General features: G+C 40.1%; 1 protein-coding gene across 1 annotated transcript; it reads right to left on the bottom strand.

Annotated features, from left to right (window-relative positions):
* Positions 1-21,673: 21,673 nt before the first annotated feature.
* On the bottom strand, positions 21,674-51,934 carry INSIG2 (insulin induced gene 2). Its single transcript, XM_087711348.1, has 6 exons — positions 51,799-51,934; positions 35,292-35,642; positions 30,614-30,738; positions 29,289-29,455; positions 27,850-27,949; positions 21,674-24,531 (listed from the first exon to the last, which is right to left on the bottom strand). The coding sequence occupies exons 2-6, from the start codon at positions 35,533-35,535 to the stop codon at positions 24,490-24,492; spliced, it is 678 nt and encodes a 225-aa protein (XP_087567474.1). The 5' UTR covers positions 35,536-35,642; positions 51,799-51,934; the 3' UTR covers positions 21,674-24,489.
* Positions 51,935-72,089: the final 20,155 nt, after the last annotated feature.

Below are 72,089 nucleotides of genomic sequence, written 5' to 3'. Positions count from 1 at the left end.
CAGTGACTCTGAGTCTGCTTAGTACTAATTGTAGGGGGAGGCAAGAGAACTATGGGCCTCCTTTGCATAAGGAATTTTTCACCTTTTAACCCTTGCTCAGAGTTAAGCAAGGGTTAAAAGGTGAAAAATTCCTTATGCAAAGGAGGCACGTGATTCTCCCGCCTCCTGATCTGGGAGCAGCAAATCATGCCTTGCCTAAGTAAGTTGCCTTTTTATTTAATTTTTTACATTTTCATCATGGTGGGCGGACAAGAGGAGAGTTGAAATCCACAGCTGGAAAAGGTATGTGGATCGGACGGAGGGAGGGGGGATTCAAAATTATTGTAATTTAATTTGTAATTTTTTATTGTGAGGAATTTGTGTGTGTGTGTTTGCATGTGTTTCTTTCTTCACAGCGGTGGGGCTGGAAGAAGTGGGGGGCGAGGCGGCAGAGCACTGCAGCTGCAGGGACGTTCTTGCCACTGTGTCCAACAGGCCAGGCGTCTCGCGTTTATGTCCACCATAAACGTGAGACGCCTGGCCTATTGGACACAGTGGTGGCGGGCTGGCGCTTGCTTTCTTTTGTCAGGCCCCTTGCACCCACGTCCAGCACGCTGGAGCTCGCTGCACTGGGGGAGGAATGGGCTGGGTGGGCTGGCTGGCTGGCTGGGGAGGGGGGAATCATGGCCGCTCAGGCCCCAGCAGCAAGGCTTTAAAGTCCCGGCACCGTCTGCCATAGAGTGGTGAAAAGAATTCCAATAGAGAACCTAGTGCAGTTGGAAGCTTTCATACATTCATATCTCTGCAAATGTACGAAAAGGTAAAAACAATTAACAGCTGCAGTTGAGAAAAATAGTTTGGGTTTCATAGAATCCTAAAACTGGGCGATTGGAAGGAGTTGCAAGCATCATCTAGTCTAACTCCCCCTTCCCCACCCCCATAGTCCCATAACCATGTTTTATGATGATTTTGCCAAAAGCCAGCACTTCTGGTTTTTGGTAAAACTGCACCCATGACAAACAACTGATTTTCTTAACAAGTACAGTGGCTGCTTTATCAATTCTGTGTTCAAGTTGTAAATACTGCATCTGTCACATGATCGATTCATTTTATAACCATCATGACCTATAATCATGATGGATAGGCACCATTATGCTCGTAAGCTGAGGACTACCTGTACTCTGAATCTCTTTGTCACACTCTCTACCATTGCCCAGATTTAGGAAACTCTTGTTTCCTCTCTGGACTGTTTCATTGTCTTCTCCTCTGTGTTTCTAAAGTGTGTTAAGCATTCCCTCGCATGATGGTTCACTGTGTAATTTTAGATTATTCATTAAAGGAGGTTTTTCCTAATTAGCACAAGCTGGTTAGGAGAGAATCTTAGTTCAGAGCTAGAAGGTATTCCTTTTTGTGCAGAATAATCCAGGTTCAATTACAGAATCAGGTCACCAGGGAATATGAAAACCTTTGACTGAGATTCTAGCAGAAATCCTTCTCTGAATTAAACAGGATGTAATATTCAGGTGACTGAGTAAGTTAATAGTTCTGGGCAGGGATGGGTTGCTGCCAGTTTTACTACTGGTTCGCACATGCACAGAACAATTTACAGCGAACTGCACACGTGCAGTCACTAAAGAACAAAATGGCAGTGGCGCAGCAGCAGTGAGGGAACCAGTTCAGGGGTGTGGCAGGCCTGGTTCACTGTTGGTTCTGCAACCCGGGCTGGAATTCCACTAGTAATTCAGCCAAACTGGGCTGAATCCACCTCTGGTTCTGGGGCTTCACTCCATAGGATCCAAGTCAGCAGAGGAGAATCTTTAGGCAGCAAATATGTGATATTTTTGGAAGATTTTTTTGCTAGTGACTTAATCAAGAAATATAAAGATTTGGACACAACACATGAGTTATGGCCCATACATTTGCAATCTAAGAAATGCCATTTCCTTACAGATTAGCAAATAGTTGTTTTCCAGTAGGTTAATATGTACTTCCTTTTATGAGAGGAGATAAAACGAAAGCAACTTAACTGAGAAGTGTATAATTTGATGCCCTGCATTAGGGAGGCAAGAAAAGTTAATACAAGATCCATTAATATTGAGCACGTTATTTAAATAACTATCAAACCCCAAATGAGGGCCACATCTGGTTCCTTTCAGCTCCCCTATTCATTGTTTCCAGCTGTTAACACCTGCTGCTCTGTCAGATACAATAATGAAAGTTCAGGTGCTAAATAATAACATGAAAACATTATTAATTTTTCATATGTAGAAGTCCTGAGGGAAAATAATATTTCAGTAGAAAATGTAGCTGAAAATACATTTTTTCTAGGGATGCATTAGAATAGCACATACTTTTCCTCTGAACCTCTGACATTGAATCCTGCAAACCAAATTTTACAGAGATATCTGAGGTATTGTAGTAGTCTGAGACAATATTCAAATATGTGAAGCATATAGAAAATGGCCGCTACTTCATGTTTGGATAACTTTTAGTTTTATTATTAACACATTTCCAGGAGACTAAACACAATGTTGATATTCCTATGTCTTGCTTAATATTAACACATTCAAACTAGTAGCCTATATGTTCAGTTCTAGTGGCAAAGACAGATCAATATTCCATTTGACGATATTTGGAAGATGGTAAGGAAAATCCTGCGCCTTCAGAAGAGAGTGCATTTTGGAGGAAAATAATTATTTGTGGTCCTGCCATACCCTATGATCATTCTTAAGGTCATTGTTAATAGTTTTGAATTCTTCAGTATTAATCTATACTATTTGTGCATGATGTTCCTTTTGACAGCACTGTTGGAAGAAATGTCCATCTGGGTTCAGTTCCAAGTGGGGAGAAAGATACTGGAAACATGAACACTGTTTGGAAAGATGGTTTAATGGTGGATAGGACCACATGTGAGTGAGTGAGTAGGAGGGAGGGAGAGGGAAAGAGGGAAGGAAGGAGGGATATATATATATTTAAAGTCACAACCCCTGGTATGCCCAAATATGGGAGGAAGGTCACACTTCCACTCTCTGTCTTCGGCTCGTCACAAGAGACCATTCAGACAGAAACCCAATATTTTTTACTGTTGCCTTTTTGTTACATTTGTTATATTTATGCTGATAAATAAATAAAGGGAGACTAGTATAGATCTATTTCAAGCTATTTAGCTCTCATCAGCTAGCCATAACCTATGTTGGGAATCGAACCTGTGCTCTATTGCCTCTCAGGCAGATGTGTTAACCATTGAGCTACACAGCTCGATTCCTTATCAGCCAGCCAGGGTGAGAGGTATATATTTAAAGTCACAACCCCGGGTATGCCCAAATATGGGAGGAAGGTCACACTTCCACTCTCTGTCTTCGGCTCGTCACAAGAGACCATTCAGACAGAAACCCAATATTTTGTACTGTTGCCTTTTTGTTACATTTGTTATATTTATGCTGATAAATAAATAAAGGGTATGGCTATCTGATGAGAGCTAAATAGCTTGAAATAGATCTATACTAGTCTCCCTTTATTTATTTATCAGCATAAATATAACATTATATATATATATATATATATATATATATATATATATATATATGTATATGTATATGTATATGTATATGTATATGTATATGTATATGTATATGTATATGTATATGTATATGTATATGTATATGTATATGTATATGTATATGTATATGTATATGTATATGTATATGTATATGTATATGTATATGTATATGTATATGTATATGTATATGTATATGTATATATACACACACACATACACACACAGATAGATAGATAGAGAGAGAGGGGGGGGGATATATATATATCCTCTCTTGGGCTTTGAATTTGAACTTTGAATTTGAACTTTGAATTTGAACTTCCTGTTCCTGTGGCAAGAGCTTGAATTCTGATTGGTTGTCATATTCCCAAGGGACTATGCAGGGGTAACTTTGTAAGCTCTTTTGAGTCCCAGGCTTGATTGAACCTTGCTGGGTAATGCAATCTTCCCAGGTGCCATGTGGTGAGATAGGTAGAGGGCTAATGCTATTATGCCCGAGGGTGAAGGTCTTTTGTTTTGTACATAAGCTGGCCCAGCCTTTTGTCTTGTAGATAGGTTGGCACCAGAATATCTGCTGAAGGACAGGGAACTGAGGCTCTGAGTTTATGTCTTTAGAAACATGTTTCTCCTTTAGGGAAAATATAATATTATGCCTTTTTAATATTTACTAGAATATTTCTTTCTTCTAGGAGATGGGTGGGTGCTAACTTCCTACAGTACAATCCAGGGTGATCCACAGAAAACAAGGCAATAATTCAGCACCATGTCCTTTCACCAACCATAGGTTGCATTGCATCCCTTTGCCAAGTTTGGCAGATGATGTCTCATTTTCTCTTCTTCTACCTCCCTCCTTCCCACCCCACTTCTCAACATTAAACAGGAGTAGATGGAACTGGCTCATTTGCTTCCAGTTCTCCATAAAGCAAACAAAGCTTGTCACAATTCCACATCTGGGTAAATTGTTCTTTATTTCCTCCCAAGTTCCTCTTTTGATGCAATATTCTTATAAAGTAACAACAGTCCATAAACATGTTACACAGAATTTACGAGAACTGATGCTTTGGAGCCAAATATAGAAACTTTTGCAAATGAATGCAATCTGTGTAGTTTGTATGTTTGGTTATTTCCATGAGAAAGTCTGGCTCATAAAGGGAAGAAATTTTCTATGACAGATGGTGCTGAACTATTAATATGGTGCACAAAATGCAATTATCTTTGATATTGTGGCAATAAAACTGCTTCTTTATCATAAACAGAATTATTAAGATTCTTATTTACAAAATGAATCGAGGCTTATGAAGGCTAAAAACTGCTCAATAACTTTAAAATGGCAGCTGCCAATTACCTTCTGCAATTTGTATTGGATCCACTTTAAAGTTTTATTTGCTTACAAATGAGAGTCTGCTAATTGGGTGTCTAACTTTTAACATGATTAATTTCTTCTTCTTTTTTAACTCTTAACAATGCTGCTACTTTACAGACTCTGCATCAGCAGCAACATGATAGGTATTTGACAAACTGATGCATTCTCGTTATTTATTCCAGTGTTAGGATACCCATTCCTCTTGCAATCTTTTAATCAATCAACTACCTAGGGAATTGGACAGTCTACTCCACCACCTCTATGGACAGCTGATTAGTAATGTAGGGATTAGACTCTATGGCAGGGGTGTCAAGCTCATGTCATGACAGTAGCATCATGTGACGTGTCAGGACTTCCCCCCCCCCTTTGCTAAACCTGGCATGGGAGTTTGATAGCCCTGCTCTATGGTATATCCCTGTCCTTCCACTGAGGTTTCAGAGACTGGCCTAAAATGTTCTTAATCCAACACGGTAGAATCTTTTGTCTCACTGTATCTAACTACTAAATCCTGAAAATATGTCACTTAATGATGATGTTATCCATTCAGTTGGGTCTAACTCTTGGTGATTCTATGGGCTAGGTTTCTCTTCCAATCTTGTGTTTACTTCTTTGAGTTTTCCTGTGCTCTGGTGGTGTCAGCTTTGATGGTATCCAGCCACCACCCTGTTCTTTGATCTCCTGGTTTCCTTTTTTTTTAATTGAATTTTTTTTTTTAAAAAAAAGCTTTTACAAATGTTTACTTCCCTCCCCACCCAACCCCCCCTCCCTCCCCCCCCCCCGACTTCCCAGAACCAATACAGGGTATAAATCTTTAACAAAGATATTCTAAAATAAACTTTAAAAAAAGTTGATGTCATCTTTCATTTGAGCTTTAACTCCTCTTTGCTAGGCTAGCTCTAAAAATATTATACCATTCTTGTTTCTTCAGTCATAAACTATCTGGAATTTCTTAGTCCCATATTTATTTTGAGTATAGTCAATCCATCTTCTCCACTCCAATTTATATCTCTCATTGGAATGGTCCTAGCCATCTTTGCTAGGTTTGTTACTTTTAACGTCCATTCTTGAATAGTAGGCAAATCTTCCTCCTTCCAGTATTGCGCCACCAGCAGTCTTGCTGCGGTTATTAAATGCAAAATCAGGTTAGTCTCTATAACTGTACAATCAGTAATTATGCCTAACAAAAATAACTGAGGGGTAAACTTTATCCTTTTTTTAAGAACATTTTGCATAATCCACCATATTTTTATCCAAAATGCTTTAACCTTTTTACAAGTCCACCATATATGATAGTATGTAGCATCAGCACAATCACATCTCCAGCATTTAGGTTGTAAATTCGGATACATAGAGGCCAGTTTTTTAGGATCTAAATGCCATCTATAAAACATCTTATAAAAGTTTTCTCTCAAATTTAGGGCTTGTGAAAATTTTACATTTCTTACCCAAATCTTTTCCCCCGTATCCAACATTATTGGTTCTTCAAAATTTTGTGCCCACTTTATCATACAATCTTTAACTAATTCTGTTTCCGAATCCATTTCTATTAATGCATTATATAGTCTCTTTATATGCATTGGACTTTGATCTCTAATTTGTTTTAGTAAATTATCCTCGTCTTGCAGAAAACCGATTTTTTGATCTTTTTTCCATCTGGCCTGTAACTGCCCATACTGAAACCATGTTTGAATTGCCTTTTCCTCTTTTAGTACATTCAAGGGTTTTAATTGTAATACATCCCTTTCTAAGGTAAGAAGCTGTCTGTATATAATTACATCCTGTTTTTGTACTATATTTATGTTTTCTATTGCATATCTAGGAATTGCCCACATGGGTATCTTATCATTTAGTTTGTATTGATATTTTTTCCAGACCTGCAGTAGAGCATTCCTTAAAATATGACTTTTAAAGTTCTTATCTACCTTTTTGTCATATAGCAAGTAAGCATGCCAAATCATGCCCTTTGATATTAAGTATTCTATCATCTGTTAAGTTAATCCAGTCACTAATTACCGATAAAACTACTGCTTCACAATATAGTTTTAAATTTGGTAATTTCAAATCTTCTCTCTCCGTTCATCTTGCATTATTTTTAGTTTTATTCTCGGCTTCTTCCCTTCCCATACAAATTTATTAATGCCCTTCTGCCATTCTGGTAAATTTGGATCTTTTTAAAGTATTGGTATCAATTGAAAAAAAAAATTAGGTAGAACATTCATTTTCACTGCTGCTATTCTTCCCAACAAAGATAATTGTAATTTTTCCCAATTTTTCATCTCTGTCTGTATGCTGCGCCATAGTGGCTCATAATTATACTTATATAGTTTCCCAGTTGAAATATAGACTCCTAGATATTTAACCTTTTTAACTATTTCACATCCTGTCATTCCTTCTAATTCTTCCCTTTGTTTAGTGTTCATATTTTTAACTAGCATCTTTGTTTTCCCTAAATTTATTTTAAATCCGTATTTGGCCATATTGATTAATCATATTCATTAAAACCTTACTAGATTCCTGTGGTTGGGTTAATATTATAACCAAATCATCCGCGAAATCACGTACTCTATATTCTTGATGCCTAATCTTGATTCCCTGTGAATCATCCGAACCCCGTATTTTATTCAACAATAATTCCAGAGTTATGATAAACAGTAATGGGGATAGGGGACAACCCTGCCTTGTACCTTTCTCGATTTTAAATGGATCTGTTAAGTTTCAATTGACTATGATTTGAGCTGTTTGTTCCTGATATATTGCTTCAATTGATTCTAAAAAGTGCTCTCCTATTTCCATTTTTTGCATTATTTTCAATAAAAATTGTCAATTCACTCGATCAAAGGCTTTCTCGGCATCTAGAAATATAAGCGCAGCAGGGATTTGGTTATTCTTTCACAAATATTCCAGTATATTAACAATTTGTCTTACATTACTTCTCATTTGTCTCCCTTGTATAAAACCTGTTTGATCATTATGAATCAATTGCTGAATAACCAACATTAACCTGTTCGCTAGTATTTTAGTAAAATTTTTATAATCTATGTTAAGTAATGATATGGGTCTGTAATTTTTTGGTTGACTAAGATCTTGATCCTTTTTTGGTATCAGGGATATGAAAGCTGTCTTCCAAGATGGGGGTACCTTCCCTTCCATTTGGATCTTATTAAATAGTTCCTTAAGAGGTTCTATCATTTCTAATTGTAAATTTTTGTAATAAGCCGATGTCAGGCCATCTGTACCCGGTGCTTTCCCTACCTTTAGCTGTTTAATTACCTGGAAAATTTCCCCCGAAGTTATTGGTTGATTCAATCTCTCCCTCTGCTCGTCTTTAACTATGGGTATTTTTTCTTTATCCAGGTATCTATCTATATCTAAACCTTGTATTTTGTCATTCATGTACAATCCTGTGAAAAAACCTTTTGAATCTCATCCTGTTGATACACTTCCTTCCCTTTATAATGTAATTTCGATATATTGCGAGATTTCTGTTTCTTCCTAATCAGATATGCTAGCCATCTACCAGATTTATTTGTGTTATAAAAAATGTTATGTTTTGCGTATAGCAAGTTAGTAGCCACCTGATCTGACATCAGCATATTAAATTGTTCTCTTAATAAAGTAATTGCTTCTTTAATCTTCTTATCTCCTGGTTTTAGTATTAACTCCTGTTCTCTCTTCCTGATTTCTTCCTCTAGTTCGATTCTTTTCCCCCCTGTTTACGTCTATGTAACCTATTTAAATTTATTAGAACTCCTCGTATATACGCTTTACTTGCATCTCAAACCATTTCCATAGATGTATCCTTATTCATATTAAAAACAAAATATTCTCTTAACAATTTTTTACATTCATTAATATTTTTCTCATATCAAAATAAGTTTTCATTCAATCTCCAAGTCCTTCTTGCTTGTGTCCCAAATTCCAGCTCCATCCAAACCAGATTATGATCTGATAAAGCTCTGGAACATATCTTCGTCTTCTTTACCCTAGAAAGCAAATCATTGGTTGTTAGTATAAAGTCAATCCTAGAAAAGGATTGATATCTATCAGAAAAAAATGTAAAGTCATATTCTTCTGCGTTCCTTTCTCGCCAGATGTCTCTCAGTTCGAAATCATCCATCATATCAAAAAAGGACTTGGGTAATTTCGCTCGCGTTTGGATATTTTGCCAGAGACCCTTCTTGTCTTTCTTGGTATCCATAACACCGTTCCAGTCACCCAATAATATGCAAGATCTATAGTCCCAATGTACTAACTTAGTATGGAGCGTTTTATAAAATTTATCTTGTTGTTGATTGGGAGCATATATTCCCATTAGAAGTATCTTTTTCCCTTCTAATACCAGTGCTATTGCAATATATCTTCCTTGAGAGTCTGCTTCAATTAATTCAGCTTTCATGTCCTTTCTTAAGTAAATAACTATACCATTTTTCTTCTCAGGAGCAGAAGCTACAAAGTGTTGTCCAAGTCTTGTATTAATCAAATATTTCTGGTCAGTTGATCTAATATGAGTCTCTTGCAGGCAAATTATATCATTCTTAAATTGTTTCAAATAATGATTTATTTTCTTCCTTTTCTGTGGGGAGTTTAAACCATTAACGTTCCAGGTTAAGAACTTAGTTGTTATCTTTAGCTCCCTGAAGCTTTTTAAGAGCCATCTGGAAATCCTGTAATTTGGCTTTCGGCCTTGCTCCACCCACTGCTTCTGAGCTAAAACCTGTGAATTCTTGAATGGTAGTGTGTGTTTGTTGTAAAGCTTGTTGCTTTTTTAACTCTTGTTCCATTTGCCTGGTAATCACGCAAGTTTGTCTTTGCTCCTTCGCTCCTTCTAGTTCTGAGAAAGGAAGTTGGTCCAGCCTTGGTGATCCTTGCATAGCTTGCTGTCTACCCTGTCCTTCTTGTTCTCTTTCTCTGGGTCCTGGGGGGGGGGGGGATGTCCAGCCTTCAGTATATTATTATAAAAATCTTGAGCCTTCCATACTGAGTTAAGATGATATCTTTGCCCCTGGTAAGTAACTGCTAGCCCAGCTGGGGCCTCCCATCTGAACTGTAGCTGACGATTTTTGAGCTCATCAACTAAGAAGGCATAGTCTTTCCTCGATCTCAGCATTTTGGGTGGTATTTCCTTCAAAACAGTCATCTCCTGACCCCCAATGTGAAGCTTAGTTTTGCAAGACTCTTGCAGTATCAAATTCTTCATATCTCTCATAGCAAAATACACCACAATGTCTCTTGGGAGTTGCTTTTGTCTGGTGAGCCAGGAATTAACTTGATATATCTTATCAATCTGCCAATCAAAATTCCCTCTTGACCGTCCCAGCAATTGATCAAAGGCTTCTGAGAAAATCTGCTTCAAATTTTCTTGATTTTTTTCTTTGAGGCCTCTTATCCTTAAGGCAAATTCCATCTGTCTATACTGCAGCATTATAATTTCATTTTCTGCATCACCAACCTTTTGTTGAACCACATCCATTTTCATTACCAGATTAATATTGGAATCACTAAGATCTTCCAATTTATCTTCAGTTCCAGATACATAACCAGATAGGCACTTAAAAGCCTCTAAAATATCATCTCTAATTTGTTGATTCCGAGTCTGGACCGAATTCATAAGTTCTTCCGATAATTCCCTATGAGCGGCAGATATCTCTTCCTTTATTTTAATTTCCATCGCAGCAGCATGATTTTTTAAGGCCTCAGCTAAGGCCTTAAAATTCATAAGTTCTTCCGATAATTCCCTATGAGCAGCAGATATCTCTTCCTTTATTTTAATTTCCATCGCAGCAGCATGATTTTTTAAGGCCTCAGCTAAGGCCACACTTAGATCTTTTTGCAGTATTTCTCGGGTCAAAGGCTCTCCTACAGGGGTTGGAAGGGATTGGGGGGGGGGGAGTAGTGACTGTACTTTAGTTCCGGGAGCAGGTGAATTACCAGTGCTCTTCAAGGCAATCTTTTGCTGCTTAGAAGCCATTCCACATTTAATCTTCTCCACCCAATTACTAAATCCAGGCAAACCGCTTGTCCAGCAATTACTATTTAGGTTAGTAATAAATCACTACTGATTTAATGATCTTTAAATGTTCTGAGCTCTGTAGAAATCTGTGGCTTCAGAGCCTGACCCCTCCTACAAAGCTGTTCGGCACCATTTTCTGTGTATTTCTAGCAAGTAGTTGGTCAGAAGGAATTCTTTAAAAAATGGAGTTAAAGTCTAATACATACAATTAGAAGTTCTCAAGTATCAGCTCTGCCCAAGTTGGAATCAGTAATAAATCAATCCTTGAGCTGAGGGTGGATGTATGCCTTTGTTCTGCAAAAAAGGCAGAAGAAGTCCTTGATGCAGAGATTTACTATGTTACCAGGCGGCTCCGTCCTTCCACCCCCAGATTTATGTTCTGGGGAGGTTAAATGGAGCTCTGCCAAAACACAGCTTATTCGCCTCCTCTTCCTATGCCTGGAGAAGAGGTAATCAAACTGTCAAACAGTTTATGGATACTGTTTAGACAGCTTAACGCAGCCAAGGATCCAGAGTTGTTAAAAACAACAACTCCTCTCAGGCCATGCCCATCCGGAAGTCCTCTCCTGGTTTCCTTTTAAGGTGAACTCTTCCGAACATAATTGCTTTCTCTGGTGACTGTCACTTAAATCACTTAAATAATGTTTAAATTATTTCTAGTGTTGTAAGTCGTGATTTTCAAATCTGGTCAGGCTGTTTTATCTATTTATATTGGATACATATAGGCACCATAAGGTGAAATTAATTAAGAATGAAATTTCCTCCTGAACTGTTTAAAAAAGTATAAGCAGATCTGTTTCCAGGAGAATATTGACAGGCACTGGTGTAAGACTGATAATTGTGGGAACTGCAATTTAAAATCAATATAAGCAGAAGGGACTAAGGGGGCAGAATATTTTTTTATTATTATTTTGCCTCTCTGAAGCTGTAGTTTGGGTTTCACCGGAAATTCTATTGGCTCTCCAAAGCTCCTAGCAAATAGGTATTGCTGCCAATGATCAGTTCCTCTGGAAAAGCTTCAGAAAAATTATCTTTATATTTCATCTCTCCCTCCAAAATCCCAAGGGTGTTCAGTCTTCTTAACAGCTTCTAACATTTATCATCATCATCACCATCATCCTGCATTGTGTTATACATCCAATTAAAATTGTTTTAATTTAACTTTCCAATGGGCTTGTGTCAAAAAAATATGCTAAGGTTTTCCTTGTGAGTTGATGACTTTTTCTGAGCAAAGATAACTATTATAGTCTAATGTGTGTTTTGATTCTGATTTAGTCCTTGGCTCAACTCTAGGAGCTGCCTAAAACTTGCCCTTGACACACTTTTTTCTCAGATTTAATCTAATAATATTATCAGCAATTCCTGGTATTGAAAATTGTCCATAAACTGGACAAAGAGTTTATCTGCATAATATGTCAACTTCTTTTGAAAACCTCTATTCATACTCCAACTATGCCAACTGTTCTGAACCCCCCCCCCTCTTCGCTCGTTCACAAATGACAGTCAGACAGAACTTCAAAGGAAATATATTTATCAGTCCTGGCTCAAGTTGGCTGCGAACTCAAAAATAAACGTAGATAAAGTCTCTGGCAAAAAGTTACACAGCAAATGCAAAACAAAAATTCTTACAGCAAATCAGGTTGACAGAAAGCAAATCACTTATCCAAGTGCCTCTTTGAATCAGGTTTTACAGAAAGCAAATCATTTATCCAAGTGCCTCTTTAAATCATGAAACTGAACTCATGAACAAACCACGATGAACCATGAACGACGAACCATGAACGTTGACTTCTGCAACTAAGGCGTGGCACCATCCGTCTTTTATCTGCAGAAGATGACCCTAACGAGCAACAGCTGCTCATTTTTTTCTGCATCCCGACGCAACTCACAGCAAGCTGCTGCTGAGTCACAACAGCCAACTATGTTAGACATCTATATTTTAGCTAATAATCATCCCTGGCTTATCTGGAAAATTCCTTCTTTATTATTATAGATGTTATAGGAAAAATTACTTGTCTTTCTGCAAGATAATTCTTAGTAGGATCAGGAATACACAGAGAGCTAACTTCTTCAGTATCTCCTTATTTAAAATATCTCTATTGAAAATGTTTTTGGGAATATGGACAACTTTCTACTAGAGATTAGTACAGACCATTAATACAGCTGGTTTAGTTTAGACCCTACAACCAATTGTTGCAGTTGTTCTAACATTGGGAAGGTAGCAATTTAGAAGGTGTTTGGAAAACAGTGATCTGTCATTTAGAGCAGGGGTGGGATTCAGCCAGTGCAGACCAGTTTGGGCAAACTGGTAGTTCCGACGATCAGCTAGGGAGCAAACCAGTTCACTCCGACCATCAGGTGGGCCCACCCGTCCCTACCCTTTACTTCCTTCAGCTGATTTGTGTGGCAGATTACCGCGCCTCAGCTGTGTTACTCCCCAGAAGTAACATGGAAGGTAAGTTTTGTTAAAACTGTGCACGTGCACAAAGCATGAAATTACTGAAGTGGTTGTTAAACCGGCAGGATTCCACCATTGATTTAGAGGGAAGTGATTCAATGTTTAATAGATCACAATTGATAACCAACTATGTCCAGATGGGCCATAAGGATGGGGCATCTCTTAGCTACGCTTTCAGTGGAACATGGTCAACAACATGGTAAGAAGGGTGATATGATTGTGGGTTAGCCCTGTCTAAAATGTTTGATGATGTTTATGATTGATGCCCAAGGGATCCAACCTACTCCCTCCAAGGTTGCTGCCATCAGGAATGCCCCCACTCCCTCCTCCAAGGTGGAGCTGCAGGCGTTCCTGGGGCTTCTGAATTTCTATGTGCCATTTGTGCCTCATAAGGCATCACTAGTTGAGCCGCTGCATCGGTTGCTCAACCGATCCGCGGCCTAGCGCTGGGGCAGCTGTGAAACACATGCGTTCGCAGCTGTCAAAGACATGCTTACGTCAGCAGCAGTCTTGGTCCAATATAGTGACAAGCTGACGCTGACACTGGCGTGTGATGCCTCCCTCTCCCCCTACGGTCTGGGGGCGATCCTGAGCCATGTCCTCCCGAATGGCTCGGAGGCCCCCGTGGCTTTCTATTCCTGGACACTCTCCTCAACGGAGCGCAACTACAGCCAGATCAACAAGGAGGCTCTGGCTGCAGTGTCCGGGATTAAGAAATTCCATGATTACCTCTATGGCTGGCATTTTACTCTTGTCATGGACCACAAGCCTCTCCTTGGGCTTCTGGCCTGCAACAAGCTGACCCCCCCCCCATCCTTTCTCCAAAGGTGACCCATTGGATGGAGTTCCTGGCACCATATTCTTACACACTGTGGTACCGTCCTGGCAAGCAGCTGGGGCACGCTGATGACCTTAGCTGCTGCCGCCTGCCTGAAACCAACCCCTCCCCGGTGCCATCCCTCTCTGTCTGTCCATTGCTTCCCTGGATCTCCCTCTCACCGCCTCGGATGTGGCGGCTCACACTCTAGCCGACCCCGTCTTGTCCCAGGTGTGCTCCTGGCTTTTCCAAGGTTGGCCTCTTGGGAAGGTGCCCAACGCCTTCAGGCCCTTTAAGGTCCACTAGATGGAATTGGCCATCCATAGCGGTTGCCTTATTTGGGGCGACAGGGTGCTTATTCCCCCTTCTCTGCACCCTCAGGTCCTCTCTCAGCTCCATAAGGATCACCCAGGCATAGCGCGCATGAAGGCGTTGGGGCGCAGCTATGTCTGGTGGCCCCAGTTGGATGCTGAGATCGTGGCCTGTTCCCCTTGTCAGCTTTCCTGGCCAGCTCCCCCAGCAGTGCCTTCTCGTGAATCAGAGGCTCCAAGAGGACCATGGTCTCACCTGCACGTTGACTTTGCCGGATCTTTCCATGGCCAGGTGTTCCTGATTGTAGTGGACGTGTATTCTCACTGGGTAGAGCTGGATAGAGCTGGTCCTCATGGCCTCCACCACAGCTGAGAGTACCATCAGGGCCTTGTGCAGGTTGTTCGTGACCCATGGCTTGCCAGACGTCGTGGTGTCCGACGACAGGCCTCAATTCGCATCCGCTTCATTCCAGGAATTCCTGGCCTTGCAAGGCATCCGGCACACACCCACCGCCCCCTATCATCCAGCCTGCAATGGCCGAGCCGAGCACGCTGTCCGCTCGGCCAAGGAGGCCCTCAGCCAGATGGAACAGGGCATTTGGCTGGTGAGGGTGGCGGCTTACTTGCTAAGCCAACACTTCACCCCCTGCCCAACGACCAACAAAAGCCCCGCGGAGCTGCTTCATCCGCTCTATTCAGGGGAGCAGCCATGCAACCTGGGGGCTCCCCCCCGCTAATTTAGGGTGAGGGATTTGGTTTGGGCCCGCTCTTTCTCAAGGGACGCTAAATGGATGGCCGCCTCTATTCTGTCCATAACCGGTTCCTGTTCTTATAGGGTCGGCCTGGCTGATGGATCCGAGTGGAGGCACCATGTGGATCAGTTAAGAAGGCGTCTCCCCCTCGAGACCGGCACTCCCATTGATCCAGGGGCCCAGGACACCACTGCCCTCCAGCCCATCAACGAATCATCCTGGCCTTCGGCCACTGACTCCCAGTTCGAGGCCTTTTGCCAGGCAGGCCTCTCCTATCCTGACGTTGCAGGCCTTCCACGTGCCCAACCTGTTTCTCAACCCGAGTTCGCGTTCATGGATTCAAACCTTCCTACCTGGACACCACCTGCTGGCCGTTGTCCCCAACTTCGTCTCAAACCGTTCTGCTACCTCCCCCTGGTTTCCAAAGCCTCAGTCACCCAGCCACCGCCTACCGGCAACCTGTCTCTTCTCTTGGTGTTGCGCCTCCCCGGCCCGGCCTACCTGCGTTGTTGTGCCCACCTTCTGAGCCGGTCCAAGATGGCATCACTCGGAGTTCCACTCCCTTCAGGGAGGAGCTACCACGAGCACGACTCACCCCTCCGCCGACTCCAGTCAAACTAAGGCGTTCTGGCCGTGTCCGGCGCCGCCCCGCCTACTTGGCTGAGTACGCATGTGCCAACACCGCACATGCGCTCTCGCTGGGGGGGGAAGGGTGTTGAGGACTCAGAAAGTCCTCGACTTATGACCTAGCGGCCAGCAACTAGCCAAGCCGTGCCCTGATTGGCTAAGGCGCGGCTTGGCTAAGCGCAGGCCTCTAGGGGCATGCTTATTGGCTTTCCCTGCTTGACAGCTCCATATAAATAGGGAAGGTGCTGAATCGCCTGTAAATAGTTCTGACCGTGAATAAAGAGTTCTTTGTTCTCAGTCCTGGTTCCTGCCTCGTCCTTCCGCTGATCCTCTAAGCTTATATCCCACAAACATGAGAATTAAGGCAAGAAAATCAGGCATAAGGTCTGGCAACCCTCTTCTGGAAAATATTCCCTACGCATATTGGTTCTGCTAAGGAGCATTTCATTATGGCCTCAAGAGTTCCTAGAATTGTCCCATTTAAATAGACCCCTGGATTAGTAGATCTGTGGAAATGGATCCTGATTCAGTTCGATTTGGTAATGCCAAGGGGTTATGATTTAATCTGAAATCACTGTTCAAGATTCAAAGACAAACTGGTTTCATTTAAATGGCATTAAAGTTTGATTTCAAGACAGATTTATCCACAAACTATAATGAGAAAATATTAAAACATGCAGCTCATTCATTTTTGGGGGGGGGGGGGCAGAATGGGATGAAAATAACAGGGATATCAGAGCCTGTAGAAGAGATTATTCTATCCCATTTAATTTCAGCTGGAAAACATTAGGTTTCATCATAATTCGTTTTCAAAGCATTCATCCTGCATTTCTTTTAGAGCACATATACCGTGTTTCCCCAAAAATATGACCTGTCCTGAAACTAACGCCTTGCCACATTTTTTGCGTGGGCAAAAATATAAGCCCACCCCCAAAAATAAGGCCCCTGGAAACACACACCCCTCCGGACAGGCAGAGCACTGCTCACCAACCAAGCGGTATTCCAAAGGCGCCAAGCTGCGGGAACTGGAGGGAAAGGCGCTCACATTGCTTGGCGCCTTCAGGATACTGCTAGGCTGGGGAGTGGCGTTCTGCCTGGCCAGAGTGGGGAGTTGCCAGGCAGCTGCTCCCTTGCAAGCGGGCTCCCGAAGAGCCGGGCACAGCCCCAGGGGCAAAGCAGCAAGGAGGTAACCATGCTCATGAGCAGCCGCCCGGCAAACCCCCTCTCCAGCCGGGCAGAGTGCCATTCACTGACCTAGGGGGTATCCTTAAGGCGCCAAGGGACGTGGTGCTCTGCCCGCCCCCCAGCTCCCGTGGCTTGGCACATTCGGAATACCCCCTAGGCCAGCGCATGGAGCTCTGCCTGGCTGGAGAAGGGGTTGCATGAGCACCTGTTCCGCCCCCACCGTGCTCCAAGCATAACTTCTCTGGCTTGCAAACTCCAAAACTCAGCTGCCGAGTCTTCCAGCAGCGGCCGCTCTAGGTGTGTGCTCTATGGTTGTGGGCTGGCTGCTGGAAAACTTTCTGTTCAGAAGACTCTCTGTCCAGCAGCTGGCCCACAACCATAGAGCACACTCCTAGAGCGGCCACTGCTGGAAGACTCAGCAGCTGAGTTTTGGAGTTTGGAAGTTGGAGAAGTTATGCTCGGAGTGCAATGGGGGTGGAACAAGCACTCGCGCAATCCCCTTCTCCAGCCGGGCAGAGCTCCACGTGCTGACCTGGGGGGTATCCCAAATGTGCCAAGACACGGGAGCTGGGGGATGGGCAGAGCGCCTTAGGGATACCCCCTAAGTCAGTGAATGGCGCTCTGCCTGGCTGAAGAGGGGGTTTGCCAGGTGGCAGCTCGTGAGCATGGTCACCTCATGGTTGCTTCGACCCTGAGGCTATGTCTGGCTTTTAGGGAGCCAGTTCGCAAGGGAGAAGCTGCAGGGCAACCCCAAAACAATAAGCCCTCCCTCTACAATAAGCCCAAGGCCATATTTCGTGGGGCAAAAGAAAATAAGACCCTGTCTTATTTTTGGGAAAACACGGTAGCAGCAGAGAGGATCAAAGTTCAACCCAGCAGCTTCTAAACTGTCCATCAAAGAGCCAAATCTGTGCTGAACCAATGCAAAAAGGACATCAGTCTAACTTAAGAATGGTTAGAACTTTCTAAAGGTCAGCTGTAACTTTCCAACTGCTTTTCAGGGATTATGTGATAATGAAGAATCTCTTTTTTAGTATTTGAGGGCTAGTGTAGCTTTGCTACTTGAATCTTCTGTGATGCCAAGAAGGTTGACTCAGCTGATTAGTAATCTTGATCCCTCAAGGAAACGTCTTGTATTTGTTGAACTCAGATGTGTCAGAGATGTGACTTGTTAATATTCTATGTTAGTTAATTAGCAGTTGAAGCAGATTGGCACAGGGAGATAGATCACAGTGGAAAGAAAATGTCTGGGACAGAACAAGGGGGATTTATGTCTTGTGTCAAGTTTCAAACTCTGTCTCACACAGTTAGTAGACAAGAATAGCAATTTACTCCAGACCAAATAGATAAAGCTAGGCAAGAAAAGGAATGTAAATCCAGGGATTTTTTTTGGGTGGGGGGAGCTTCCCTGATTAAATTTCACTTTCAATAGGAACACACAGAAGTCAAAATCCAGTCTAAAATTCAGATCATCAATCTAAAAATCAGTTTCATTGGTTTTAAACAACAGAATTCACAAAAATGACATAGCAGGTGATCAATCATACAGTTGATCTTGAGAAGCATGGATCAGGGCTACCTCTTAAATCAGGCTGCAGCTAGCTTTCTTTAATTAAAAGTTACTTCCTTGCTTGGCAAGGAGCCTCACTGAATGTCTTTGCTCGCTCTACTTATCAAGTGTGAAGGCATCTGGCTGCTCCAGCTGTTTTGATGGTGCCTCTTTTTGATCAGCCTCGGGTGATTCCTCTCTTGGCATCTACTAATGCTGACATTCCACAGATTTTTAGAACACAGAATATGGAATCATTGGGCTGGAAGGAACCTCAGAGGTCTTCTAGTCCAACCCCCTGCTCAAGTAGGAAACCCTATACCATTTCAGTCAAATGGCTGTCTAATCTTTTCTTAAAAACCTCCAGTGATGGAACACCCATAACTTATGAAGTCAAGCCATTCCATAGATTAATTGTTCTCACTGTCAGGAAATGTCCTCCTTAGTTTGACTATTCTAACTATTCTATTGTTATTCTACTATTCTATTATTCTACCACTATAAATAAGCCTGATTTATAAAGCTGCAGGGGCCAAAGCAAGGTATCAGCCATCCTTGTGTCACACCGAAGAAGAAATAGTATTTTGATAGTAGTAGTTTCCCCTGTAGGATTCAACTGGAGCAGCTTCTTCAGAATCAAAGTCTGAATCCTAGACCATATAGACTTTCCAACTCCTATTCATAAAAACAGTATATAGACCTATAGTTGTGTTACTCTAATGGTCAGGAAATGTAACCTATCCCTTGAATTTCAGAATTCGAAGTTGAGGTTGGATTGAAGAGAAACGTCTTGGACTTGTCAGCCTTGAGCTCATAATCTGGGTATTGAGAGCTGAACTGAGCTTGATGTACAAGAACACTATAATATCTTATTAGTTCAAGAGAGTGAGAGCATAAGACTTTGGGCTGGCTACATTAAAGAAGTGGAGAAGTGAAAAAGTAAATAATGAACAAAGTAGTGTTCACCTTGACTTTCCCCCAAGGATTCTGATAGAAAGTTTAATGTGATGATAAAACTAATTATCTTCTTCTTGTTAGTATCAAAGAACCCATCATCCCATCATCACAGTTCCCTATACTAAGAAATGAGGTTGCAATACTATATATTGTGTACAGCAAACACAGGAGTATCAAAAAAAGTCACAATCTGTAAGACATTATGAAAGACTTCCAAGCCACTTAATTCTATTCAGCATTTCAAAGCTTCTCACTTGGTGAAGTTCCTTCAGAATGGTGATTCATTCCCAGTTTTGTCAAATCAAAACCCTACTTCAAACTTTCGGGAGCCCTAATTAATTTAACTTGCTCTATACTATTTTTAATTTTCTAAAGATCCATGAAAACTGTCTCCCCCTCCCCAAGCATACTCATATGGGTTTTTTGAAAAAAATCCTGTTAAAAGGAATTCAAGCTGGAAAGAACCAATGCTCCCCACTATCATCAAAATAGAACAGAAAAATCCAGAAATAATTCCAGATTTAGGGGGCAAATCCTAAAATTTTGGAGTTCACTTGCATGACTTTTTTTCAATAGAGAGATATATGATATTTATATTAGGAGCAGATCATCAATAACGACTGACTGGATCATTGAGTCAAGCTAATGAAATATGTGTTTTTTGTTTCATCCCCTCACCCAATTTAATAAAGGTCTTTTATCCACTCCTCAGTTTGTGGAGCAAGGATTACTCCACTTTACCCTTCTTTGAGTACATACTTTGGGTATCTTTGCACTTGCTTTAAATTTCCAAATGTTTGCAACTAATTTTAAATCGGTTCAACAGAAGTATTTTCATAAATTCTATAATTCTTTCTATGGTGTGAACAACAGAGATGTGAAACATCTTAATTATTACTCTATTTTTAGACAGCTGTTCTTAACATTTCCCCCCCCCCTCCATAGTCTCATAAAACACCCCACCCCCAATAGCATCATAGAAAATACCACAGAAACAGAATAATGTTAAGAAATATTTCTTTGCCGATACAGGCCAGATACTCGGATCCCAAGATGATTCTTCTTCCTTGACCATAATTTATTACACACTATCTCAAACTCAGTAGAAGTTTCATGAGGAAAACTTTTAACTATGAACAGCTTCTACCCCCCGAGAATTCATGACTTTACAGTAGTATTAGATATCCTTGTCACCAGAATATACTGCTGCACAGGAACACAATTTAAATATGACCATATGCCATTCATGACCTATTGAATCCTTTTAGATCTTTAATGGGTCTATTCCCATGACCGCTTTCCACCCGCATATAGTATGATACTTCAAGGTAATCAGAACCTGTATTTCAGAATCTGTAATCATGAATATAGGGCTTTTTTTCTCTTCTGTGATAAATTATTTAATAACTTGATAGGTGGAAGCAAATGTGAATAGGCGTTGAGAACAGCAACAATTAAAATTAGATGATATAGTTATCTTATAAACCTTATTAATAAACATAGATGGCAGTGTGTCGTATTATAGATGTTATATTTGTGTGTTATGTTTATATGACTATAAATATTACATGACATATATTGACTTTATGGTATTTATACAATTTTCACTAATGTTTTAGTTTAATTGATGTTAATTATGGATGAACCATATCCAAAGATACTGAAATAATGGGGAGAAGGTGGTTTATGCAACAAGGCTTGTGTGTCTTTGTTTCAGATGTAAAATTCCAGCAGTTCCTTGATCTCTCAAAGCCAGCAGAACAGCTAACTGCACTTAAAAAAAATACTATCAGAGATAATTCTCTGCTGCTTTTCAGGAAAAAAGAAGGGGGATTCCTTTTTTAATTTTAATTTTTCATGATGCTCTCATTCCAGTGTTTTAACCAGAACTGAAAGATTTGGATCTAAAAGCCCAAATCAATCTATATTGACTTCATGCAATTGCTGATTTGTGTTCTCTAATGGCTGGGGAAGTGTATGTTAATTTTCTAGATGTTCTGTAACTGTTATCCTGCCTCAAGAGCCAACATTCTAATTTAATATCTGAAAGAGAATCATCCCCATGCAATTAAGAATTATTTCTTCTTAAAAAATGAAAAAGAAACTAAGTTTTCAAGACTGTAATTTTATTTAATACATATTTTGCTTTTAACAGCAACCTGAAGAAGTAAACATTAACAATTTGTTCACAACTAGTGAAGTTTTTATAGTGCTTACAAAGTTGTATCTAAAATATACCTTATTCATTCTCTACAGAGCATATTGAAGACAATGTATTATTATAGTTACACATCATACAGCAGTTGCTTCCCCCACCCCCACCCCCATTGTAATTAAGGCATTCTCATCACAAGCCTCTCCTCCCTCAATTCAGTACCAGCTGGTAATTCAGAGAAACAGTATGAATTTTGTTCAATAGTAATATTTAAGAGATTACAGTGGCCTATCAAAGTGACTTTGGAAAGATGACTAATTTTGCTCCATATCAGAAGTGCTAGTCAAAAAAAAAATAAACTGGCAATTTCAAATTGTGTGTATATTCAGCAACTATGATGCTTACTGAATAATGGTGATATGTGTCTTTAGGACAATATGCAGTAAGATATGATTTCATGTTTTTAAGGTTTACCAAAACCTGTGAACTACAGTATTCTGGACTTCTTAGCAAGATAATGAAGAGCTACTACAATTTAGTCCAATACTTTCTGCAGAAAAGTCCTCATTGGCAATCAATCATTACACCCATAGATTGAACCAAATGTCACTATTACCTTCAATTAGATTTAGTAAACCTTGTGGAAAGCCATTATTCTGTTTCACTTTAAGGCAGCTTAATCCTGCAAAATCTGCCTACAAAACTATAAAACCAAAGTAACAGATCTTATTTCAAAAACATGTGTACTACCCGTGTTAGGAGGCCAGATAACTAAAAATCTATAATGCAGCCCTATTCAAAGCCACACGCATTGCATTTTTTTACAGCAACACTCCAATTCAATAATTAGACTATATGGTGAGAGCCAGGCTGTCATATTTAAACTTTCAAAGGGTGCCTTATCACCATTTTAATAAGCTCCGATGACAAATTTGACTTACTGGATTCAGCAGAATCACAGATAAATTGGATAGGGACCAGATCTCTTAATCTTAAGCCACCTCAGAGACATTTATGCTTTTAGAAATATCTTAAAGTTAAACCTCAGGAATTATTTGTTTCGCTGTAGATTTCATGTGGGGAAAGGTATATAAGGAGGTGCACTAACACTTAGTATTTTCTAATATTCAGTCTGATAACATTACAACCATGTTAAAGACCCTGTAGTGCAATAGTGTGAATTTGCAACAGCTAGTCAAAAATTAAAGCTACTGCTATTTTGCATATTGTTTGCTATTTTTCTAAGACTTATTGATTGCACATTTTCCTTTCCAAAGCTTGGTTTATTTTTCCCCAGGCTCTCATTGCATATTCTTCATGTATTAGTGTGCAAGTCTTTAAAAATCTTAGTTTTCCAATTCTACATTTTTATGAATATATTAAAGAAAAATAAAATTATATACTTTTTTTATACACACACACACATTTTTCTTTGGACCAACATAAGCCTCTTTTGAGTGGCTGTATTTTTTAAAAACTTGCACTGAATATACTTTAAAAAAAACACACCAGCAGCTTTTCACTTTATACAGAGAATATAGAAGCAATTAAATAGAATGATTTAAAATGGTATTATATGAAAGTTTCTTTTTCCTTTCTCCCATTTACCAGACTCAAGGATCAGCTCTACTGATGCAGTACCACAATAATATCTTCGGCTGTGCCTCTCTTTTGTTAGAACTCACCTTGTCATATGACATTTCTATAAGAGCAATAACATGAATTCATTTTGCTGGAATCTCTGTAAAGGAACGTTTACAGCTCCTATGATCAGAATGCAAGCAGACACCCATGTTTTACTATACAAAGTGAGAGAGGTACTTGCAATTTCTACACTGAAGATCATCTTACCAAACTTTTTTAAAAAGTTGGATTTTCCTATTTCCAGAACTAAACTACCAACTGTAAATGTCTTATTTATGGATAGCCTCAATATTACCATTTAGCATGAATCACATCTCAATAAACAGCTTTATGGCTGCTATGTGATGAAGAATCCTACAATAGGGTGTATCTATTTACAGAGTGGTCCCACACTCAACACACTACAGGCATAGACACAGAAAGTGCAGTAGCACTGCTATCCATTTGTATTGCAAATAGTGCATATGCATTCAACTATGCCATCAACTCTTGATGTAAAACAGAAAATTCATGTTCACTTTATGCACAGCTGTTCTGTAAATTTATTTCCCTCTTTACGAAGAGAAGTCACAGCACTGATTATACTTTTGATGCTAATTCCATTAGTGTCTTTGGGGGCCTTTTATCCCTCTGACCTGAGGTATAATAAAACAGCAACACTCTAAGAATACCACCTATCTCAAAATTGGCTGTAGTAAGTAAAAGGTAATGCAGCCAGAAGGGTGATGTTTTGTTTTATTGTAAGCTTGGTTTGGCACACGAACCTTACTTGGGGGGGAGGGGGGGACACTACATGGCAAGCCTAGCCTAGTTCAGGTAAACAAAGAATCAGAAGCCAATACTTTCTCCAGCGTGTTGCGCTGAAGCACCATTTTGCACAGATCAAGTTCCTGAGATGCCAGGATTTTTATGTGACTTAAGAGATTCAGCAATCACAGATTGCAGTAAATAGTGCCTTTGCGAGTGGACCAGGCCAGAGACACAACAAGGGACAAGAGAAGAAGAAACAAGAGAGGGACATTGCTTTTTTTTTTTTTTGGCAATTATATAATCGAGTTCTCTCTACTGTGTGATCTTCTCAGTCTGCTCTTTTTCCTCCCATGAGATAAAAGTATTTTTCCTCTTGTCAGTCTTGATGAGACTTTTCCGTAATAACTTTACATTCATACTGTAAGACAAACAGAAGTTAGGTGTAAGTAGCTGATCTACACAAATAAATAAAAAATGTACAGGTGAGAAAAGAGTAGAGCAAAGCAAATGGGTAGATTCAACAAAGGAGCTTTCTTCTCCCCAGGGACTCATTTTACCTCACTAATCCTCAAATTGCAACCTGAAGATATAGTATGTAAACCATGTGAATTTGGATTACAGGAATGGGCAGAGGTAGGCAGGGATCAACCATTAGACTATGAAGGAGATCAGAAAGGATTTCAGACCTTCTAATGTCTAAAAATATAGAAAGTAGTGATAGAAATAAAACTTTGCAAATAAAAATTTAAATGAAAAAGAGGAGAAGAGAGGAGGAGAAAATGGATTGGGATCAGTCCGGGAAATTTAAAATCAAAACCACACAGCCTCTAGATATCTATAGCATTTCCTTTTCCTATTTGTTAAGCTAATCTACCCCAAAAACAATAAAAATGGTAAAAAAGAATTTTAAAAAATACATGAACAGAAACAACATGGATTTCAAAATTTAACATCTATTCCTGCTGTATGATTTTTAAAAAATAATTAACTCACCTATTTTGATACTGCTCTATAATGATGAAAAATCTATTTTTATAAACAGTAAATTAGCAAATTTTAAAATAAAACAGATTATGTTTGTATAACAAAAGCAACAGGTATTTCTAGAAATGTAATTTATATTTAATAAGCGAAACATGTAATGCTAGATTCTCCTGCAACTACTTTTTCAATTTATTAGACAGTATTTATAATATTTTTGACCGACAAGAATTCTCATTTTAATATAATAATTAATACATTAAAATCATAAACAAACAAAAATCAAGAACAAAGAATTCTTTAAAACAAAACCATATTGAAATCCATTATAAGCCTTCAATATTTGGATAGGCCACTGCAGCTTTTATACCACATCCAAAATGCAACTAGAAAAGAAGCACAGAAAAAGTGGCCAGTCTCTTTTTCTAGTTTGATGTCTAATGAACACACAATTCTGGAATTCAGAACAAAGATAAATTATATTCCCCTTCCCCACCCACCCACCCACTCATCCTCTCTCTGAAGATTTACTCTATTTTTCGGAGTATAAAACATACCTTTTTTCCTCAAAAAAGAGGCTGAAAATCTGGGTGTGTCTTATACATCGAATACAGCATTTTTGCCTCCCGAAGCCCCGCTTCCTTCACCAAAATGGCCATGCAGAGTCTGTAGGAAGCTTTCAGAGAGCTCCTGGGAGCTGGGGAGGTCAGAAATGAGCAAAGAATGGGCCATTTTTGCCGCCCTCCCCCCCAGCCTCCAGCAGCACTCTATAAGCCTCCATAAGGCTATGTATGCAATTTTTTTGACAAAAAACAGGCTCGTTTTCGTGAAAAACAGGCTGTTTTTTGCTCCCCCCCCTCGAGCACTCTGCAAGCCCTCCCAAGGCTATTAATGCCTTTTATTTGAAAAAAAATGGGCCCGTTTTTGTGAAAAACGGGCCGTTTCAGAGGTTTGCAGAGTGCAAACACTTTTTTTCCCTTTTGGAAAGTTCTTTAACTGATGAGAATTACATTGATCAATTGCTGTGCCAGCAGAAACAAAGTCTTAAGGTTTGTCAGCGATTTCCTTCTCCAGCACATGGATAAATACACTTGGAAACATCTACCTACCTACCTACTGTACTTCTCTCTTTTTCTATTTCTCTCTCTCTATCCCTCTACCTACCTACCTACCCACCCACACTCTCACTCTCCCTACCTACTGTATTTCTCTCTCTCTCTATCCCTCTACCTACCTACCCTACCTACCTACCTACTCTCTCTCCCTATCTACTTGTATTTCTCTTTCTCTATCCCTCTACCTATCTACCTACCTACCTACACGCATTCACTCTCTGCCTACTCCCTACTGTATTTCTCTCTCTCTATCCCTCTACCTACCTACCTACCTACCTACCTACCCACCCACCCACACTCTCATTCTCCCTACCTACTGTATTTCTCTCTCTATCCCTCTACCTATATACCTACCTAAACACATTCACTCTCTGCCTACTACCTACTGTATTTCTCTTTTTCTCTATTCCTCTATCTACCTACCTACCTACCCTCTCTTCTCCCTATCTATCTATTTTATTTCTCTATCTCTTTCTATTTCTCTCTATCCCTCTACCTACCTACCTACACTCTCTCTCCTATCTACCTACTCCATTTCTCTCTCTCTCTATCCCTCTACCTACCTACCTACACACACTCTCTCCCTACCTACCTACTGTATTTCTCTATCTATCTTTATTTCTCTCTCTATCCTTTTACCTACCTACCTACCTACCTAACTAACTAACTACTCTCTCTAATACTTCCCTTCCTACTCAGAAATCAGGCTTTAACATGGGTGTTAAACTGGCAACCTGCGGGCCGGATGCGTCACACACAGGCTACACCCACTCTAGCGCTACAAAGGGAAAAAATGTTGCGATACATCACAAGACGGCAATGTAACGCCACAAGTTTGATACCCGTACTTTAAAACATGCTTCCGTGGCATTAGTGAATATCTTTTTATCAGATAGGGTGTCCACGTGATGAGCACAAGAATTAGCCACATTAGTTAAGTTTCATCTTTCTCTTTAAAATAGACTGTGGTCATCTGTTAAAGGCTCTGTCTGAATGCTTCCCTTTAATTGCATAACTATAGATAGAATTGTAATTATGTAATGTGAAATGATATATTGTACTTTTCTCTGTTTTATTTTTTTCACTTTCCTTCAAAAGCTGCATTGACATATCCAAATATTGAAGGTTATAGTAGATTGTATGTGGTCTTTTTTCCTTGTCTTTGCCTATATGTTTTTACTTTTGTGGGGTTTTTTTCTTTTTTGTCACTTTTTAAAAGCAATGAAAGATTGGATACATTTTTAAAAGGCTCTGAATGCTTCCAAGTGTATTTGTGACATGTGCACATTTTTAACTTTGGGGGATGTTTCTGAGAATCAAGATTGTATCTTGAAATAATGCTTGGTTGGAAACAGGTAAGAGATTATTCAAGCTCTATTTGTTTTATTTTCATTCTGACTTCTAAAACGAAGGAATTAATGAAGGATGTTATATTCCAAAGAATTATTTGGCATGCTTAATGTCATTCCCATGCCAAATTCAAGAGAATTGGTTATTGAGTCTTGAGTTTCCTTAATGTTGTCAAAATTATTTGGATATCCCAAGGGGTGGGGAGGAGGAATCAAGGGCAAAAAAAAAAAGAAGACTAAATTACTTACAAGAATACTACAAAAACACAGAACGTTGAATTGTTAGCTTACCATTGCTAGCTGCCTGCCAATGTTTCCCATAGTTATTCCACCAGCAAAGAATATACAGGGCAACCAGGAACGGACATAAAGGAAATCAGGAGATGTGTATCTGGAGAAAAACATTTAAAAAAAAAATTAGTATCACAATGGCACCTTGCCTGATGTGTGATTCTGATTTTGAAAAAGAGAGTAAAAAGCCTGAAGACTGCTGCGGCCAAGAGGGTTTTGGATGCTAGCTAGCTGGAGGGTCTTTGTTACTAATTAAATTACAAAGAATTTTAAAAAGCAGAACTCTTTTATGCATAACTACACCTTGGTCAGAAATTTTAAAATGGGAATGTAAATGGCCAATTCAGAATATCCATGGAAAACCATGGACAGTCTGTATAAAAGGAGAATGTTAAATAGATTTATTTCTATTTCAGCTGTGATATACAGTGGCACCTCCGGTCACGACCATAATCCATTCCAGGACTTCGGCCGGCACCCGATTTGGTCATGACTGGAAGCAAGACTGACTGCTCATGTGTTCACACAATAAAAAAAGGTGCGGAAGGGGAAATAGCTGCAGCAGGGAAAATCATTGTGGCTGTGTTTGATCACCACCCAAGAACGTGTTCGTGAACAGAGTGAAACATTTAGCGGATTTTTGGGTCGGCAACTGACTGGGTCGTGGTCAGAACTGTTCGTGACCTGAGATTCCACTACTATTTGAAGCTACAGTAAAATTACTTTAAAAGTGTGGCTCTATGTAGCATGTGAACAATTCTCTTCCCCATGGGCTTGATCAGAGCTCTTCAGCATCAAACATTTTTAATAGAAAGAGGCAGCTTGATTGCCTCTCAGCACTCCCCTCTGAATGGCTTACATTTTATTTATTTAATGTATCACTAGGTAAACATGAAGTAGGAATATGGATGAGAGTGAATGGATGTAAACAATTCATTTAATTAACCTCTTGCATTTTTTTAGTGCAGTACCAATGGCAGCTTTGCCAAAGGGAGGTGGTGAGTGATCCACAATTATTTTTGTTCCTTATTCTCAGCACCATGAAACTGGAAGATTGGAAGATTGCAAATAATCTTTACATTGCTGATTAGGAAGGAGAAGCAGAGGCAGTCTAAATGGGCCTGCCTAGAGCGTCCAAGGCAAATCTTAGCTTTACTGTCAACCTTGATTCTGGGAAGCATAATTATTAGCATTTAATTGCACAAGTTAATTTCATCCCCAAACATTAAGGTGTGTAAGTTGCAAAGGCAATAAATAAACAATACAGCCAGCTTCTCCCTGCCATAAATATAATGTGCCACTGAGGTCACATTTGTTCCACTGAATTTCGTCATGCTATTCCTATAAATAAGTCAAGGCCTTTTTTAAATTTATAATCTTGACAGACATTGCCTTTAAAATACAAATGAAATTAATAAGAATATGCATAAAATACTTACTGATAAAATCCATTGTAGACCAGAAGCTGAGTCACCAAAGTGGCTAAAAATGCAATTCCTATTCCAAGTCCAAAACCACTTCGAGATCTATCAAAAGTCCACCACAGCCCCACTGACAGTGCAGCAAGTGTGAGAGACAACTGAAAGTTGTTGGCAAAATCCACTTTCTGTTTGGACAGTTTAAGGAATATTTTGAGAAGACTGGCAGCAAACCAATTCTGTTGTTTGTTTTAACCTTAAAGAGACAGCCAGCTCTTTACGTCTAAAAGAGATCCAAATCAAGGCTAAATATTATTCCCATCCAGACCAACCTTCACAGCATTTCCAAGACTGGTCCAATGATTCCAAAAATCCATTTTTTCTTTTAAATGAGCATCCAGTTATGCAAGTTTAGTGCTTTTTTAATTTTATTTTATTTTTTTGTAAAACTGAGTTCCTCTGGATACCAACCTTATACTTTTTCTCGGTATAAATTCATGCTTCTTCACAACTCTAAATCTTACATTTTAGTGTTTCTGGTTATTTTATGATCAATGTATCTTAGCCTGTATAGTATTTTTTCTATGCTGATTCAAATATTTTAAGAAAAATTCTCTGAAAGTGGTACATGTAAGAAAAGGGGTTTCCTAACATAATATATGATAGAAGCAGCTTGGGAAGGTCTTAAAAGGAAAAGTGCATCAATAGCTATAGGCAAGGTGGATTTTCATTGTTTTTATTATCAGTAGCAATTTTAAATAGTGATACACTATTTAATAGTGAATTAATAACTGAAAGTTAATGGCTATAATTACCCAAAACAAAAATAATCCTGATTTAAAAACAAACTTTCCTCATTTTTAAAACCTAGGTTTACCAATTCTAGTTAAAAGCAATCCTTGAGATTCCTTCCCAGAAATGTGTGCATATGGTCCGTCCGTCCGTCCGTTCATCCATCCATCCATCCATCCATCCATCCATCCATCCATCCATCCATCCATCCATCCATCCATCCATCCATCCATCCATCTTCATTTTCTGTGCATACCTAGATGTATATATTAGGTAAAACTAATCTTGAAAGGCAACCAGAGTTTTCAGCAACAATATCTGCAACCATCTTTATCTCTATCCTGCTCATTTGTTGCCAACAGTACCTTTTTAATTTACAAGCTGGGGGTAAATGATCTTCCTCTAATGTAAATTTAGTAACAAATTTATTGACATCTGGGGAAATGAAATATGTATTCAACGTTAATGAAATTAGAGAGCTTCTTGGTTTTATTTTTTGATCTGCCTGAAGTTTATGTGTCATTGCCAACTTCATTACCGCACAAAAAGGATACAGCACTGGCATGATTTATGCCAACAAAGACTGCTACGCATCTCATCACACTGGACCATTCTCTCTTAAATTTATGAGGTTCTCCCAGATGTCTATCCATGCAAGGGTACAATAATCCAATTACAGCTGTAAAATAAAACACAGCTAACAAGGTATCTACAGTATAATCGCTTTTTCTGACAGTTGATGTGTTTAAGTTCTTTTAAAGTGAACCTGTGGAATAAATTTTACTGAGTTCAGTGAGAATAAATGACACAGGCAAGCCACTTGGCCTGACAACCTGATTCAGAAATCTTTTAAAGATTTTTAAGGGATGAAGTACAGGAATATGGAAAATCTACCATTTCTCCTCCCAATCACTTAGATCAGGGATGTCAAACTCAAGGCCCGGGAGCTGGATCCAGCCTGTGAGGTGCTTAGATTTGGCCCACAGGGCCACCCTGGAAACAATGAAAGACCGGTCCGCAGTGCCTCTGCCATAGAAAATGGAGCTCGGGAGAGTTGTTTCTGCTGGCAGAAGGCTCAGGTTACCACAACACAAGTGAGGTCAAACTGGCCATGCCCATCCTGGCCACACTCATTCAAGGCTTCCCAGGGTCAAAAACAACCCTGTTGTGGCCCTCAATGAAATAAGAGTTTGACACCCCTGACTTAGATTATGCCACTTCTAAATGATCGGATGGTTTTCCAGAAGTTACTCCTCAAAATGATTTAAAACTATTTAGAATACCACAAACCTCCACCTGAGACAATTTCTAGAATGCTGTACTTGGAATGGCAATAGAGAAGAAACTTCTAGTATCTTTCTGGAACAATGTATTTTGAGAAATCTAATGGAGACTATTGATGACAATGATAATAAACACACAATTGGGACTCTTTGTTTTAGAATTACAAAAGTTAGCAGAAATACTAAAAATTAACCCTAGTCATTATAGCATATTCAAAAATCTTGGATTCACCTCAGGAAAAAGGAAGTAAAACAAAACAAAAACTGAAACATGCAGATATTTTAGAGATTCTCTAAATCCCTAACTATATTCTTTTTTCAAATCTACACAAGCCAGATTTCACAGACAATTTATTTCAAGTTAGGTTTGAAGGTTTATTTTATTTATATGCTGCCCTATTCCCTGAGGGACTCAGGGTGGCTAACAAACCCAAGGGGGGGGGAGGTAAACACAAAGGAAATACAACAAAGAAGGTACAAGGGAAATTAAAAGACAATCAACAGTCACACGAATTCGAGAGGGGAAGGAAACTCATCAACCCCAGGCCTGCCGGCACAGCCAGGTTTTAACGGCTTTATGGAAAGCCTGGAGAGGTGAGGGTCCGAATCTCTGTGGGGAGTTCGTTCCAAAGGGCCGGAGCAAACACAGAGAAGACCATCCCCCAGGTAGTAGCCAGATGACATTGGCCAGTAGATGGAACCCGGAGGAGGCCTAATCTGTGGGATCTAATGGGCCTTTGGGAGGTAATTGGCAGCAGACGGTCTTTCAAGTACCCAGGTCCGATACCATGAAGGGCTTTATAAGTGACGACTAGCACCTTGAAGCGTATCCGGAGACCAATCGGTAACCAGTGCAGCTCGCGGAGGATAGGTGTAACGTGGGTGTACCGAGGTGCACCCACAATCGCTCGCACGGCTGCATTCTGGACGAGCTGAAGTCTCCGAATGCTCTTCAAGGGCTGCCCCATGTAAAGCGCATTGCAGTAGTCCAGTCTTGAGGTCACAAGGGCATGAGTGACTGTTGCAAGTGCCTCCCGGTTCAGGTAGGGACGCAATTGGTGCACCAGGCGAACCTGGGCAAATCGCCCCTGGTCACAGCCGACAAATGATGTTCTAAGGTCAACTGTGGATCCAGGAGGACTCCCAAATAGCGAACCCTGTCTGAGGGGCGTAGAATTTCACCCCCCAGCCTGAGCGATGGAATACTTAGCCAATTTTTGGGAGGGAAACACACCAGCCACTCGGTCTTGTCTGGATTGAGCACAAGCTTGTTTACTCCCATCCAGACCCTAACAGCCTCCAGGTACTGACACATCACGTCAACCGCTTCACTGAGTTGGCACGGGGCGGACAGATACAACTGGGTATCGTCCACATACTGATGGTATTTTATCCCGTGCCGCTGAATGATCTCGCCCAACGGCTTCATGTAGATGTTAAACAGGAGGGGGGACAGGACCGAACCCTGCGGCACCCCATATTTCAGGGGCCTAGGGGTTGACCTCTGACCCCCAACCAACACTGACTGCGACCTGTCCAAGAGGTAGGAGGAGAACCACCGAAGGACGGTGCCTCCCACCCCCACCTCCCGTAACCGCCGCAGAAGGATACCATGGTCGATGGTATCGAAGGTCACTGAGAGGTCAAGAAGCACTAGGACGGAAGCATGACCTCCGTCCCTGGCTCTCCAGAGACCATCGGTCAATGCAACCAAAGCAGTTTCCGTGCTGTAGCCAGGCCTGAATCCGGACTGAAAGGGATCCAGATAATTGGTTTCATCCAAGGACCGTTGGAGCTGAAAGGCCACCACTTTCTCAACAACCTTCCCAACGAAGGTTGGAGTCTGGATGGTAGTTATTCAAAATGGCTGGATCTAGAGATGGCTTCTTCAGGAGGGGTCTCACCACCGCTGCCTTCAATGGCGGGGGAAAGAAGCCCTCCCGAAGGGAGGCGTTCACTATCGCCTGGATCCAGCCCCGCGTCACCTCCTTGTTGTTCGCGACCAGCCAGGAGGGGCATGGGTCCAGTGCACATGTGGAGGCACTCACCACTCCCATGGCCTTGTCCACTTCATCAGGAATAACAAGTTGAAAATCAATCCAAAGATGTCGCTCAAGACCCTCCCCTGGTACCTCGGCTGGCTCTGCGCAACTGGAGACCAGGTCTGTCCGAAGCCGAGCAACTTTGTCCGCAAGGAATTGAACAAACTCCTCCGCTCTACCTCGTAAGGGATTATCCGCAACCCTCCCATTCAGGAGGGAGCGGGTTACCCTAAACAAGGCGGCTGGGCGTGACTCAGCGGACGCAATCAGAGCGGCAATATAGGTGTTCTTAGCTGTCCGGATTGCCAGAAGGTAAGCTCCGATGCAAACTTTTAATAGTGCTTGGTCTGACTCGGATTTACTGGACCTCCAGCGGCGCTCTAGGCGTCTCTTTTGGCGCTTCATCTCCCGGAGGTACTCGGTAAACCAAGGAGCCCTCCTGGATCCACTGCCTCGGATCGGCCGTAAAGGCGCAATCCGGTGGAGAGCCTCACACGCTGCTGAGTTCCAGGCAGCAACTAAGGTCTCCACCGGACTGTGGGTGAGAGTATCAGGCACAACACCAAGTGCCGTCTGGAAACCCTGAGGATCCATAAGACGCCTAGGGTGGAACCACCTAATCGGTTGCTCCTCCCTACAGTGGGGGATTGGTCTCCGAAAGTCGAGCCTCAGTAGGAAGTGGTCCGACCATGACAGGGGCAAGATCTCACTACCCCTCAAACCAAGATCACAACTCCACTGCTCCGAGAGAAATACGAGGTCGAGCGTGTGACCCGCTGAGTGAGTCGGGCCCCGAATTACTTGAGTCCCATGGCTGTCATGGAAGTCATGAACTCCTGTGCTCCATCAGAGTGCTCGCCGAGCGAAGGCATATTGAAGTCCCCCAGGATCATAAGCCTGGGGAACTCAACTGCCAGCTCGGCTACTGACTCGAGAAGCGAGGGGAGGGCTGTTGTCACGCTGTTGGAAGGCAGGTACATTAACAACAAGTCCAACTTCACCAGCAAGGACTCACACCCGACAAGCTCCGGAGCAGGGAGTTAGTCTCTGAACTCTATCTATAGTGTGTTAACTTCATGAAAAGCAAAAAGGAAAGCATTTGACACCAAATACCTTCTTTTAAAAAATACCATTAGTAAAGAAAATAAGAGTTTGATAAATAAATAATTGCTAAATTAATCTCAGGGAAATACTCTAATTTTTGAGTGCTTTGAGAGCAGTAGAATCTTCTATGAATCACTTCTGCTAATTAAAACAATCTTACATAACAAATTCATCAAAGTATCAAAAGTGGCTCTCTCTTCTTTTTTGGAGAAGGAATAAGCTGAGAATGCTTTACTTTATCCAAGCTTTTTCCTGGATGACATAAGGCTACCAATAAATTGCATTTTACAATTCCAACTTTCATCTTTAGCTAATTTTGACTGCTAAGGAAAACGTAAGATGGAATTGGTGAGATCCAAATGAACTATTTCAAAGTACTAGAATTATAGAAACCTCACATCCTCCTTAATCCGGCACAAAGCATACATAAATTTAATGTTGAAAGGAGGGGTTGGGGGCAGAACAGTGGTGGGTTCCTATCAGCTTGGACCGGTTTGGGCAAACTGATTTGGCGGCCTGGATCGCTGCAACTGGCAGCAACCCAGGCCTGCCACATCCCTGAATTGGTTCTCCGGGCAGCGCCACATGCGCTGCCATCTTGTTTTTTTATTGCACTGCTTAATTGTGCACAGCATGTATCAACAGCACGTGCAGCACGTACACGAGTGAACCAGCAGTAGTGCCTGCCAGAACCCACCCTTGGGGCAGAGAATATGATTCTGACCACAGGCGTGAAGTTTTTGATGGCCTGGATTAAGCTGACATTTTTCTTAATATCTTTTAGCATCATTATTCTGACGTACCTGATGCTGTGCCACATCCGAGGGGCACCCACCAAGCTGAAGAAAAGATGCTTGTAATAACATCCGGTGGAAATAAGGTGACATTTCTTTGTATCTGAAGCAAGTTTAATATTAATGCAAGAAAGACTCCAATTAAGAACAGGACTATCCCACGAAGGACCAGATTCAGGCTGTGGCTGGTGATGGAAGAAATGTATGGACCACACCTTTTTGGTATGGACGGTTGAACATCAACATCTGCCATGGCTTCATGTGCTTCTAACAATATTTAGAACAGAGACTTGAAGCTAGAGAAGGACAAAGAAAACTGAAATAATCCTATTTCTTTTCATTCAGGATATATCCCGAAGCCTGTTAAAAAAGAAGACAGAACAATTACAGGACAATATTTTTATCCATGTCTTTACTTAAATAAACATCATAGATGTTTAATATAAAAATATAACTGTTTGGAAGTTCTTCTCAGATATCATAATTGAATGCTATATTTATACATGCAATCCCTGGGTTACAAGCGTTCCCTTAGCAAACATTCTAATTTATGTGATCATTGCCCCCTAGTGTTTATGAAGCTCCCCCTAGTCCCGAAACTATGAATCTTGCAGCACCATGGCAGTAGTTCGCCTTTACGAACAACTACAGAAGCTCTGCAACATTCTTCATGCACTTTGCTGGCCAAAACGGAGCTTTGGAGGGGTGCGCCTGCCCCTCCATTTAGGGCTGCGCAGGCCTCCCCCAGCACTTTTCAGACCAAAATGAAGGGCCACCCCTCTGAACCTCCATTTTGACCTGCAAAGTGCCGGGCAAAGCCTACGTAGGCCTAAATATAACGTCAGAGGGACGCACTCGGCTGAGAGGCTGGAGAGGACACAGCTTGTTAGATCTTTTCATGGTAAGTGACCCGGCATGGCAGATGGGGAGGAAGCAATTGTGGGGAGCATGAGGTATTTCAGTAGGTTGGGGAGGCCTTGGGTGGTCTTAAGCAGGCGGCCTGTTTCATCACTACCCCCCCCTTTCATTGGGACAATGAAGTATACTTTCAGGGTGGGCACCATGATAATAAAGACTTTCGTCTCAATAGGTGAGTCTCATAGATGGGATCTGGATGCTTATCCTTCCAGTTCTAAAAGGACAGACAATGCTGGGGTAACAGTAATCAGTAACCTGACCTTAAGGTAACTGTTGTGGCCCGGCAGGAGTCATTGGAGCTGCCACCAGACTCCGACAGAGAGGGGCCCTATGAGTCGGCCCTGGAGGATGTGGAGGACCCTGGACAGGGTTCCGACTCTGAGCAGGGCACAGAGAGACTGGTTGGCCACCAGGTGGCGCCTAAGCTTTGGATCAGTGGGGAGGAGACAAGAGAGAGTGATCCAGAAACCACCTGTGAGTTGTTCCGGGATGCACGCCGTCGAAGGACTACTCACTGTCAAGAACAACTATGTAATTACAGGAGGTAATTACGCTCAGCTGATGGTCATTAAGCTCCTTTCCCAGACTATAAAAGAGACTGCTTGTGCCACGCTCTTCTTGCAGAAGTCAACACTTTGACTAAAGAGAAACAAATTTGGCAGGCTGGATTACTGCCAGAGTTTGTTTGCATTACTGCCAAGGTTTGTCGGACTTGCTGCCAAAGTCCCTATCTGTTTGTTTATTTGGCTTTCAGCCACCGAGAGTCTGGTCTTGTCATTAAAAGACATTCCATTTTACGCTTGTCTCGGCCTTTGTTACTAGACGGAGGAGAGGGTCAGAACAGGTAACCAAGATAACCATCAGCACATTGAGTTCTACTCAGAAAGACCTGGCAAACCCATGCAGTTCGTGGAGCAGAGATGATGTCGCTTGTCCTGAATGCATTTTGCACCAGCTAAACCTTCTGTATACTCTTCAAGGGCAACCCCATGTAAAGCATGTTGCAATAATCTAATCTGGAGGTGAGTAAATTTTAAATGATTTTGAGCACAGCCTCCCAATCCAGGAATAGGCATGACTTGCTCACAACACAAAATTGTGTGAAGGCCCTCCTGGCCACAGCTGCCACTGACTGCAAATCCAAAAGAACCCCCAGATAGTTCTGTTTAGGGGCAGTGAAGAAATGGTCCCCAGACCCGGAGGGGAGGGGCTAAAATCCCAAACCACTAGATCTTATGGTCTTGAGCCAAACTCTCTTAATCCCCATCTGGACTCCCATAGTCTCTAGACACGAAGACAGGATCTTCCTCAGCATGACTTTGAAGTTAAACCTCTGAACCACCCCTTCCCAGGATGGCTCAGGCCATCTGAAATAAGCGTGGAGAAATATCGATGATTCGTCATCTTTATTGTCACAAGATAGGCCCCAATAACACATTTACTTCACATTTGGTCAGATTTGTCCTATGTCACTCTCCTTTGATGCATCTGATCCTATAAAGGTAAATTTCTAAACATTAAAAACAGAAAAAAAAACAGAACGGATGAAATTTAAATTCTTCCCTTTTTGGACTAGATTTGAAAATAGCCTTCAAAGTTTGCACAATCTGACTTGGCAAAAATTTATTAAAGACTGTGTGTTGCTGAACTGATTAGATTTTAGATTTTTTTAGATTTTATTGAACATTTATATGCCGCCCTTTTCCCTGAGGGGACTCAGGGCGGCTTACAACAATGGGGGGAAGGGAGTGCAAGACAAGACTTAAAAGAAAAGGGACTGAATAAAAGTAAAAGAATGAATAATGCAAGAGCTTACAACTGTATTGACAGGGACAAACAACATTTGCAAACACTTTTAAAATGATTTAGAGTCCAAATGGAGTGCTTGGTTTCCAATCCCAATAAAGGGTGTTCTTACATACCTGGAAATGGAGTAAAAATAACTCTTGATCTTCTAATAAAGCCAATAATCCAGATAACTAACCAACAAAATAATATAAACACCACTTTGGTGCAGCCAGTACTCTGGAATATCCTCATGATATTCAAAAGGTTCATATTATTAGGCCAGCGATAGCGAACCTTTTTTGGCTCATGTGCGATAAAGGGGGGGGGAGCGCAGGGGAGGTCGGGTGCAGACGATCCACACACATAACGCAATGCACAAACTCCCCCAGTGTACATGCACGTATGAGAGGCACGGCCCCTCATTTTTTGCATGCTTTTTTCGCCCTCCCCAGGCTCCAGAGGCTTTATAGGAGCCTGGGGAGGGCAAAAAAAGCCTCCCTGCCCCCACAGAGGCCCTCTGGAGGCTTCAGGGACCTTCAGGAGGCTTCCCTTAATGTTGAATGTTTGAATGTTTATTTCATTTCTATGCCCCACTTTCCCCCCGAAGGGGGACTCAGGGCGGCTCACAACTCAAACCAGGGAAGGGGTATACAGACAAATTAACAACAACACAAAACAATACATAATTTAAAAACACGCAACAATCATACCATTCAAGATAGGGGCAACGGTTCTTTAGCCCCAGGCCTGTCGGAACAGCCAGGTTTTAAGGGCTTTGCGGAAGGCCTGGAGGGTGGTGAGGGTGCGAATCTCCATAGGGAGTTCGTTCCAGAGGGTCGGAGCAGCCACAGAGAAGGCTCTCCTCCGGGTAGTCGCCAGTCGACACTGGCCGGCGGATGGAATTCGGAGGAGGCCTAGTCTGTGGGATCTAATCGGTCTGATGGAGGTATTTGGCAGCAGGCGGTCTCTCAAGTACCCAGGTCCAATACCATGAAGGGCTTTATAAGTGACGACTAGCGCCTTGAAGCGTATCCGGAGACCAATAGGCAGCCAGTGCAGCTCACGGAGGATAGGTGTTACGTGGGTGAACCGAGGTGCACCCATGATCGCTCGCGCGGCTGCATTCTGGACAAGCTGGAGTCGCCGAATGCTCTTCAAGGGCTGCCCCATGTAGAGCACGTTGCAGTAGTCCAGTCTAGAGGTCACAAGGGTGCGAGTGACTGTTGTGAGGGCCTCCCGGTTCAGGTAGGGACGCAACTGGTGCACCAGGCGAACCTGGGCAAATGCCCCCCTGGTCACAGCTGACAAGTGGTGTTCAAAAGTCAGCTGTGGGTCCAGGAGGACTCCCAAATTGCGGACCCTGTCTGAGGGGCGTACTGTTTGACCCCCCAGCCTGAGAGATGGAACACTTGGCCAATTAGTAGGAGGGAAACACACCAGCCACTCAGTCTTATCTGGATTGAGTACAAGCTTGTTAACCCCCATCCAGTCCCTAACAGCTTCGAGGCCCTGGCACATCACGTCAACCGCTTCATTGAGTTGGCACCGAAGTTAAGCCTCCGAAAGGCAAAAAACGACCCTATGAGCAAACCGGAAGTCCGTTCCTGAACTTCCGGTTTGCCCATAGGGCCGGTTTTTTGTACTCCGGAGGCTTCAGGGAAGCCTCCTGAAGGTTCCTGAAGCCTCCAGAGGGCCTCCGGGGGGAGAGGCTCTTTTCACCCTCCTCAGGATCCTATAAAGCCTCTGGAGCCTGGGGAGAGCAAAAAATGGCTTTAAAAAAGGCTGAACTCAGCGCACGCTAGCCAGCTGACAGTGCAATGCCTCGCATGCCCTGACAAATGGCTCCACGTGCCACCTGTGGCATGCGTGCCATAGATTCGCCATCCCGCTATTAGGCCTTCTATGCCTAATTCCTTAGGTCTTCTATTAAACCAACATTTCTGTTCACCCAGGCCTTCCATAAATGAATGGTTATTTTCCTCCTCTTCATCTTTTTAATGAATGTAGTTATTTTAATATTGTTTCGATTACATTTTATTGTATGCCACAATGATATGTGATTACATGGGAGGCAGAATAAAAATATATTAATCTGGATGACTGTTCAATGAACCATAATAATAATAATGCCATGTAGACCAAACATTAAAATGGAAAATAAAAATATATTGAGGTTCTAATTTTCCTCTGATTTTTCTAACATTAAAAATATGCTTTCAAAAGCATTTACAAATATGTTTAAATTTATTTACTCAAGCTGAACAGCAAGGTTACTCATCCATGTTATATGAAATAATATAATTTTAAAAAGTCAGTATTTTCTGTAGTATTGTAAAATGTAACTCAATATCCAATCTGATGATATTCCTTAAGATTATTAATAATTCAGTCCTGTCACTATGTGAGAGTTGGGTGGCTATATAAATCTATTTAATAGATAAATAAAATAGATCCAAATTTAAAAGATCTGCTGGAAGAAAGGATTATGGTGAGATTTATTTACTGATTAACTGGCCCCAGAGATTTGCTGATTGAGAGATTTGTCACCTTTGGTCACCAAATGTCATCAGTGAGTTGGAAATAGAATGGAAAAGAAGCCAGATAGGGAACTTCCAAGGAGGCAGTAAAGACGTGAACATGTTCTTTTTGCAAGCCAATAAATGTGGTTGAAATAGCAGCTGGTGAATAAATTGGCTCCTCCAAATTCCTTCCTGGATTAAGGAAGAATCAAGGATTGCCCATGTTTGGCTCCGCAGAGAAATCTACCTGCAGAGAGATTGCAAAACACCGTTCTCCAGGAGGTTTGAAAGGTCTGGGAGCCATATAAATATTCACCTTGACTAATGCGGTTAGGTACTTTGCTAAAAGATGACTGGGTTCACCTACTTCTTCTCTTAACTACCGTACTTTAGGAAACTGCTTATTACTGATTTGTTTGTGTTAAGAAATCTTCCAAAGGGCAAGATGTATTGTCACTGAAAAAAATATTTACCTTGGATGAAAGAAGCTCCAATACAAGTCTAAGGATTAAAAAGAAAAGCTTTACTTTTCTGGAAAACAACAAAAGAGGGTGTGTGTGGAATGTGGATCTTGGAAAATTAAGCTGCATAAACCTCTAGAATACTTCCTGTGGAATGTTTAAAAATATGTACAGGAATAAATGAAATCTTTGGAATCAATTGTAAGAAGTCCTCCCATGAGAGTTTTCATGATTGGAAATAAACAAATGATAAGAAGGGACCTAAAGGAGAATAGGCCCATTAATATAATGGAGAAATACTGTTTGACAAATGAAAGTGAATATACATGTCCCAGGGTAATGTTGCGGGATCCAATCTGGATCAATCTCCGGGACCAGAAGTTTAGTCTTCCAAGCTTTCGGACTCTTGCTGAAGCCCATCTTCAGGGAACTTCTCTCTAGCAGAGTGTGTGTTCTGTGTGCAAATACCAGATCCTGAGGACCGATCCAGATGGGATCATCTGGATCGGTCCTGTTTGACTATAGAAAAAATTAATGTTCTTTTGTGAACAACATACTCAGAAGTTATTTACAAGATTGTTTGATATTATAGCAGAGGATATATAAGAACAACAGATTTGATTGGATAAAACAGACTGGATTTGGAGTTCTAAAGAATGGTGATTACAAAAGTGATATGGCAAAGAATGCTGTGGAACTGAAAATGGATTTTAAAATGCCAGAATGTAAGAGTGATATGGAAAACAATGCCAAAATGGATTTACAAATAAAACCAGTTTATATCTTGGAAATTAAAGAAGACACATAAATAATGAATTCAGAGGAGAGACTTGGAAAGCCTTCTTATATTGGATTTACAAAAGGAATGTGTGAAACCAAGGAAACTCTTTCCAGGAGGAGACAAAAAGAAATTTCTAAAGCTGTTCTGGAAAAATGTCAAAGAGAAAATGGTAAGGAATCAACTTGTGGAACACTATTTGATTGGACTAAAGATCAAGCTTCTTAAAAAATAAAAAGGAAGTTTATAAAGTGAATCTGTTTGATCAGAGTTAAAATATATATGCTATGGTTTCTGGTAGCTATTAATGGAATTTCATTTTGACCAGGACTGAATGATGTGGCTTTAAAGATTTATTTGTAAGTGGAAAGAGTTTTCTTTTACTTTATATTCATATTTCTGGTAGGTATTAATAGACTTTTGCTGATTAGGACTGAATGACGTGCTTTTGCAATTTGATTATGGATAAGGGATAAGATAGAAAAAGAAGAGATTATAATATATAATATAAAAAATTTGGATAATTTAATTCATTCTCTTACTGACTTCCTCCGAATCAGGAACGTGGTATTAATTCTGGCACAGAAGACGTTTTGAGGACATCATTGTAAGCCTGCTCCAAATATGCTCAAAACCTAATGACTGGCAGATGGCTACATGGGAGCAAGACTTTTGAAAAGCACTCACTCACCTGAATGGAATTCTTTCCACAGATATGTCCTGTCACATACGCCACCTGGTCAACAATGGTAAAGAACCTGTTTATTCTCTTAGGCCTTCTTCATTTTTCATTTTGGGATCATCTAGCTGAGGTTTTTTGCGAAGGAGGGAACTCCTGGATTTTAGACCGGGCCACAAGCCAAACTATAATTTCTCTGAACTCAATAACTTCTGTTAGATTTATGAGTGCATGAGTCCAACCAGCAATCAAGAGTTTAAGAAAGCACTTCTAATGAGATATGTGAATGCAGCTTCTCTACCACTTTTAGCTGATATGTTTAGTTTATCATTTTTCTACCTTATGCATTAATTTTAGATGTATTGTTATCATATATTACACTGAGAGCACTTACTATAGAACAAAGAAGGGTGAGCAATTACTTTTAAAACCAGACCAGCACCAGTTCCTTCCTGCACATGGGGAGAGAGAGGACATCAGTGTTGCTCTGAAGAAAAAAAGCTCCATATATAGATCTATAAAGATCCAAATTTCTTTTCTCTATCCCTACTCTCCCTACTCTCCATGCACAGAAAAATCCACCCCAAAATCCACACAGCATTTACAGTATGAGGCATTTCAAGCCACCGTTCAGATTCAAGAGAGAGTTCTTTTGTTTCTGGGGGGCAGCTGCAAATGCTCTGTACCAAAATCCTGCTTCTTCAGCCTCTCACTCTTCCAGGAACCAGAGGGGAAAGCAGGCAGGAAATATGGCAAATGGAGATCACATGATTGCAGGGCACTTCACAGCATCCAAATTGTAATCACATGGCCGTGGGGACACTGCTACGGCCATAACTTTGGCCACCATAATTTTGAATGGTCACTGAGCAAATAGTCATTAAGTGTATTCAAATATAAAGAAGAAATGGTATCCAACAATCAGATTATGAGACATGGTTCTACCCTATCATAAACCAAACAATAAATAACATTTCTCTATCTTCATAGTTTTCCTAGAACTTCCTGGAAATACCAACTTCTGTAACAGCTTTGTTCTCTATGCCATCTGTCTGGTAAACTCGCAAGATTTGTTTTTCTCGCCATGTACATATATATATCTGAACTAGACTGTGTTGTTTCCCAGACACTTATTTTTCCAATTTGTCATCCAAAATGCTTGTTCTACATAGATTCGGTATCACAATGATATATATAGCATACAGTTGCAAGAAAAAGTATGTGAACCCCTTGGGATTACATGGAGTTTTGCATGAATTGGTCATAAAATGTGCTCATCTAAGTCACAACAATAGAAAAACACAGTCTGCCGAACATAATACTACACAAACATTAGATGTTGCCATGGTTTAATTGAACATAACATGTAAACATACACAGTGCAGGGAGGAAAAAGTATGTGAGCCCCTAGCCTAATGACTTCTCCAAGAGCTAATTGGAGCCAGGAGTGAGCCAACCTTGACTCCAATGTGATGATATTGGATGTGTTGCTGACAGCTGTCCTGCCCTTTAAAAACACTCACCTGTTTTGGGTTTACTGGTTTCAAGAAGCACTGTCTGATGTGAACCATGCCTCGCAGAAAAGAGCTCTCAGAAGACCTATGATCAAGAATTGTTGACTTGCATAAAGCTGGAAAGGGTTACAAAAATATCTCCAAAAGCCTTGATGTTCATGTGTCCACGATAAGACAGACTGTCTACAAATGGAGAAAGTTTAGCACTGTTGTTGATGACCCTAGGCGTGGTCATCCTGTAAAAATGACTGCAAGAGCACAGCGCAGAATGCTTCATGAGGTAAAGAAGAATCCTAGAGTGTCAGCTAAAGACCTACAGAAATCTCTGGCACATGCTAACATTTTTGTTGACACATCTACAATAAGGAAAACATTAAACAAGAATGGAGTACATGGGAGGACACAACGGAGGAAGCCATTGCTGTCCAAAAAAAATATTGCAGCACGTTTGAAGTTTGCAAAAGAGCACCTGGATGTTCCACAGCATTACTGGCAAAATATACTGTGGACAGATGAAACCAAAATTGAGTTGTTTGGGAAAAACACACAACACTATGTGTGGACAAAAAAAGGTACAGCACAACAACATCAAAACCTCATCCCCACTGTAAAACACGGCGGAGGGAGCATCATGGTTTGGGGCTGCTTTGCTACCTCAGGGCATGGACGGATTGTGGTCATTGATGGGACAATGAATTCCAGGGTTTATCAAGACATTTTGCAGGAAAACGTACGACCATCTGTCCGCCAACTGAAGCTCCGCAGAGGATGGGTGATGCAACAGGACAATGACCCAAAGCATACAAGTAATTCAACAAAAAATGGCTTCAACAGCACAGAATACGCCTTCTGGAGTGGCCCAGTCAGAGTCCTGACCTCAACCCGATTGAAATGCTGTGGCATGACCTTAAGAGAGCGATTCACACCAGACATCTCAAGAATATTGCTACACTGAAACAGTTTTGTGAAGAGGAGTGGTCCAAAATTACTCCAGATCGTTGTGCAGGTCTGATCTGCAACTACAGGAAACGTTTGGTTGAGGTTATTACTGCCAAAGGAGGGTCAACCATTTATTAAGTCCAACGGTTCACATACTTTTTCCTCCCTGCACTGTGTATGTTTACATGTTATGTTCAATTAAACCATGGCAACATCTAATGTTTGTGTAGTATTATGTTCAGCAGACTGTGTTTTTCTATTGTTGTGACTTAGATGAAGTTCAGAGCACATTTTATGACCAATTCATGCAAAACTCCACGTAATCCCAAAGGGTTCACATACTTTTTCTTGCAACTGTATACTGTGTCTGGCAATTCAGTCATATAAAATGTTAAAAGAGGGGGGGATATATACTGTTTTATAAATTTGGAGTCTGCCTACTGTTTGCATTTTAATTTTCTTATTTTGGAGCAAGTAGAACAGACACTGCAGCAACAAACAGCCTGTAAATTTCCCTTGTGCAGTATTATCTTCCATTCCACAGACATTCACAATACCTTGAACTATCTGCAGAATAGTGAACATTGCTACTAACTCAAGGTTCTGTATCTTATTTACCAGACAGTTAAATAATTAAAAAAACCAAGCATGTCTCCAACACAGACACTGAAATAAGGTCTGCAAACTGCATTTTTATTTTTTACGTATATAATAATTATTCCTCCTTATCAACTAGATGGAAAATATTGTTGCAAAAAAATTGGAGTTTTTGGTCAGTTAGTTAGGAAAACTACAGAAGATGCAGGCAGGGGAAAAAGGCTGTAGAAATACAGATAAATATTTTTTTAAAGTGCAAAATAAAGATTTTAAAAAGTGTTGGGAGTTCAAAAAAATAGATATTATATGTTCAAGGCTAAATATTAACAAGCAGAAATGAAACAGATATACAAGTGAAGTTTAGAATTGTTTTAAAAAAATTCAAGAAAGTTTTGGCTGTTTAAAGATCTAATCTACTTGTCTGACTTAAGAATGTTTGGGATGGGGAGGGAGTAAAAGAAACATATGTACATAACCTGTACAACTTTAATTAGTTTTTCAGTCTGATTGGAAGGAATAACATTTATTTGAAGGAGATATCATGAAATAAATGTCTGCATCTGTAAGGCAGAGATAGAATTGAAGAGAAGGAACCTGAAATCCTGAATGGCAATAGACCGCTATAGCTTTCTTTTGAGAACATCATCTTTATAGGTGAGCTCTGAGACACTGAGATAAAATCTGCTGCAGCTGTATATTATTTCAGTTTCCATTGTTCAGTTAGAAAGAAAAAAAGGAAAGCTCTGGAAGAGACACAACTGTAATTTTAGCCTAACAGCATTTTACAATGAGAAAAAAAAATTAAAACACCATGAAATCTGAATTATACTAGATCGATACTGTATAATGTATCACAAGATACAGGGTGCAGAAATGTTTATGTTGTCATGTTTTTAATTCACAATTAACCCTGAAAAAATACTGTTTTAATCAAAAACATATTTCTAGACATTTCCCAGATTTAAACAAAGCATTTCTGTCCTCATAAACTGAAGGAATCCAATGAAGGAGACAATGAAACTTTAGTTTTGCTTTTATTTTGTCAAGGTTACACTCTATGCTGCAAGAATTAAAGAGTGTACTGAAGGAATAAAGGGGCTTAATCAACACTTTCCTGTAATTGCTAGACTTAGTTTCTTTGGTTTGCATAGATCCATGAAAAGAAAGACATTTGCTATTAACTTCAAAGCATACTGGAATTTTAGAAGTTATTGTTAAAGCTTCTTTGGGCTCAAACAATGGGGGGAAAGGTTACAATACTTTTATAGTAGCAAATTATTATTTTAAATAGATTTTCACTGTGTTTTGGCCCAATAAAATACCTTTGGTGTTCTCCAGATTTATTAGACTTAAAATGCATTGGTTTTAAAATGTATTATTAAAATTATTTATTAATCTCCCAATTCCTAGCTGTGGCTTGGAATTTTGTAAAATAAAATCCAACCCAAAGAAAACACTAGACTGGGGAGAGCTTTGTGGGTTTCTATGTGTGTCTGATTCAATGTGGACTCCTTCCTTGGGAAGATTTTCAAAAGTGGTTTGTCCTTGCTTTCTTCCTAAGGCTGTCAGAGAATGATTGGGGGTACAAGAACTCAATCTCCAAGTGTCAGTCCTACAGGGTAGACCAGACCAAGAAACAGGCCCCACCCCAATCAACAATTGACATGGAAGTTAATACTCCTATGGAGGCAACTAAAAATAGATAGTTGAGTAAACAGACAATGCTTTATGTATGTTACTAAGGTTGGAATCTGAACTTCAAACTTAAATGAGTTGTCATGAAGAGATCTTCTCAGGCACTTGTGCTGACTGACCCCATTCATACCACTTTTAACATTTCAAACAGAAAGTATCTTGATCTGCAATATTATCCTAGTTACTTTCCATTAGTTCTTTTTATAGTTGCATCTTTGGAAATGTTCTGCTTGCTAAAAACAGGTATTTATCACTTTTAATTTTCACATTCAAAAGTAGGTACTTTTTATATTAACTGATTTTATATGCTTTCTGTTGTAAATATGTTAATGTCCTTGTTCAGAATTGTTGAATTTGTACATCTGATTACATCTTTAGTTAAAAGAAAAACATGGGTTGTAAAATTAACTGAATTTGGAAAGTTAAGTTTTTCATTGAAGATTCAGTGTGGAAACAGGCAACCTTCAAATTTGTGTGTAATATTATTTTTTGCTTATAATCAGCTTGCAATAGTTATGGGCTTATAAAATAATTCATGCAAAAACAACCAAAGCACCAGAGTTAAAATTCCAGGCATTCACCATGTGAAAAAATTCAATTGTGTCTCACTTCAATATAAAGAATTACCCTAGCTGATTAGTAGGACACAACCGAGTTGTTCAAATATATTAGATTTGGTAAGTGTAAGTACCTGAATACTTATAATCCATATGTCATTTTGACAATCCTGATACTGCAAAAAAATTATTAGCGAATACATATGAGCATTAATATGCGATTCTTATGCAATGTTTTGTGCAATATTGAACAAAATTTGGTTGACCGCACAAAAATAAGGAAGAATTCTACTGTGATGATGTAACTACTTTAAGCTCTCTTGTGAAAATATTTATGTAACTAGAGGTCAAAAAAGTTTAAATGGCTTAGAATAAAGGTTTACTTTGCAATGCTGAACACTATATGTCCAAATGCAACATGAGCAGCAATCATATCACAAATGGTAAACTAATTTCTTAGTACATAAACAAAACCCCAGGTGGATGGAGGAGACATTTATCTATCAATACATATGACAGATATCCTTGACTAAATTCATATATGACACTAAGCCATCATGTTTTATTTCACTGTTATTAGACATCCTGCATGAAGGTACTGATTCAGTTTTGCATTCTGTATTATTCAACTCAGGATGCTGCTTTCAATGTGTAGACAAGCAAACAGCTCACTTTCTTGTAACCCCTTCCTCTCTTTTCTACAAGGAAGAGGGGGGAATCACAGTCAGGCACAAGAGCATGCATAGTGACAATGGCAATCATGTGACTGAGAAAGTGCTTTGGCGGTCATAAATAGTAATAAAATAACCCTAAAAATATTTTTGGCACTGTTATACTTTTGAATGGTTACTGAATGAGTAGTCAATAAATGAAGACTATTCATAAGGTAGGACTATCTGTAAAAGAAGAAAGCAGAGCAGATCTATTATACAACCATCCACAGCTGAGTCATTAAATTACCATGTTCATAATATAACAAAATAGAATGCTAGTGGCAATATCCACTCAAGTTTTGGGAAATACAGATAATTTATCCTAAGGCAATTTCAGCTACATATCTGGCTGTAAGTTCTATCACAACAGGTATTTAATAGTGCATGCTTTTAAATGCAGAGAGCCAAACCATGTTTTCCAATGGAGAGTTTTAAATTCTATTAGTTCAAAAAAGTTAGTTTTTTTGCTTCTCAACCATTTTCTCCATTAAGTAAAAAGGCCAAATAATTGGTGACAAAACATTAGATGGTTACAGTTGAAAGATGATAGTTGAAGCACAATAAACAAAGCTAAAAGGGTCATTTTGTTTTATGTCTTTGACAAGGCATCAGACATTTCTATAAAATGAAATATCCCTGCGGGTAAGCCTGCAGTAAAGTTATTTTGAAAGCTTTGACAGTCTTTTTATTCTTGTTTGCATATGCACAAAAGATATTTCCACTGAAGTGAAGTGCCTGGGCAGAGAAACACAGTCCATCTTTTTGGCACATGCTAATATAGGGGGGGGGGGGGGGGGAACCCTTTAAAATAAATATGTAAGGTAGAGGGAAAAACTTATTTTGGTAAGTTTTTTTACTTCAAAAAGCCATAAATATAATTTTAGCAGCAAAACTTCTAAACAATTAAAGAAAGCAATGACCACGATACCCACCAATTTCAAATTCTTTTAGGCACTCATGTGCAAAAATTATAATGCAAAGAGTAGCCTTCAGCAGATGGTCTAGCACGTAGGTCAAGATGGAAGGAATCCAGTATCACATAAATGAATGATAGCTGCCACTTTCCTTTCCCTTGCAGTCCTACCCCTATTCTCCTAATCCACTTCAGGACCCTGAAGCAATGGAATAAGTTTTGTAAAGCAAATTGACTCTTCAGAATAAAAGTGAAATATAAACAGAAGAAATCATCCTGTCTTGTTACAGAGAACATAAGTCAGCCCTGAGGTTTAACAGAGATTGATCCTAGCATTTACCAGGGTTTTTTTTCTCCATCCATCCATCTGTGGGCAAAAAATTATACAGGGGTAAAAATAGCTATTCATATTCCTGAACTCTTTCCTTCCTCCATGCATCATTTCAAATCAGGGCAGTCAACTGATTTGTTTCCAAGGGACTAGCTAACAAAGCCAAACAGATTTTACACATCCCAGCTGATGAATTTGGAACAAAGAGAAAAAAACTAAGACCAGCACAGTGAAGAGCAACTCACACTACACGTAGTCGTCGACTTACCACTGTTCATTTAGTGACCGTTCAAAGTTACAACAGCACTGAAAAAAGTGAATTTATTACAGTTTTTTCACACTTACGACTGATGCAGCATCCTCACGGCCACATGATCAAAATTCAGATGCTTGGCAAGTGATACATATTTATGATGCAGTGTCCTGGGGTCACTTGATAAGTCTTTGCGGCCTTCGGACAAGCAAAGTCAATAGGGAAGCCAGACTCTCTTAGCAACCGTGTTACTAATTCAACAAATGCAACGATCCGCTTAACAACAGTGGCAAGAAAACATATAAAAATGAGGCAAAACTTACTTAAGAAAGGTTTCACTTAGCCACGGAAGTTTGGGCCGTAACTCGAGGACCACCTGCACTGCATTCCTGAAATCAAGGTGACGCTTGGGGGTTGGGGGACCTTACACAAAGAAAAGCAGGGCAGGTATGCGCCTTGGTGAAGTCCAAGTGGGAAAAGGCAGGGTTTTTTTTAAATAGAATTTATTTTTATTTTCAAAACAAACACAACACATAAAATCTTCTTTCTTTACATACTGTAGAAAGTGTATCAGCTGGTTACAAAAGGTTTTCGTGCATCTCTTCCACAGTCATCAAGCATAACTCACATTAACTCAAGTATTTTAACTCAAATATTTATACATGTTACCCTTATACCTCCATTTTTATTTGACTATAATTATTTAAACGTCCTTCATCATAAAATATACCAAGATTTAATACATAACCACATACTGGCATTTCATTTAATATTTCTAAAATCCTCCAATAACACTGAATCCTTATGTCCTATTCTAGCTAAACATCCATAATATTTAATAACAAACTTTTCTAATCCTCCTTTCCAAATCACTCTTGGCAATTTTCGTCTAGTTTCCTTATATTATACCCATACATATATATAGGTTGTCATCATTATCCTTCCTTTATTTGACTATATCCTGTATCATAACATTTTCCCCCTAATAATCAAAACTTAACTGTATCTAACTTAATTCTTTTTTATTAACTTTTGTATATAATCCAAAAGGATTTCTAATCTTCCTTTCATTGGTACCATTCAATATTCATATCCAATTATTACTTATAACACTACACATTGTATACATTATTATCATTATCAATTATTTATTTAATTATTATCTACTATTACTAAATTTCACTAAGTTTAACTAGTTATATTCTTCCATCTATCAACCTGTATCTTTCCAATAACAAAACAATCTTATATCTTCTGGAAAAGGCAGTTTTTAAAGACCACTGGCCCTTGCCCTATTTTTTAAAAACGGGCTTCCTTCTGCAAAGACGCTCAAGAATAAAAGCCACTTAAGGCCAGGCCGTTTGAGCCCTACGCTCCACGACTTCAAGCGACCAGGCACAGAGAAGCCATCCGAGGGCATGAACCTCGCCCGAATCTCCTTGGAAAACAAGCTCCGAACGGCGCTACGAGACACTTTCGGCGAGACAACGTAATTCGCTTTGCGGGGAAGACGCCGGCTTGTCTGCCCGAGCGGGTTTGCCTCTCCCGGGCCACTTCCACCACCACCACCACCTCCTCCTCCTCCTCCTCCTCCTCCTCCCTTTGGCACGAACCTCTCCGAGGTCCCTTGCCGAGAACCAGGGCGAGCCGACCCTCCCCCGACCCTTCTCCCCATTCCAACTGCTAAGTGATGGTTATATTGTATCGTAGGCATATGTCAGATATGACTACCACCCCAGGGGTTGCCGGGCGCTTCCTCGCCCTTTTTCCTTGCGCATCTTTCTCCGCCTCTCCTTTCCTTTTCCCGCCGCATCCCATTCCGCGCCAACATCCCATCCCCGAGGCGCCGAACTCAACTCACTCCTTCTCCGCCATCTTCGCCCTTTCCGGCCGGGGGGCCAGTCTCCGCCTTCCGCGCCTCCCTCTCTATCTAACCCGGCAGCGGCTTGCTTTTGATGCCTTGACTCGGAAGGAAGCCGCTTCCGCCGCGCCGCGGAGGCTGCAGGGAAGGAAAAGGAGGCCGGGCGGAGAGTTGGCGGGGGTGCGGGAGGCGGGCGGATGAGTGCGTGGGTTTTCCCCGCGGTTTCGTTTGGCAGAAAAGCAGCTTCTCTCTCTCTCTCTCTCTCTCTCTCTCTCTCTCTCTCTCTCTCTCTCTCTCTCTCCCTCCCTCCCCCCTCCCGTCATGGAAATGAACTCTCTCTTTAAAAAAACATGGGCGGGTTGGAAGACAAGAGGAGGAAGCAAGAAATGTGGATTGTATAGCAATAGCAATGGCTCTTAGACTTATATAGCACTTCACGGTGCTTTACAGACCCTGTGTAAGCGGTTTACAGAGTCAGCATATTGTCCCCAACAATCTGGTCCTCATATAATGATATGACACTTATAACACGTATCATTTAGCATTAAGGTATTTTAAATATAATATTCCTATACAATACTTTTTCTTAACACTTAAAACATGGTTTGCATAAGTTCTATTTATGGGTTTTAATTTTTTGGTGCCCTCAAGTCTGTAGGTTGGTGGCACAAGTCCTTGCAGTTTTACAATTGCCCATGCTTTCATCATCATCATCAAAGTCCTGTGCAGAGCACATTGGATAGCAAATTTTCAAACTGTTTCTGAGGCCGGCAGAATGAGGGCCCAGATTGTTGGGGGAAATATGCTGACTCTATAAACTGCTTAGAGATGGCTGTAAAAAACTGTGAAGCGGTATATAAGTCCAAAGTGTAGTCAGAGAAGCAGGCAAATACACCAGTGGCACATTTAATGATCCTGCAACACCCAGGTTTTTACAACGGATATTTTAGCAATATAGAAAGTTTTCTCATATCGGTTCATCGGGAAAGCTTGTTGGATATACTTGCCATCATGAATATTTATTCAGAAAATTTATACATCCGCCTACTCACTTTCAGCAACTCAAGGCAGCTTACAAACAATTAAAAAAAACTGGAAAATAATTTTTAAAAGTATCCCACATCACCCACCTATGTGACAGCATACAGTCAAGTAAGCCTTTTGATAGATTCCATCCCACTCTGGGTTCCCCACGTCTGCTTGCAAAACCAAGTTTTCAGAGCCTTACAAAAAGTGTCATAGTGGGGTATCTATGGAGATTCTCAGTCATCCAAGTCATGGTTGTCCCAAAGATGCTTTCATAAGAGGCTTCTTCAGCTCTGACAGGATGGACAAGATTCCCTTCCATTTCCCACTATCCTTTCAGAATAAAGAAGCTTCCTGAATAAGAAGCGAACCGTCTTCAAAGAAAAATCAGAAAGTCCAGTTGCCTCTTGAAAAAACACCTTTGGGACTGTCATAGTGGGGGCCAGTCTAATTTCTGAAGGGATGATATTCTAAAAGAATGGAGCCACCACCAAGAAGGCCCTTCTGGATCCTGCCAGATGTATTTTCTTAGGGGATGGGACCTCAACATTACTTGCCTCCCCGTTCAGATACAGAGCAAGGGGTTGGACTTGATGCTCTGAATGTCACCGCTGTCATAATGGAGCGCATAAAAGCCCTACCTGTAAAAAAAAAGAAGTGTAAAATATGCCTTGGTTCCAGGAAAGGCAATCCAAAGGCATAGTGGAGAAGACCCATTCCAGATTTGTTTCTCGCTGGTATGTGTTATGATTTGGTAACTTGCAGCTTGAGCTGTTTGGGAATCCTAAATGTCCCAATACATCTACCACAATAGAGGAAATCCAAGCAAGCAAAATTGTATTAGGCTAATTGACATGTATAGCAACCAGAAACTCTTCACTTTCTAAAAATACTTCCGATGGTAAGTATTATTTATTATCATTTTAAGAAAAAAAGGCTTATTCACACCAGGCAGTTTTTCTTTTACATAACAAATGAGCAACTGTCTTTCTACAGAAGGAATGGGCAATTGTTGCTCTGAACTCAACTTCCTTCTATTACTAATGTGACCTCCAGGTGTGTTTTCCTGTTGCAGTTCTAAAGTACCGAAAAGGTCCTCGACTTACAACCATAACTGGGCCCAAAATGTCTCTTGCTAAGTGACACATTTGTTATGTGAATTTTGTCCCATTTTCTTGCCACATATGTTAAGTGAATTATTGCAGTTGTTAAGTTAGTAGCACAGTTGTTAAGCCAATCTGGCTTCCCCGTTGACTTTGCTTGTCAAGATGGTAAAAGGTGATCACATGACCCTAAGGCACTGCAACTGTCATAAATATGAGTCAATTACCAAGCGTCTGAATTTTGATTGTTTGACCATGGGGATGCTGCAACGGTTGTGTGAAAAATGGCAATAATTTTTTTTCAGTGCCATTGTAACTTCAAATGGTCACTAAATGAACTGTTGTAAATTGAGGACTACCTATATTCCTCCTTAAGTCACCTGGAGCACTGCTAAGTGTTTCGACTGATGCACATTACCTTTTTAAGAGGAACCTGACTGTTTATTGGTTTCTTTGCTAAAAGTAGACTATCTCTATAGTTGAGCCCCCTACCGGTAGTTATCAGAAGTCCACTTAACATTTCCAATAAAGGTAAAGGTACACAAAATTAGAGACCAACCCAGCAGCAGGGAAGACATTTTTATTGTACATCCTGCTTTTGCACCTGTATCTATGCACATTTTGATGCTTCAGCTTCAGTTTAATGTATATTTATGTATGCACATAAATATAAATTTAACTACTGAATAAACCCTTAGATTATGTTATACATAAAAAATTATGGAAGTACCTGAATGGAATGACCTTTCCAAAACACTTGATTCAGTTAGTAAAGTCAGTGCAGAGCAGCCAAGAAGGCAGACGATTTAAGCCAGCATAAGCATAGGACTTTATTTATTGAGGGGACATGGGGACTCAGGGGCTAAGACGCTGAGCTGTTTGAATCCCTAGCTCCACGTAACTGAGTGAGCACCCTTTACTTGTCCAGTTTCTGCCAACCTAGCAGTTTGAAAGTATGTAAAAAATGCAAGTAGAAAAATAGGAACCACCTTTGGTGGGAAGGTAAGAGCGTTCCATGCACCTTTGGCATTTAGTCATGCCGGCTACAGGACCACGGAGACTTCTTCAGACAACGCTGGCTCTTAGGTTTGAAATGGACATGAGCACCGCCCCCTAGAGTTGGGAACGACTAGCACATACGTATGTGCAAAGGGAACCATTATTTTTAAGCATAGACAGAAAGATCTTAGAGATACAGGAGAGATATTCTCTAGCGAAGTTAGTGCTTTGGTATTAGCAAATTTGAGATCAAGTTACTAAAAGAATGCTTTTTCTCATATCAATCTGCTTGACATAATTAGAGGCTTTTCTAGTGTGCAACATGTTGCAGATACTAAAAGAAAAATTGCTATTACAATTGCTAGTACTTAGGAATAAGATGCATAAGGCAATATGAGTTTTTTTTTCATTAAGCAGTTTCATATTTTGGATTTTCAAAGTTATAGAAACCAAATTGCTTAATCTAATTAATTGTTTTCAGTAGCTAAATACTTTCAATATTTACTTTTGCATTTCTCAATACTGATACTGAAACTTTCCCCATTAGTATTGCTCAATGTTTATCTTAAACATGAGGACAAGTAATTTATTTCAGGATTACAAAATGCAAAGCAGAAAAAACATTTCTAACCAAGGAAAGCCTAGGCCCGTAATGGCGAACCTATGGCACACATGCCACAGGTAGCACACAGAGCCCTCTCTGCAGGCATGCCAGCTGTCACCCCAGCCTAGCACCACCATGCGTGCGTGCGTGCCTCCTGCCGGCCAGCTGGTCTTCAGGTCTGCTGCATGTGCACGTGGGTGGGGCGCATGCGAGAGTTGCAAGCGTGCATGCATGGGGGTGGGGCGCATGAGTGGGGGCACTCGCATTACATTTTGGGGCCTTGCGCAGTGCCCCTCCGCCAAGTTTTGGGCTTGGAAAGCCTGCACCAACCTAGAAACCAAAAAGCGGTGAGGGGTGGGGCGCATGTGCGGGGGTAGGACAGCAGGGGGGTTGTGCATGCTTGTGCGGGGGCAGGGTACATGCCGGGGGCACAATGCATGGGGGGACACTCACAGAGGGGGTTGCATGTACATTGCAATAATGGTACAGGGATGCATATGCACAGTTGCGTGCACGCACATGTTTTAGGCACATGATGACAAAAAGGTTAGCCACCACTTACCTAGCCCAATGTTTTACTTGTTTAGTTATACAGTATATCTAAAAAATTGTACAAATTCTTAAGCCAGAAAAGGAGACTCCAAAACCCTTTACAAACTTATATTGATTTTGCAATATAATATAAACCCAGAGAAAATTAAAAGAGCTCAATTAAACAAAGCAAGAAACAATTAAAATACAACAAAATTGCAATTGGAAAATGTAAAGCAACCAGTAGCACCATGAGAGAAGATATCAGAATGAACCTGTTAATGAACATGAGCATATACAAATCATAAAATAATTTTTATGGGTTTTTTGAGTACATTCTAATCAGTGACAAATGTGGAAGGTAGGCCTACTACATCCTTTGGAATTTCTGAAATTAACATATTAATTTCAAACAAAATTTTGCTTATGAAAAAGCAACAGTGATTAGTTGTGAACCCAGCTGTAGTGCCCTAAGGCTCCCTAAAAACTCATTCTCATGCATTCAGATTCTCCTTTTCTGTTGTCATTGTGATCTGACTATTAATCTTTCTGCTTGTTAACAAATTTTATGCAGACAAAAATGAAAGTTGGCAGCAATTCTGTAGTATTTAAATGATGAAATTATTTCATTTGAATTATTTTGTTGCTTTGGTGCCAACAGAAGAACAAAACTTCTGCATTTTGTTGGATGTGGATTACAGGGATAATATAATTCAAAGGTTTAGTAGATTCCTTGAAGCAAACGTGATTCTAGACCAGCAATGGTGAATCTTTTTTGGCTCGCATGCCATAGGGGGGGGGAGGGCAGGGGAGTCATGTGTGGGGGTGCCACACCCATAATGCAATGCGTGACACCCCCAAGCGCATGTGCACATGAGAGGCGCGACTCCCCATTTTTCCATGCTTTTTTCACCCTCCCCAGGACTCTACGAGAAAACCGGATGTGACTTCTGGATTGCTTGTAGCATGGTTTTTAATCCTCTGGAGACTTCAGGGAAGCCTCCTGAAGGTCCCTGAAGCCTCCGGAGGGTCTCGGGGGGAGGAGGGGGCCGGGAGTCTCTTTTCACTCTCCCCAGGCTTCCATAAAGCCTCTGGAGCCTGGGTAGGGTGAAAAATGGCTTTAAAAAAGGCTGAACTCAGCTGACAGGGCAACGCCTCGCATGTCCTGACAAATGGCTTCACATGCCACCTGTGGTACGCGTGCCATAGGTTCGCCATCCCGGTTCTAAACTATTTAAAGCCAGTGTCAGCAATTTGAACAGACTAAATTACTTCGCAACAGTAACTTGCACGCTAACAGCCTAAACCTGTTCCATTTTCTCCAGCAGATTTGTCTAATACTCAGTGCTCCAGAAAAAGGTTTGGTGGTTCCCCACTTTTGTGAGGTGAAGGGGACTTAGGCCAGGAGATCTTTTGCTTTTCCATAATGACACTTGTTGAGAAGCTAAAGTTAACCCCACGTTGATGGCTTTTCAGGAGCTGGTGATGATGGAGCTGCTCTGGAGAACTGTAGATAGTCCATTGAGTTGACACTATTCATGTTATGATTGCCCTTTGAAGGGTAGCAGTCGATGTTACTTTATTTAACTGATTTTAATATTCACTTTAATTATCATTACATACCATGGATGTTTTGATTTGTGTTCTGCGGATGTTTGAATTATGTATCCTTATTATCCTGGCTAGCTGCCAAGAGTCCTTGCAAATTACAGCAGTAATCCAATCTGAAAAATAAAAACATATCTTTAAATAATTCTTTCCCCTGCAGTCTAGGAAAACAGATTATATCATACCATATTTTTTTCTGTATCCACAGTAACCAGTAAAGAAAAGGTAGAGCGATTAACTGTGATATGCACCTCATTCCATTTAGTAAATATTGGAGTAATATTACCCATCTCGGTTTGCTTCAGATTTTTTAAGCTCCAACTTCCAGAAATTTTAACGAGATTATCCCAAAGAATAATAGAATTTACACTTGCAGTAAATTCTGGAAGTCCAGTACAGCTGGAGGACAGTGAAAGATGCTGCATTTCAAGGAGAAAAGACACATAAATAGCAGTAATTATTATGAGGATCAGAGCAGTCCACTCCCCTCATGGACCATTAGCCTGTTGTCGTGAGGGAGCCTGTTGCTTTAATGATACTAGGAGTTATGCTGGTAGTAGCTTATTTACTGTTAAGTTCAATTATACTAGAGAAGATAGGAAAAGTTCAGAATATTTCAAACAAGTTCTAAAAGTTCTAAATTCAAAGATAAATGGTAAGGATACAATGAAAGCCATAAATATATAGGCAACATGCCACTGGTATGGTAACCTGGACATAGCTTAAATTGAACAATTTAAATTAGAGGCTCTGGAACCAGGTAACAGTGCATCCATGAACTTTATTGACTGTATATTTTACCTATATTGGAAGGAATAGTTTATTGAAGGTGAAGCAGACAATTGAAGAATAAAAAGTGCAGGTTAAATTATTACATAGAGACAAGGGATGAGAAGTTTGGGGGGAAAAATCTTCCTGAAAGTAGCAGCAGAATTTAAAAAGATGAGAAAAGTCAAGTATTTGAAAACTAGAGAATTGGAGAAGTAAACCACTGCGTGGGAATGTAAAAAAAGAAATTGAACATAAAGTGGACAACACCAGGAATTTGGAATCATTGCCAGCTGGCACTATCAAGAAGGAAGCAGAAAGATTAATTTTCTGCAGTAGAAACAAATGTGATAAAATCAAGATTGAATGTGTTATGAAACAACAGTAAATGCAGACTATGTAAATAACAAAAAAGATGAATTGCATAATTAGTAGATACAGCAAAATTGCTCAGACCAACTATAGTTATTAGTGTAGTAGACAGAATAACAAATAATTTTACAAGAACTAAATATTTTGCTATATCAACTATGGAATATTTTTTAAAAAAATTCTTTGTGCACACCTGTTATATCTTCATTCATTATTCATTACATCATAGTTCCAAGGTATTTATTTATTTGGACAATTTGGAGGTTGTTTGACTGCCAGCAACTCATAGTTTACAGCAATGGTGGTCTACAGCTAAAACAGTAGGAAAAGTATAAAAAGCAGTAAAAAAAAAAATCAATGAAAAATCAAGAACAAAATGTAAAACACAGAAAGCCCTTACCAAAAGGGTTTGTGCATCACCCTGCCTTGCCTAGGAAATAGCCAGGTATTTATAACTTCCTGCATGTCATCCAGGTGGGAGCCATCCCACTCTCTAGGGGGTATTGTTTCACAATGCTTGTACCACAGGGAATGCATGCTTCCTAGGTCCCGCAAGATGACTGGCAAAAGTAATTGGATTGACACAGTCTCACAAATAAACAGGCCCTGTTTCATAAAGGAGTTTACTGTTAACTGGAGGAGGAGAGGGAGGAGAAGAAGAAGGGGAAGAGGAAGAAGGGGAAGAGGAAGAAGGGGAAGAGGAAGAAGTAGGGGAAAAAGAAGAAGGGGAAGGAGAAGAGGAAGAAGAAAAAGGGGAAGGGGAAGAGGAGGAGGACAAAGAAGGGGAAGAGAAAAAAGAAGAGGAGGAGGAGACATTTCTTTATACAGTCACCAGGAGCTGAGTTGGACTCAGGCTCCTATCTAATTATCTGCTTTAGGGATGAAGCAGCCTTCCTTCTGCAAATATCATTTTTAAAAAGGTCCATCAAAGGATGCAGTCTCACACTCTACAGAATCACATTTCCACATCCAAAATTTAAATGTGTCACAGGCATACAAGTAAAATTTTTACACCACAAGCATCGATTAATCAAACCATGGAAAGGAGGGTAGCTAAAATGATATACAACAGAAAACTTCTTGCATAAGTCCTTTTCACTGAGTGACATGGTACCACAGCTTCCTAATAGATGGTTGCCTTTTTGTTTTCTAAAGCAGAGTTCTAGTTTTACGGTCAGAAATAATTGACATCACTTGTCATCATCAAGTCGCCTTCCAGGGTCAGAGGGTTATATGTGTGTGTTGGTAAGAAATATTACTAGCATCACCTAGGATATTCTGTAAGAATGAAGTGCATATATTGTATGCCCAAAGCTTATTACGCTCAAGGGCATTAAATACACTCTTATCTAAAATTCCTACCAGGTTTCAACTTGGGAGCAATCACTGAAAAGGCACAAATTAATAAATGGAGATAAATGTAAGGTTATAGGCAAATGTCATGTCGTAGATTTACCCACCAACAGGACACTGGCAAGGTTAAGGTCAGGGGTTAATGAAAGACATCCAAAGGTCACTTGGTGATTATAGGAGAGCATGGGTTTAATAGGGTATAGAAACGACAGCTGGTGACAGAAGATTTATACCAGAGGTGATGACATGACTACGGCTACCACTGATAAAAAGAGCCCCAATATTGGACAGAGCAGAATGATGAATGGCATGGGTGTCTCTTCACACTTCCCATTATAAGCTCTTTCACTCTTTGTGGCACTTAGCTGCATTTATTTACTGTACTTGGAAGATGTAGGGCAATAGCCCAATATATCTAATGTGCTGAAATGGAGACTTGCCATTAAAAAAAAAGAAAGGAAATAAGAGATAAGATTAGACCTCTGAATAATTGCACAGCTTTCCTGCAGAGATTATATTCACTAGCACTAACATTATTTTTCCGCTACTCCTAATGTTTGAAGTGCAAGGAGAGCTTGAGTGAATTAATTTTCTACAGCAGAAGGTCAAAGGAAAATAAACTGATAAGCCTTATGCCTGCCATGGAATATGACTTTACAGTATTCCCTCACCCTCAATTGTCAGATAGTGGCACTGAGATAATATAGTAAAAATATATAAACTTATTTTTTTATTGCATGATAGTATGTGGGCTTTGTTTATCCTTTGGGATGTTAGAGAAGTAGGAAAAATGAGTAATCAGCTTATAATGTCCTATAAATACTAATGAAATATTAAGAGACCAGCCACAGGACTTGGGAAAATGAAAACCTAAGACCAGATGAATAACAGAATGGTGTCCCAAGAAACTCCTTTTCAAGTTGTTATGAATTTATCAAAGCGCCAGTGTGTCATTTGTGAATAAGACCTATCACCTTTCTAGGAATAGATTTACTGCTAAGCATCGTCAGTGCTGTAGTGCTCTGTGTTACAGAAATATTAATTCTTTCATTTATATAGAGAATTGAATTTCTAGCTTGCCAGCTCAAGGCAGGTACATAAATACACTATTTGTGTATAACAAAGTGAAAAAAATTAAAAATGCTAGAGAATGGATTCCGTCACAGTTAAAATGAAGTAAAGTATTTTCCTGCAAATGAAACATCCAATTAAATCTTTATCATGGTCTTAGACCAACCTAAATTGGTCTACAAGTCCCAAAATTTCAAACCATCATGGTCATTGGCTCTTCTGACTAGGAATTCTGGAGCTGTAATCTACCTTATCTGGAGGATGAGGAATTAAGGAAGACTGAAGCAGGTTACATTAAACCCAGTGTATTAAGCCTTAAGTACAATGTAATTTAAATTCTTACAAAGTGAGATATCCAAATCCAGCAATATGGCTTTTATAACAAGCCAAGATTACGCAAACCATGGCTTAGCAAGGGGGAACCCAGCTAATGATACTGTGTCCACTCTGTGAAAACGGCAAAAGGGAAAGGGTAAAAAAGCTATAATGTCACACACATTCTTCCTTTTTAATGTGCTTAGGACAAAGCAGATTTTTTAAATTACCTCCAGTCATATTTTACTGCAGAGATGTAATAAAGGAAGGGGTGTCATCCCACAAAGTAAGTAGAAAACAAAGTGCAGAAAAGAGAAATGCCCTTCTGTGTACCATATGTGATCTGTTAGAGGATGCATTTAAATGCAAAGATCAGGCACGTTTTTAATATATGTCAAATGGTTTACCTTTTAAAGAGGTGTGTATGTAATGCTTCATATGAACAATAGGACAGCAACCTATAGATTTCATTTTAAATATTTGTGACAGATAGGAATATAATTAAGACACAAATATTCAGTTTATTCGTTAGACAGTTTTGTGCTTTGCATTTTATTGTGGATTTCATTTATTGCAGAGAAGAGTAACTTATTTTCTATTAAGGACTGTATTCTGTATTCTATGGCAGGTAATCAAAATAGTTGAGGGAGCCAGGTTTCAAAGTAAGTGAGGTCATTTATTCTCTTGAGAAAGGGGGACATTGAACAGAGGAGCTTAAATTTAGCAATGCAAAAACTAATTTGTTAAGACTTCCATGGATTAGAATTGAATTATAAATTGTTTTGGAATTGTTTGTTTACTTCAAAATCTTGAGGAAGCTATATGTCATCCATACCCAATAGCTTCCCCTAACTTAGCATTCTCCAGATTTATTTAGGCTGCTCCACCTAAATTCTCATTTAGCATAATATTTGAACCAGGTTGAAAAATGTGCGACAGATAATTAAATATTAAATCAATTTTCCTTCCTGTACAATGAATGGAAATTGACTCCTTCCTTTATTTCTTCGGTAACTAAAAATAGGTACTACCTTAGCCATTTGCAAACTGCTCACAGACATCACTGGTTCACGGTCATAGCCAGTTAGTTCCTCCTTTTTCCTTTGGGCAGCTGGTGTAGTGAAGAAACAGCTGATCTCCCTCCTACACATTGCCTTTTTTTTAAGATTTAATTTTAATTGAATGCACTGCTAGGGATGCTTTAAATTGACTCTTTTGGTTTAAATTTCCTATGGGAGTTTACCCCAAGATCTCTATCCTAGTGGTGATAACTTATTCTGGGCAGCACACCCAGTCTATGTTTATTGTATAGTTTTCAGCAGGATGTGTGTGCGTGTGTGTTTCACCAGTGTGTGCCTCTGTGACTCGTGCGGTTCCTGATGCCTTGGAAATTACTCAACTGTGAAGTGTTTCAGTGTCTGCCACTTTCCTCGTTAGTCTAGTGGGGGAGTGAGAGTGGGGGTGGGGATGGAGAGGCAGAAACAAGAAGAAATATACCTCTGACCCTGGCTTCAAATCCTCATTAAAATCTAGCAGAGCACAAAGCCAGTTTTCTCTTTTAAAGATGTTGGCATAAAAATGCCTGTTTATACCAAAGATGCTTTTAACAGAACGGTTCTATCTTGCAGCACAAAAGCATGGGTTTTTTTTGCATGCCAAAGTGAAGTTTTGTTTGTATTTCTAATATCTACTTAATTTTGGCAAACAATGCAAGGCAATATGCAGCCTTATTTCTTTTTCCAGAATGAAGCAAAATTAGATATTGGCAATAAAAGTTGTTATCCTACTGTTGGCTGGATAGGGTGGATATTAGTTCCACGGAGCTTGCCAGATGATTAGAAAAATAACACAATTGTTGCTCTTATGTCTTTAACATTCAGCATGAAAATGATTGCCATTATCTATAAATATTTACACATTTGTGTATACAGAATTAACAGAATAACAGAGTTGGAAGGGACCTTGAAGGTCTAATCCAACCCACAAATGTGAGACCCTATACTTGGGATGGTATGCGGAGGTGGCATGCGGAGTCATTTGTCAGGGCACGTGAGGCGTTGCCCCGTCAGCTGGCCAGGGAGCATGTGCGCACTGGCCAGCTGAGTTCAGCCTCTTTTAAGCCATTTTTCACCCTACCCAGGCTCCAGAGGTTTTATAGGAGCCCGGAGAGGGCAAAAACAACCCCCCTGCCCCCCAGAGGGCCTCCAGAGGCTTCAGGAACTTCCCTGAAGCCTCTGGAATGCAAAAAAACTGGTCCTACAGGCAAACCGGAAGTTCGGGAACAGACTAGCGGTTTGCTCGTAGGGCCGGTTTAAGCCCTCTGGAGGCTTCAGTGAAGCTCCTGAAACCTCCAGAGGGCCTCTGGGGGGGGGATGCTATTTTCACCCTCCCCAGGTGCCTGTAAATCCTCTGGAGCCTGGGGAGGGCGAAAAAAGCATGTAAAAAATGGGGGAGCACCTGTCATGCCCGCCTGCGTGCTGAGGGGGGTCGCACATTGCATTATGGGTGTTGCACACCCACGCACGACCCCCCTGCGCTCCCCCGCTTATGGCATACGAGCCAAAAAAGGTTTGCCATCACTGCCCTATACCATATCAGATAAATGGCTGTGCAATCTCTTCTTAGAAACCTCGTAATGAAGGACCTTCAACTTCTGAAAGCAAGCCATTCCAGTGATTAATTGTTATTACTGTCAAGAAATTTCTCCTTATTTTTAGGTTCGATGTCTCTTTGTTAAGTTTCCATCTGTTGCTTCTTCTTGTGCCCTCAGGTGCTTTGGAGGATAGATTGACTCCCATTTCTTTGTGGCAGCACCTTAGATATTGGAAAACTGCTTTCAGTTTTGGTGTCTTTGGTGCTTTCTGAGCTGGGTGGTTTTCTTGCAGATGTTTAATTATCAAAATAGTTAACACCATCAATGTCTGATGATTATGTTATTCTTGTGTATTCTGATACCATTTATTAGAGACCATCAAAAATTCAACCCCCTCACAAACCGGTTAAATTAACTTTCCCTTCTCTTTAGTTGCAAGAAGACTCATAAATTCAACTGGCCAAGTAGGAGGAAACAACAGAAAAAGTTTCATCAGGAATTTTGCCACAATTTGTTATAGAAATGGCTAGTATACACTATTATATAAAAGTAAAAACCTGAGGCTGTATGTTATTACCTTATTCTACTGTACCAAAAGGAGCTGGAAATCAATGCTTTTTTTTCTTTTTCCCCACTACCCTGTACTTTTCTCTCTTTCCCTTTTCCTTTCCTATTTTACCATTGTTTTCACTTTTCTTTATATTTCTGTGATTTATATTTTGATAAAGTAATAAAATTTTTGAATAAAAAAAAGGAATTTTGCCACAATTGTGATATCTATCATCCTGAAATTTGTTTACTCAAAGCCTGATAAAGAATATAGTGTATAAGAAAAAACAGAACAAAATACAGAGTATGAAGAATTATTTCTCAGTTCAGCTTTTAATATGAAATAGGAGAAGAGATAAGCAGTACAGAAGGAACCAGAGGCTTCCCAAACATGATTGAATTCCTGTGTCATGATCTTGGGCTGTTTTGAGGTGATGGTGCTGTTTAAGGGTGGGAATGGGAGTAGTTCACCTCCCAGAGATATCCTCCCATTCTCATTCTCACCCTTCAATCCCTCCTCCCCAAAAAAGTCTTTCAAATGTGCCAAAAACATTTAGCCACGTCCATTCAAATCACCCCATCACCACATGGACTTTTGCATTTTCTAAAACATATGAAGTCTGTCTGAGTTATGGCTTCCCTATCCTGAACAGATTGACTGTCCTTGTCCTAAGCCATGATGTGGTTTGCTTGGTCTCGGCTTAGGTGATGAGAACCCAGCCACAGATTTATAACCCTTGGCTTATATTTACATAAAGCAGGTCACTATTTGTTCAAGTAATGGATCACTGTGGACCCAGCTAATGTGATTGCTAATAATTGCTTTTTTTCTTGTCTGACTATTAGTTGGAGCCTCTAGTTCTCTCAGTTCATGCCAAATCAGATTTCAAATTAAATCTGCACTAAATCATTAATATGCACTAAATTTGGACTAAGCATAAGACCCATGGCAAGACCCTTGTCTGACATGACTCACATCTGACTCATCACCAGACCTATGTGATCTGACCTGATTCCTCATAAAACCCATCACCAGACCCTCACCTGATGTGACCCTCCCATCACAAGAGCTACTGACCACACAAAGCCCTTATAAGCAGAAGAACACTGACCCTAACATCTCCAAATTTCAGCTGAAGATGTTAACTAGCCTGGTAACAAAGTGTTCAAAAACCAACCTACAAGCTCTGAGAATGAATCTCCACCTGAGCTACAGATATTCGCCACTACCGCAAACTTTAGATTTCCACCTACTGAACATACCTAACTGGCATATCTGATTTTATTCACCTTCTCTTTTACATGATTCCTTCCTCTGCCTTACACCGGATGACTCTACAAGTAGCCAAGAAGGTATACCATGTGGGAAACTCTTAAGCAATGAGAGTATAATAGATCTGCCTGTGACATCCAGGAACTTGCTTTCAGAAGAACCATAAGTATTTATATAATTCTCAAGGTTTATCATAGTCTGCCATGGGAGATTTGTGGATCTCCCAATTCCATCCAATCTCTGATGGAATTGTTGCAAGAGCATGACTCCTGAACTGGAACATTCAAAAAGGAGTGAGTGGATTTGTCTTAGTTTATTTAGAACACTGCTCCATTTTCAGACCAGGAATCAATATTAGAAGACTAAAAATATCAGTACTTCCTTTTCTTTTAGACATTAGCAGGTTGTTGCATACTCCAGTTTGAAGACTGCCTTGGGACCTGTCTGTGCATAATAATTCCATTGGCCTAACATGCTTTTGCAGCTCAGTCTCTTATCCTACATGGCCTTCATCAGTATGGTCCACATTCATTCCCCTGCATGGTTGGGAGGTACCACCCTGAGAAAGACATGTGCCCCAGACCTGAGAGAAATTCTGCCTGTCAAAGGCAATAGTCCTGAACTGCAGACACACCAATACAAAGCACCTTGATGTGTTCACTGGGTTTTTCAGAATAGATCATTGCAGAATGACTAACAGTAGATATGGCATGTAAAAAATATTAAGTTGCCATAAGAACAATTCCCACACATACTAATTTTGAGCGCCGTTTATAGGTGCATACATATGCTTATGTGGTTCCCCCTTTTTTTTTTAACGTACTTGCCTTTGGGATTTCCTATGGTTCCTAATTCTTATTCATGAGAAAGAGGAGGGAGGAGGACTAATAGACATTGCACAGCTCGAGCACTGAATCTTCCTGAGAATGTGCAGGGCAATTTTTAGTTGCCACATCTGACTGGAAGTGTTTATGATCAATTTTTGTTCTGCCACATCAATGTTCCCCCATTAGCATTTGTGTAGAGCAGTGGAGATAGAATGTGGCTGATTAGGTTCAGAGCAGCTGTGTTTCCCCTGGAGAGGAGAGGATGATAAATCTTATGGCGTTCTCTGTTATTTAAAGTTGATATTAGGTTCAAAATTAAATGGGAGAATCAAATACTTGACTTCCTCGGCGTATGCGCTAGCTAATCCTTTCTACATACAATTCTTCTAATTATCTGCATTTACAAATTCAAAGGCAATTAGCCCTGAAATTGCTAGAAGTATGGAGAAAGAAATGTGGGGTTTTTTTCCCCGCTCTAGAAATGGAGGAAGCCTGTTTGTCCCTTAGCTTAACTGGAATTTAATCAACAATGCTGAATGCTAAATAAATGTGCCTGGAGTAAATCTTTATTTACTTGGGAGCTGTGGTGACAACTGTATGTTTGTTATTTCTTTTAAAGAGCTAGGGACCTATATAACATGAGATTTTTCCTAGGGATCTTGCTAAAGAATGGTACTCAAGAACTTCTGCCTTTTCAGTGGCAGTTTGTAGATTTGACCTCTATGGGTATGAAAATGTGTTCTCCAGGTTTTGAGAGATCTTCTCTATACCATGATCATGATGACCGGAAAAATACCTTTTTTTTTTTAGCAGTGGTTTACATTTCAGAGGAACATGCCACTGATTTGGCATTATGACTTCCTGCTTAAAGGGAACTATATATGTGCATGCCTTGTTTTAAAGGCAAAGAAGGAGATAGGTGATGTGATGGACAATTTGGGGACAGTTGACCAAAATTAGTTCTAGGTAACAGGCCATATGTGATAGCCAAAATTGGATGAACCATGTTTGATTGAACACAGCTGTGCAGTGGGCCAGATTCAGTAGAACAAAATTAGTTTATTGCATATTGATTTATAATATTTATATCCTCTTGTCTCCTAAAGATAGGAGAAATTAATGAGTGTTATAACAAATGTGGTGGCAGCACCAGGATGTCACTGGGAAGTAAAAGTCATTATTTTAGGGGCTTCTTAAAAACTTTTCTACTTAAGACCATCCAGGACTCAATAAACTCACTAGATTATTTTTATTTTATTTTTATTTTGCTTTTGGATGGCTTCCCGTTGAAACTTGGCAGAATATTCATTGCAACATCAATTTTCTTCTTCTGTAGAAAGAACAATCTAATGGGTATAATCTAGTCAGTCATAGCTTTGAGCCTAGTGGTGTTTTGAACCTTCCTCTTCTTCTTTGTACATTAGAATTCTTCCCACTATATCACTTGGTCTTTCTTTCCTTCCATTCTTTGAAGTAAGTGATATATTACACTTCAACAGCTAACTGTTGTGGCCCGGCAGGAGCTGTTAGAGCTGTCACCAGACTCCGACAGCGAGGGGGCTTATGAGTTGGCCTTGGAGGAGGTGGAGGACCTTGGACAGGGTGTGGACTCCGAGCAGGGCGAGGAGAGACTGGTTGGCCACCAGGTGGCGGCAGAGCATTGGATCAAAGGGAATGTTCATGAAAACCTTTGGGAGTTGTATCAGGATGCATGCAGGTGCAGAGCTACTCAGCGTAAAGAACAACGGAGTAACTACAGGAGGTGATTACAAACAGCTGATGCTGATCAAGATCCCCTCCTGCTGATAAAAGAGACTGCTGGTGCCACGCTCTGGTTGCAGAAGTCAACGTTCTCGTTCTTGTCTCGTTCGCATTCACAAACCGAGAGAAGCCAACTTGGATAAGTGGCTTGATAAGAGAAGCCGGGTTTGCATTGTGGTGTGAGTTATAGGACTTTCTGCCAGAGCTATTATCTTTGTTTATTTGGGCTTGCAGCCAACAAGAGCTTGGACTGATTAAAACATTCTTTTGTACATCTGTTTGACTTTCGTTCCTGGACGGAGAAGGGTGGGGGGGGGGGTCAGAACAGCTAACTTAAGGATCTGTTGATTGCAAACGTCTAATCTTAAACCAAAGTTTAATTAACTTAATTGCACCTCTGATTTGGGGTTATAACAGATTCAGCTACTTGTTTGTCTCTGAGGTTTGTTTTGATAATCTGAAATAAAACAAATCGATAGCTTCTCTCTAGACTGGCATTTAAACATTTAGGTTTTATGGATTTTGAGGCCAATGGGCCATCATTGACTTCAAGAACCAGGCATTCATTCATTCATGGTTCAAACTTTTAAGCATCCAATACATGTATTGCCATCTATAATAAAACACAAATTGTAAACTGAATTTATTGCTTAAGAAAGAAGGAAAGAAGAGTCACATGTATTAGATGGGCAGCTACATAGGAGCAAGTTAATAGTTGAATTATATCACTGGTGAAATGCATTGTATAGTCTCCTGTTTGTAACACTGATGAAATAAATTTATCTATAGCACTGAAAACCACACAAAGGTAGAAGAAACCCATATCCCTTTCATCCAAAGATCCATCAGATAGATATTCAATCAAAAGAAGAAGAGTGGGGACTCAATGAAAGAAAAGGCAGCTTTGATTCTGGGAAACCAGAGTCTGGCAGAAGCCATCGGCCCAGACCTGTAACATGACTCCTGACTCCAATATTTAGACTATGAGAGAAACCCAGACATCACTTAGAGACAGAAAAGACATAAAGGTAGAGAAGTGGTAGGTTATTTGTATGAGGACCCTGGGATTAGGAAATAGCAATTTATTTAGGAATTGGTTATTACTTTCAAATGCCTTAGTTCTTGCAAAGATCAGTAACACCTGCACTTGAATGGGGGGCTTCAAGAGTTTCTGCTTAAATACGAGAACAACCTCCAAGAAGATTGACTGTATCTTCTGGGTTTGACTCCAAGCTTTGCCTGATTATTTGGGAACTCTGACTTTTACCTGGATCTGACAGGGTTCCATTGCCCACCCTCTGGATTTTGATAGCTGGTATCCACTTTCTGTATCTTTTAGCCTCGGCTACGCTTGACTGTAAATGTATCCAATGATGGCTCTTCTAATGCTTCCCTCTTTCTCTCCCTCTCCCTCCTCCTTCTACCTCTCTCTCTTTCTCCTGATGTTTCATTCTAAAAATCTCTTAAATCAAAGCATTGAGATAACTTAGGGTAGGGTTCAATCTCACACTTGAAGTGATGACTTATCTTTTTTCCCCCCTGCTTAGTATAAACTCAAAACCCATGGTTTCTTTCTTGGGATAAGTTTATGCATGATGCTAACCATCATACAAAAACTTACCAACTACGTTGGCAACAAATGTAAACCAACTACATTATGGGTTAGTGTTATATTTATTTTCTGTTTCTTTCCATTGCTTGAAGAACCAAATAAACAGCAAAATTATAGAATACATTGCTAGGTAGGTATGATAGTGTTCCTTTGAAAGACCTATAACCAGATCAAATGTTATGTATGTATGCATGAATAAAACCTGTAAAAGAGAATCTAAAACATATGCTGAAATAGAACTTTCCTTTATGCATAGATATAAACAGTGTTATGAAAAGGAACATGCTAGACATGGCGAGTTTCGCAGATATACTAAAATAGCAATAGTTCTTGACTTATGACCACAACTGAGGTTAGAATTTCTGTTATTAAGCAAAATGGTTGTTAAGTAAGTTGCACCCAATTTTGTGACCTCTTTTGCCACAGTTGTTAAAGCAAATCACTTGCAGTTGTTACATTAATAACATGGTGGTTAAGCGAATCCAGCTTCTCCCATTGACTTCCTTGTCAAAAGCTGGCTGGGAAGTCACACAGATGATCCCAGGGTGCTTCAACTGTTGTGAATACACACTGGTTGCCTGAATTCCGGTTACATGACCATGGGGATGCTGCAAAAGTTGTAAGAAAGAATACTAGTTATAAGTTGCTTTTTTCAGTGCCGCTGTAACTTTGAAAGTCGCTAAATGAATGGAGGGCTACCTGTAGAGAAAATCTCTATATTGAAGTAATTACTTGTTGATATCCTATCTGGATATTTTATGGATTTCCAAAAGACTTTTTTAAAAATCTTTTTATCATAAATGATATACATGGTGCTTTCCATAATTATTAAAGCAAATAGCATTAACCACAAAGCATAAAGACATTTGTATAAAGCACATCCTGAACTAAGTTTTGTTTAATGTGTATATAACCTACTTTATAGAACCATAGCTTTGGTAGACTAAGTAGTTAATTGTTATTGATTGGCTCTGCCCACTGTTCCAATATCCATCATTATTGAAATCATCTCCATTCCCCTCATTAAGCATGCATCTGTTTCCATGGGAATGGATTTCTAAATAAGAGGTGCCATTTAAGTTTTATTGGCTTCCCTAGTCGTACAGGCACTCTGCAGTGTGGTTGCCCAATCTGTCATTGTTAATCAACTCTCATCTCTTAACACTGGCTGGAGTTATCAATGAGGTGAGGATTAATATTCTGGGCGAAACAGATGATAAATCATTTGAACATAATTAGTGTACAGCAAGGTTACAGCTGACATGAATTTTTATCTTAATTATGATAGAAATTTGTTCCATTAATTTAATTTAGTTTGCATGAATGGTTCAACACCTAACAAAGTTAATCTTACACCTGTCATTACAACAGTAAGAAAAAGTCTCATTCTCAGCCCATGAGCAGAGATAATGCCAGCATATAGATATAACCTTGATTTCGCTTGGATTTGAAAACTGGATATTTTATTTAGAAAAATATAAAACTTCCTTTTTACTACAAAAGTCTCATTGGATTTTAACCAAGAAAAATAAACTAATGTTCAAGTATGTTTTATAAAGGCCCATTTCTTTTCTTTGTCTCTCAGAATAAGTAGATATTTTCTGGATAAACAAAATGTGACCAGCTTAATTATATAAGGGTAATAAACTTATAATATAGGCTATTCCACATACTATAGCATTAATCAGTGTAATCTCATTCGTGCAAGAATAGTGTTAAAGAACTGAACAGGGAAATAGACACACATAAGATCTCATCTGTTCACTTGCATTGGCAAGAAAAAAAAAGCCAGCTCAAACTGGTTAAAGATAGTCAAAAGTATTTAGAGACTTTTAGAGACTCATGGATCATTCAGGTTTAAGATTGGTTAACATAAATGGCTTTACAGTATGTGACACCAATAGCAGATGTGCAGCGCACAAATGT

Source organism: Thamnophis sirtalis, unplaced genomic scaffold (assembly GCF_051295495.1).
Source record: "Thamnophis sirtalis isolate CommonGarterSnake01/CBP01778 unplaced genomic scaffold, rThaSir2_p1.2 scaffold_1, whole genome shotgun sequence".
Classification (NCBI taxonomy): Eukaryota; Metazoa; Chordata; class Lepidosauria; order Squamata; family Natricidae; genus Thamnophis; species Thamnophis sirtalis.
The sequence above is the reverse complement of the archived record's forward strand: the minus strand, read 5'-3'. Positions and strand labels throughout refer to the sequence as shown.

Excerpts from the sequence above, each read along its gene's own strand:
- INSIG2 (XM_087711348.1), bottom strand. The coding sequence starts at position 35,535 with ATGGCAGATGTTGATGTTCAACCGTCCATACCAAAAAGGTGTGGTCCA. Across the intron at positions 29,456-30,613 it reads GCATAAATCATGCCAGTGCT|AAAGTGGATTTTGCCAACAA; the intron begins GTATCCTTTTTG and ends CTGTCCAAACAG. Across the intron at positions 27,950-29,288 it reads GTCTACAATGGATTTTATCA|ATACACATCTCCTGATTTCC; the intron begins GTAAGTATTTTA and ends GTTTTTCTCCAG.